We start from the raw sequence: 67,945 nt of genomic DNA, 5'->3' as shown, positions 1-67,945 counted from the left end.
ACCGGGGAGCAGCCTCACTCTTGAGTCGCATCCTCCGGACAGGGCCGGCCCGGCGCCGTTGGAGGTCGGACAGTGCCACCTGGTGCTCCGAGGAGCCGCCGCTCCGCCAAGGGCTGAGGGATGCGGCGGAGCTCCCCGCTCAGCTCCCGAGCAGCACCGCACCGGGGGCAGGACGCGAGGAGCGGGGGTATCACCGGTGGCTCTGTGCTTCACCACGCGTCCCGGGGCATGAGGCTGCAGCAGGGAAAGAGAACAAGGTTGTGTCAGTGCTGGCAAAATGTCTCTGTACAGCAGCTTCGCGCAGATGCGATGCTAACTCCAGCAGCCGATCTTGACAAACCCTCTCCCTCTTCTTCCCCCCTGCCCCTGCCATGTCAATTCATCATCCAGGGATCTCGGAGCACTTCAAGCAATTGGGCAGGTGCCTCTTGACGCAGACGGGGAACTGAGGAAAACAAGGAAAAAAGGTTGTTCCAGGGGGATACAAACCCCAGCAGAGCTCCCACACCCAAAGCATTAATATGCCTCCTGTATTTTCCAGACAGCAGCAGCAGTGGTAGCATGGCTTTTCTGTACAGCAAGGAAATCTATTAAAGAAACATCTTTATAACAGCTTCAGGCACCTCCCCAAGCCTATGGGCAAGCACTGCCCTGGAGTCTGCTTTGCTGCCTGGAACAAGAGATTGACCATATCTCAAAGAGGTGCTTTAATGCTCCGCACCCCCACGGAGAGGGGTCTGCTCTGTCCTGGATGGATGTGCTGCACCTTGCACAACCTGCATTCCAGCACAGCAGCTTTATTAAACCACAGCCCTTCTGCCACCCCAGCTGTTTCCTGCAGCTCCACTCAGTCTACCTTCTTCAGGGATTCTCAGAGCCCTGACCAAGCAGCTGGAGTCTGCGCTCTGCTGCGGGTGTGTTTCTGTGCTGCAAACCTGCCCTGTCCACATTGTCTGGATTGGTGATGCCCATCCTGCTCCATCCATGGCCTCCTCTGGCTCACTCATGCTGTCTTGAAGATACCTGGATAAATGACCAGGATCCCTGACCTGATTCTCAGAGACCTTAGAGCAGCTCCCAGGCTACAAGAGACCTGGAGAGGGGCTTTGGAGAAGGGCCTGTAGGGACAGGCCAAGGGGAATGGCTTTAACCTGCCAGAGGGGAGACTGAGATGAGCTCTTGGGCAGAAGCTCTTCCCTGTGAGGGTGCTGAGGCGCTGGCACAGGGTGCCCAGAGAAGCTGTGGCTGCCCCATCCCTGGCAGTGTTCAAGGCCAGGTTGGACACAGGGGCTTGGAGCAAGCTGCTCTAGTGGAAGGGGCCCCTACCCATGGCAGCGGTTGGAGCTGGAGGAGCTTTAAGATCCCATCAACCCGAACCATTCCATGGACCACGGCAAACCAGGTGCCTGGGTGCGGTTGGATGGGGAAGGATGGGAAGGGATCATGTCCGTGCCCGCAGCGCGCTCCAGCCGGGGAAGGCGCCTGTAGAGGGAGCCTGAGCCCGCCTGACTCCTCCGGCGTCAATGGTCCGGGGCTGGGTTTCGGGGCTGGTTTCTTTCTCTCTCCTCCTACCCGGCCCTGTTCGCTTCCTTCCCCCGCGACCGCGCTCGGAGCAGGCAGGAAGGGAGGCGGCGGGATGGGGCCGCTGCCCGCAGGGATGCGTTAGTGCCCGGACACCCCAGCCTGGGCCCCGCCGGGACGCGGTGAGTACCGGGACACCCCCCTCCGGAGATGGGTTATCCCTTCCCACCGGGCCCGGCCGCCTCTGCGCTGACCTGGGGGAGGGATGCGGGAGCCCCGGCAAGGCGAGAGGGGGGGAACAGAGCCGCGGGGCCTCATCCCGCACCGCGCCGGGAAGGGGGATAAAACATCCCAGGGAGCAGCAGCCCGCGGGTGCCAGGGCTGGAAGCGCTCCCCGGAGCTGATCGCTGCCCCAAAAGAGAGAATATCGCTTCTTTTAGTGCTATTTCCCCAGCGCGGGGCGGGGGGGGCTGCCCTTGCGAGGCCGCTGCTGTGCTGGCCACGGCAGCATCCCCATGCTCGGGCTGAGGGGCTCGGTGTGGCCGTGGCTGTCCCGATGCGTCCCACAGCGCTCGGTGGGAAGCGGTGTGCCAGAGCGAGGACCAGGGTGACGGTGACCAAGGTCCGACTCGCCCCAATCTGTGCTGCGGCGCCGGGCACGGCACGTGTGGGTTTGTGGGCTTGGTTTAACGCTAAAGTGGGCAAACAGTGGGAAAACCGGGCACACTAACCTAGGCCAGGCGGGGAGGGCTCTCCCTGGTCCATGCAGGGATGGCATCAGGGCACAGGAATCCTACAGGATCCCTGCTCTGGGGAGGGCGATCCCAGGCACGCCACGTGATGGAATCCCTCCCATGCAGGGGCCCAAGGCCAGACCTGCAAAATGCTCGTCCCAAAGGATGCTCCACGCATTTCCTGGAGCCGGATCCTCATAATTTGTCAGGGGGTGACTTCAGAGCCCCATAGCCAGGCTTATTCATAGGGTTCTGGCTGCTCCCTCAGCATGAAGGTCTGCCTCCTGCTCTAGGCCAGTCCCACCATTCTTCCTGCACCCAGGGCTCAGGCTCTTTCACTTGCAGAAGCATTAGATTACTGAGTGCGTCCTAAGGACACCCATGAAACGTGTCAGAGACCTTTAAGGAAAGGAGATGAGAATGAAACGAGAACCAGCTGAGGCAAAGGTCTTCTTTTTTATTAGGGAAGCCTGGCCCGTTCCAGGAAGGCTGGCTCTTTGCATGGCCTGTACTCATTAATAAAGATAAGACTCCTGTGCCCATCTTGGAGGTGTTGCCGATTCCACCTCCTAGGTGCTTTCTGCTGCTTTTAACCCTTTGCAGCCTCCCGCGAGAGCAGAAGGTCAGAGGGGAGCTGGATCTTCCAGGAGCTGCTGAGAGTTAGGCCCTGCTCCCCCTAAGCTGCAGCTCCCCAAACCCTCTGTGAGCCTTGTCCCAAGTCCTGGAGAGCCTTCACTTTCTGCAGCCTTGGGCTGTCTTTAAGTGTGGCTGCCACATCCTGCTCCACACCCTCCCCTGCTCTCTTCCAGCATCATCTCCTCATAACAAAGGGGGAATAGGACAAACTTTAGAATCATGGAATCCTTTAGGTTGGAAAAGACCTTCCTTTAATAAAGATCGAGTCCAACCATTAACTGAACATTGCCGAGTCCACCACTAAACCCTGTGCCGTGGCTATGCATGTTTTAAATCCCTCCACCACTGCTCTGGGCATCCTGTTCCAGTGCTTGACAGCTCTTTGGGTGAAGATGTTTTTCCAAAGGGGCGTTGGGCTGGAAAGCAGGAGGAATGTGGGCAGCAGCACTCTTGGTACTAGAGAGGGTGGTCCTAAGTGCTTGGCCCCCCCAGCAGAGCCTGGCAGTGGGCATTCACTTCGCTTGCAGGAGTGGGAGTTTAGGGGCTCTCAGGGAGCAGCAGCACAGCACTGGGACATAGCTGCTGGTCCCAGCTGTGCGGGTGTGCAAAGGGGCTGTGGGATCATAGCACCATAGAATAGTTCAGGTTGGAAAGGACCTTAAGATTATCCAGTTCCAACCCCCCTGCCATGGGCAGGGACACCTCACACTAAACCATCTCACCCAAGGCTTCGTCCAACTTGGCCTTGAACACTGTCAGGGATGGAGCATTCACAACCTCCCTGGGCAACCCATTCCAGTGCCTCAGCACCCTAACAGGAAAGAATTCCCTCCTTATGTCCAATCTAAACTTCTGTTTGTTTGAACCCATCACCCCTTGTCCTGTCAGTGCAGTCCCTAATGAAGAGTCCCTCCCCAGCATCCCTATAGGCCCCCTTCAGATGCTGGAAAGCTGCTCTGAGGTCTCCACGCAGCTTCTCTTCTCCAGGCTGAACAGCCCCAACTTTCTCAGCCTGTCTTCCTGTATTGCAAGAGCAGAAAGCGCTGCAGGGCGCGTGAAGGAAACCGAAAATGAAAGTTCCTTGCACATGACAGCCGCAGTTGAACCTGCTGTTTCCGAAGGGCTCTCAAGCAGCGGTGTGCAGGAGCCGTGAGGCAGTCACTGCTGCTGCACCGGGCTCTGCTCACCACGCTCCCTTTGTACATCAGGAATTCCCTGTTAGAGCCGGGCTCATGCGAAGCGTGGCTGGTACGGACCCTACTGCAACAGCTCCAGAGGCAGCCGAGCTCCTTGGCTGGCCCTGTCCGCATCCTCGCCAGCACTGAGCACAGCCTCCGGGGAGGACGGGGCTTTGGTTACCCACAAACACGACCCCGAGCGCGGCCGTGCCTCCCCTCGCGAGGCACCACGGCGGGCTGCGGATGGAGCCTTGCCGAGTGCCCGAGGAGGGCTGGGGATAGCAGGAGGCAGCGCGGGAGGGTTTCCTCTGTGGAGGAGGGGATGGAGGCACGTGCATCCGCTCAGAGCACTCGCTGAGCTGCCTCCACCGCGTCCCAGTGCCGAGCGGAGCAAGGAGAGGAGCAGCTCTGAGCGCGGGGCTGGGTGAGTGGGAGCCAGCCTCGTCCTGGCTTTACTCTCAACTGACGACCCTCGTCGGGGATGGGGATGGTTGAGGTTGGGGAGGAAAAGGGGATTCCTGTCCTCGGAGGGATGTAGGAAAAAAGCAGCGTCTCCATCTGTGCGTGGCTGCGGCTGGGGCTCCCTGGATGCAGCTACTCAAATACACGGTGGCCTTCCACAAAGCGATGAGCTTTACGCTTCCAGGCCCCCTTCCCATCTTGGCTGCCGGCCGTACTTCCCCAGTGCTGCTTCTGGGCTCAATCTCTGTTTCCTGATGATGATCTTCAGTGTGAGGTTGTAAGTACAGACCGTGTGCTGCACCCCTAACTCTGGCGCAGGTGGTTATTTATCCATAACCAGCACTGCTTTTGGTTTTGCCTGGGATACAGTTGAGATTCCAGGGTCTCAACGTGTCTTCGTGACTTTAGATCTGGTGCAAATCAGAACCCCCCACCGGTTCAGCCTGGGAGCAGCCTGAACAAGTACTGGCATGCTGCGAGCTGCAGTGATCTCTTCCGCCCTGACCGCAGCTGCGGGGCCCCACTTCCTCCTCTCTCAAAAGCAGGGGTGAGGACAGTGTGATGAACTGCATCGGCAGGTCTGGGCTTAGGGTACCTGGGAAGTTCGGGGGCAACGTGAGCTGTGCATGTGGTTCTTGTTATTCTGAGAGGAGCTCAGAGTCAGAACATAGAGAACAGGTGGGACTGGAGCCTCTGGATGTAGGAAAACCGGAGCTCATCCCTTGTGGAGGTTTGTTATGGCAGGTCGCTGTGGCCATGCATTGGTTTGCTCCTGCTGCGCTCGAGCTGTCGTAGCTGCATTCAGGCAGCAGCAAAGCACCCAGGGTCAGCTCTAGCACCTTCTCCTGGTGGAGACAGGGAGCCGAGGAGCCCTTTGTGCTGGGATCTTTGCTTTCATCCCATCCTGAAGCTGCTGCTGTGGTCCAGGCTGAGCAAGGGCCCATGGCACTTGCTGAGCGGGCCAGCAGGTTTCCAGAGAGGATGAGGAGGTGAAGTGGGGCAGGGAGCCGGGTGACTTTCCTCATCTGGCGTGTGACTGTCTGCAAACACGTTAGTAAGGAGAGTCAGGAAGAGAGGAGAAATCCAGCCAAGGGGCCTGGTGTGGGAGGAGCCAGGTTGCTGGCAGATAAAAGCGGGGACCATTGCTCCTCCAAGCACTTGCCTATGCCAAGGGGCAAGTATGTTATGTGTGAGCCCAGTGGCAGGCATGAGGGAGCCAGGGGCCGTGCTGGCTGCTCATCACCCGGGTCACTTACTGTCTGTCATCATTGTTCCAGGTAAAGCCAAGACACCCGAGCATCTCTGCAATGGCCTCAGGGAATGATGGTGACCCGCTGAGGGACTGGGGGCGGAGGGGAAGCAACAGGCAGAGGCCGTCACAGGAGCTCAACTCAGGTAAAAAGGTTGCTGTGATTCCCTTCCCCTGCAGTGTTTCTTTGGAAAGATGGGGGTTTTCATACTGCCAGGGCCCTTTGCAAGACCGAGGTACCACATCAGCTCCGTAAAGCTATGCTGGACTGAACTGGGAGAGCACATTCTCAGTGCTTGCAGAAGATGCTTGGCATTGGATCAGCGTGGTGGGCAGCAAGAGGGGCTTGAAAGGCACCGAGCAAATAGGGCTCAGGGAGCTGTGGGGCTGGTGCCTGGAGTCGTTCACTTCCCTTCCCTAAGGGAAAGGTGCTGGGTGTTGAAAACACAGCAGGAAACGCTCCTGCTCGTGTAGCTGGGTTCAGTGGTGCCGCAGGGTGGAATCGGGTCGCTGGGTGCCCTGGCAGAGCAGTGATGAACAGTTACAGCCCACCACCAGCAGCAGCTCAGGCCATCACGTGTGTGCAGAGCCCAGCAGACTGTGTAATTGCGTCTCCCAGCAATGGGTGAAACCGGGATCGGGGCCGAAAGGATGCCAGGAAAAACCTCAGCTCCCATTTCAGCTCCAAGTGCTAAAATGCCGCTGCACAGAGCTGCTGGACGCGGGTGACTTCTTAACCTGTTCTGCAGGTGGACTTGTAAATAAGGCTGAGTCACTGCAGTCTGTCAATAGTGGAGATTAGACGCTATCCCTGGCTGTTATGTATCTGAGCTCAGATCCAGCTCAGAGCTGGTTTATGGCCCTGATAATGTTATTTAGACTCTGGCACTGCCTGGACTCCTCTCCATCTCACAGTTTCGTTCGTGCTAGATCCTGCACGAGCACACTGGACACAAAAATACCCCTTTCCTTCCACGCCAGGGGCTGCGAGGAATGGAAATAAATAGAGCCGCTGTTTACGTATGGTGATTTCCTGTTGAGGCCAATGAGATGCTGATGTGAAAACCAGTGAGAGGATCAGGCCTGAGCTCTAACCACACTGGTTTACAGTCACACTTCCTGTGCGCTTGCAACACTTACTGGAAGTACGGGCATCCCGCTGCTTCCCGAAAGTCAGGTGCTCCGTCTGGAATCTGGAGGTGGGATCTCTGCACACCTCTTAGGCCAGAGCCTTATGGACTCCATTGAGAGCAGAAACGTGCAGCTTCCACCAACACGTGCCATGGGGTTATGGGGTGGAAGAAGGCTTTTGTCAACAGGCATTAACCTGGCTTGCACTTAGGGCTCGCTTGCTCCCTTTGTTTATCCTCGGGTGCAGGAGTGCAGAGCTCAAGGATCTGCTTGAACATCATTCTGAGCCCTTGTCCCACCAGCCAGTGCTTAGGGCATGGGCAAGGTGCTGCTGTTTCTGTCTAGGCTTTGGTGGTTTTAGGGCATTGTGGACAAAGGCAGGAGTCACCCTGATGCGCAGTGTGCAGGGCCAGGTTACTGGGCCTCTGTCGTCTATGTGTGCTAGTACTCATGTAAGGTTCCTAGAGAGGCGTGAGGTTTGGTCCTTGGTTTTTTGTCATAGCTCTGGACCTGGTATTGCATGTGAAGCAAGTCCTCACTGATGAAGAGTCACTGAGGGACATTAGTTCTGCATCTGTGAGCATCAACATGTCTTCATCACCAGAACGACCTGCAGAATGAGTAGGAAAAACGTGAGCTGCCTGTTTAAGCCTGGATTCTCGTACATTCTCGTACATTCTGTAGAGCAACCACAGTCAGTCAAACATACTTCTGTCTGGTGCCCAGCAGATCCTATCTCCAGCACAGGCACAGAGCATTGGACTTCCCACTGAACTGCATCACCATATACCTGGTTTCCCAGGGCTGTGCTGGATAACAACGCTATAGAATCACCTCATGGCTCCTTTGTTCTGGCCTCCAAAGGCCCCCCCAAAAGCTCTTTCATAAAACACCTGATGGGGCAGAGGGAGCTCGATCTCCAGGTTTGAGGTGCCCATCCCTCCGAGCATCCGCTGGATGCAGGTCAGTGGATGCGCACGCGTGGGACGTGGCTCAGCTTGGGCAGCAAAGTGCCGGAGCAACAGCACGCACCTCTGCTCTCAGGTGTGAGCTGTGCAGGACTGTGCCTGTGTGCAGCGTGAGGCTGATCAGCCTCTGGTGCTGATGGCATCGCTGTTGACAGGCAAGCGGTTTCACAGGGGTGGAAGGGAACCCAAATCCACTAACACAGACAGAGCTCATCCCGCACTTGAATTGCAACTGCAGGAGGTGGAGTCGAGCTTCCCCTCAAGGCGGAAATCTCCAGAGCCTGTTCTTGGTTCCCTGGAGCTGTTTTCTCCCTTTGGAGCCTGTTGCTGCTTCCAGGCTTGATGTCTCCCTCTGTGCAAACAGATGCACCTCTCGGCGTAGTTACTGCCTGTCTCCTGAGCTCGAAAGGGATGCTGCCAGGTTGCATCTGTCATTATTACAGTCTCTAGCAGGGCTATTCAGTTGTAACGAGGTCTGATGGATAACTTTGGTGAGAGCTGCCAGGTTTTACTGCAACGCAGCTGCTCCCCGGGACATGGGAATGGTGAGAAGCAAAGGATCTTGCACAGGAGTGCAGATGCTGCATGTTGGAGACTGGCTGGGGTCCAGTCAGTGCTATGGGTCCAGGCAGGAGCTCTTGGGGTGGGTCAGGTCTACATGCTGACAGTGGGGACAGCGGCATCACTGCTCCATGGGGCAGGAACAGGGCAGGTTGTCCCTTACACAGCAGCTTGTGAGCCCCTAACACAGCCCTGAGGGTCCCCCAGGGAGAGCCAAGATCCCAGAGGAGCTCCAGACTGCTCCCCCTCCTTCCACTGCTGGTACTGGGAGTCCCCAGGGCAAGTTTTGGTCCAGATCCTCTTCCTTTGAGTGGGAGAGACAGAGCCCCAGTGGGTGCTGAGGCGGGGGGGGGGGGGGAGTGTCAAAGATGCGTTCTCTTGTCCCTGTGATACTAAAAGCAGTGCCTGAGGTAATCAAAGCAGGGGGTTTTTGGTACCCTCATTTCCTCTTTGTTCTCACAGTGTTTGCACGGCCTCTCACTGAAACTGTGACTCAGTCGGTTTCGTTTCTGGCTCTCGGTGCCGTCACCGGCTCCAGTCTGAGGTGGGATTTATTTACCACCAAATAAACCCATGCCTGCAAAACAAAAACCATCTCCTGAAAACACCGGGGCTCCTCGATCCCCCTCACCTTTATTTACCCAACCTGAACTCCCTGTAACCTGAGTCTCGGCACCACAGCTCCGGTCCTCTCCCTTCCCCGCACCCCATCCGGGGCTGGGCCCATCCCTCCCTGGAGCCACGTGGATGTGAGCAGCCAGGAAAACCCTGCCTTGAGCAGTGTGGCACATTCTGGGATACAGGGGTTTATTGGGCAGCATCACCAGGACAGCTGTGTCCTCACATCCCAGCCATAGGACGTGGCTCGGGCAGGAGCATCTCTGCGTTGGAAATGCAATTCCCAGTGGCCAGAGAATGGCCTGGCCAGTCTGGTGGGTGGATGCAGTGGGATGGTGGTCACATACCTGGGCTTTGCACCTCATATAGTGCCTGTGGATCTCTGTCCTGCATGGTGATACAGCCAAAGGAGCGGGGATCTGATCCCTCCACACCATTTCTGTCCGCTGCAAGTTTTGCCTCCTGAAAGAGAACCAGGGGAGAGCCGTGCGACGCCGGCTGTTTGGGAACCAGTGCTCTAACCCAGATTGCTTCCAGCCAGCTGAAATTGAGCTCTAATCAAAGACATCCCGTGACAGAGCGGATGCTTTCCCCAGGAGCAATGCAACGCCTGTGATAAGGTATCGGCCACTGCTGGGATGCAGCTTGAGGCGTTATCACCTGGCTGTTCATCTGCTCTCAAGCACAGGATGGGGAGTCACGTCCCTGGGCAAGAGTTTATGGGTTATTCAGAAGCTCTTCTCCTTTCTGTTCCTGCCAGCAGCCCAAGCAGAAGTTCAAACCCTGCCCTGGCATCGCTGCTGCTGGGAATGTGAGACTGAATCAGCAAGGAGTTACAGTAAAACAACCCGTTTAGCTTTGCTCCCCGCATCACTGCTGGCGCCGTGCAAGGGCTCGGTCATTGGTGACACTGAAAAACAAGTTTGTGTGCTGAGATGGGCAGCACTAAGCTGAGCTTGGCCTCCAGTTTGGGTTTGGATCTGAGATTCCTGAACTGGTTTGTGCTGAGCAGTGCCCTTATCGAGAGGTAAAAGCACCCTGGCAAGCACAAGCACTTGAACATCTGGTTTGTGTGACAGTTCTGTAGCTGTCTCCTGCCAGAAATGCATTCCAAAGGTGGGCTTGTGCCCCCAAGAACAACAGCTGGCTGCAGAACTGGTTTTCTGAGAACTAAGTTTTGTTGGATTCTCTTTGTGTCACTCCAAAAGGCCAATGTTAATGCAAAGAGCACAAGTTTAGGCTGAAAATAAGGGAATGGTCTCTTTCCAGCTTGGGAAAAGGAGGGAGACGAGCTTCTCCCTTGACTTCTTTGGAGGTTGGAACAAGATGATCTTGAGGTGCTTTCCAACCCTAACCCGATTCTCCTCTTGTCTCCCAGAGGACCAGGTGGCTGAGGAGACGGAGGAGGTGTTCCGGAGCTATGCCTACTACCGCTACGAGCAGGAGAGAGAGGAGCGAGGGGAAGAGGTGCCCGTGGACCAGGAGATCATGGACATCGAGGAGGAGCTGGGCAGGTAAAACTGATCCCAACCATGTGCCCATCCTTTAACCCCCCCCCAGCCCCGGCCTCGCTGACCTGTGTTCCCCTGGGCAGCATCGGGAGCCAGGTGGGACAGCGCTTGGCCATCATAGGCGACGACATCAACAAGCGGTACGACGCGGAGTTCCGCTGTCTGCTGAAGTCCCTGCAGCCCACCAAGGAGAACGCCTACGAGTGCTTCACCCGAATAGCCTCCAGGTAAGGCCCCCGGCTCCCTCAGCCCCGGGCTGGGCACCTCCTCCCGGAGACAAGCAGGAAGGGAAGGTCAGACGGATGCAGTGCAGGCAGTGAGAGCCTTGTGCTGTGCTCTGCACCCTGTCCATTCGAGCCTTGCCCGCTGTGCCCGGGCTGAGCTCCCAACCCATGAGGGTTCCTGTGGTTCCTGCCTCTCTGCTCCTCCTCCTGTGCACCGTTTGGACAGTCCTCACCTGGCCATCGTCTGACACAGTCTGGGGGATGTGCCTGGGATGCACAGCCCATGCATCAGTAGCCAAGTGAATGGCCCGGCTCCCCTGCAGGGAGGGACCTGCCCTGGACCAAGGCAGACCCACCGGTGCTCCCATTGCCTCTTGCAGCCCTGAGCCAGGCCCGATGAGGCACAGAGCAAAGGCAGCTGCAGGCTGCGGGCACAGGCAGGTACTCGCTGCCCTTGGTATGGTCCACACGGAGCACGATTGGACTCACTCGGGATGAGGGATGCTCCACAGGCTCCGCAGCCGCCCTGCACAGGTGATGCTCACCCACCTCACTCAAACACAGCACAGGCAAAGACCTGCACAATTATTGCCTTGGTTGCCTGAGGTACAGCCTTGGACCGAGGTGGCCATCAAGGGGTTCCCTACACCCCTGTCTCTGTAGGGAAGACAAGACACAGCACATTAAACCATGTGCCCAGGGTCACACAGACCAAACCGCCTCTGCCAGAGCTAGGGTTGGCGCTGGGCTCTCTGGGTTCCCAGGTCCTCTGGCACAGCCCCATCCCTGCGCACCCTTGTGTTTGTGTCTAACTGCCTCTCTCTGTCCTCTTCCTGCTCCCTGTCCTTGGGAAGCCGCTGCTGCTCTCACCGCTTTGCCAGCCTGAGGCGGTTAAGGCACCGCAAACAGGTAAATTACCCCTGGGAATTAACCTCTGTCCCTCTCTGTGCTTCTCTTGTCCCCTCCGGGCTCCGGCTCCCCTCTCTGCCACCTGCACGTGGCATCTCCACACCAAGGCTCTGCAGAGATGGTTCCCTTTGGCTGTGCAGACGAGGACAGGGCACCACGTTAACACACAGGGCCTGAGCCTACTCCTTCTGTTCCGTTTGTTTTCCTTCTTGCTTGACTTGCTGGAAACCAGGAAACACGCCTGCAAAAACTGGTCCAGATAACTCAGTGCCCAACCTGCCCGCAGCAATGCATCTGTGCCCGCCACAACCAAACCTGCATCAGGAGCAGGCACATTTCGGAGCCCCCCCCCCCCCCCCCCCAGCCCTTGAGATAATCAGTCTAAGGAAAGGTCAGGCTTTGGTCTTGGAGGAGTTTGAGGAGGAAAAGGGAAAGTCTTGCTCTAACATGCTTTGTCCTCAGGTATAATTAAACCTCCTTACCTCCAGGTATGACCGCACAAGCCAAGGATGCTTTGGGACCCATGAGTAGTATCCTGCTCCTGGCCACACGTGTATCAGCTACTGAGCTCGCTGCAGCTACAGCCCGACAGCTTAAACCACCACCAGTTTCATCTTCCCTTGTTAATAGCCTTGCCCATGAGACCAGGGGACATCCGGGCAGCTGCAGTGCTCTGTGTTTAGATGCCGACCCAAGGGAAAGGCAGGAAGGCGGCAGGATTTGGAAACTCCTTTTGCCCAGGACATCCCCAACCTGCCCAGCTGAGGCAAACAGTGGTTGTGAACGAGGCTGTGCTTGTTCTGCTCTGAAAGTAAAACCTGGTTGCGGGTGGCCGCACGTCCCTTAGCCACAAAATCACTGTGAGCGGCTGCGATGCAGCTCGACGGGTGGAGCAGCATCCCCAGCCCTGCTCTGGGAGCATCACCACCTGAGAGCCCTCATCCTGGGGGATGCTGAGAGCAGGGAGCCCCGAGCCACGGCAGGGGTTGACTCAGACCATCGGCTTCCTTGCAGCTTGTTCGAGAGCGGCATTAACTGGGGCCGGGTGATCGCGCTGCTGGGCTTTGGCTACCGCATGGCCATCCACGTCTACCAGCAAGGCAGGACCGGCTTCCTGCGCTGGATCGCCCGCTGCGTCGTGGAGTTCATGCTCCGGAACCGCATCGCCCGGTGGATCGCCCAGCAGGGAGGATGGGTGAGGATGGGGCCGGTGGGATTCATGGGGAAGGTGGGGGACCACGGGGTGACCCCGGTGGGTCTAACGTGCTCTGGTTATGCTCTGTTTCCCCTTAGGCGGCTGCACTCGATCTGGACAATGTTTACATGAAGTACATGCTGGTGGTGGTGGCCCTGGTCATGGTGGGACATTTAGTGGTACGACGCTTCTTCAAGCCCTAACCGAGGTGGTGGCAGAGGCTGGGGGGGGGTCTGGCCAAGCTCTCTCAAATCTCTGCTCATTGATCTTCCTCAAGAGAGGGGGGATTTGAGGAACCTCCAAGAGAGAGCAGCTTGGACCTGAGACCCACCACAGGGCCCAGGGTCTCTGCCATCCATGCAGACACCACCAGGAACTATGGAGAGAAGCAGAGGGAGGGAGGGAGGGAAGGTTCAACTCTGTTGCCTGTTGCGTGCCTCACTCAGCTGCTGTGGACAGAGCATCGCTGCGGCGCTCCCTGCGTGGGGCAGGGAGGCAGAGCCGGCTCCTCTGGAGACAGGAGTGTGGAGGAGCAAAGGTGTTGTGGGGATGCCCACACGTGGGCCCCGTCTGCTCCTTGGGGCAGGCGTGGAGCTCCCCGTTTGCTGATGGCTCTCCTCAAGCCCATGCCTTTGAAGAGGGGTTGCAGCCTTGGGTGCTGCAGTTGCTGTCTGTAGAGGCACCGGAGGGGCAAGCCAGCATGAGCACATGTGGGGCTTGCTTTCGTCTTCCCTCTGTTCCTGAGCCCAACTACTTGAGCCTTCCCTTTCAACAAGCATCCCTACCCCTTTTAAAGGACTGCACTGCCTGCTCTGACAATCCACGGCAGCGCTGGCGGGCAGGATTCCCCTTCCAACGCCTGACCCTGGAGACCTGCTGCTCTCCCATGGCTGATGTGGGTGCTGGGTGCTCAGAGCTGGGGAGCACCAGCAGGTTTCCAAACACTAAAGGCCTTGGGGCGGCTGATGGTTGGTGCAGGCAGGCTACCTGCCCTCCCTGCCCTTCTGCTTCCACTCAGTAGCTTCAGATGCTGGCAGATGAGCAGCCCAACTGTGACCATTTGGTCTCCCTTGTTCCCAATGGGAGCCCTGGAGTTGCATCTCCCCCTACAGCAGCTCTTTGCCTCCTGAGCTCAGCTGGGCAGGATGGTGCAGACGTGCTGCGGTTGAGCCCAGGGCTGTGGTGCTTTAGAGCTGCTTCTTCTGGGCACAGCATCTTTGGGAAGTGCCTTGACCTTGTTCTGTTCATGACTAATGGTTAAACATGACTTTGGGGGAGTGGGGCAGGAGCAGGACCCACTCTCGCACCTCAAACCTTTCTGACTTTTACAAACTATGGAGAGTACCTCAGCATGGTTTAGCTCTGTTCTTTTTACCAGGTGACTCTAAGGCTTGAAACTGTGATGGCCCCTTCTGAGCCAAACTCACCCCTCCATCTCCTAGAGCGGGTCAGCAGCTGGGGAGGGAGACGGAGGGACTGGAGCTAGGAGGTGAGCAGTGGTCCCGTACCCAGGCTCCTCTCCCAGTGCAGTCAGAGCCCCAGAGACTGGGCACACCGAGAGAGCCCAAGGGGGTCAGATCTTGAGAGCGGCCCATCTGCCACATAGGAAAGGCACTCCTGGCAGACAGCTGCCTAACCTGCTCCTAACCCCCCCTGCATTGCCTCCCCACCACTTCCTACCTTAACCTTTAGGCGAGGTTTCCCCTCCACGCCTTGCTGCAGTTGAAGCTTGTTACTACACATCCTGTCCAAGCACAGAGACAGGGCCCCTCGCATCCCTTCTTGCTGCTGCAGAGCCTTAGCAGAACCAGCCATAACATTATAACACTTACATCCCTCGTGTTCCTGCCTCCCTTCACAGAACAGGGAACTTCTGAGCCTGTTTCCATATCAGGGTCTTTCTGTGCTTGTCATTTTGACCCTGTTTCTGCATTATCCCTTTCCCTGGGCTGTGCTTCATAGAAAGGCATTAAAATACTTGCTATAATATTCCTTTTCTATAGAGCTCTCTTTTGGTTGATTCTTCACCCGTGCTGAGCAGCACAGATCTCCACTGGTCTGTCCATGCTGGTTTGTGGCCGTGCTGACTCCCTTGGAGCATCACTGTCCCCTTCGCCTTCATCCACACACGACTTCATTTACCCCCTGTTCACCCACCTCGAGAGTCCTCAACCCTCTTCTCTGGTAGGAGCCAAAGTAACCAAGTGCTCTCAGCTGCAGCTCCCCATCCCCGCTCCTTCCCTTCTCTTCTGGGGGGAAAACACCACCAGATGGAGCCTTTTTGCCACGATGAAAGCCAACTTCTTGCTGTTGGTTTCCCTTTCTCTTCATCAGCCCCATTACTGACAGTCCTGGCCTCTAGGCTGGTTCTCTGGTCCGTTGTGCCTCCAGCAGGACTCCTTCAGAGGACAGCAACCAGCACATCAGCTTCCATTCACTACTTCACCCTCCCAGAACTCTAACGGGCTGGAGAGAACTTGTGCTTGCACACAGAGCCGTGCTGCTTCGAATTGATTCTCATCTTCCACATTAAAGTGTTTCACTGCAAGCCCCATTCAGCTGCGAGGCCAGCAGACTTTACAGAACGTTTGTCGGCTTTATAGTAGGTGCTGGAGCCTTAGTCGAGTCTGTGGCACCAGGACAGAGAATCGAACCTTTAAAACAGGTGCTGTAGCAAAGGGAAGTTCCCATTTGATCCGTTTTCTCAGGGAGGATTGTCTCAGGATCTCAGTCTATTGCCTCCCTCTGCTCTCGCCTCTCCCAGCCCTCCTGGCACTGCTTACAGCAGGGTGGGCTAAAGCAGACCCAGATGAGAGGCCTTGGCCCTCCCCAGGAGCCGATGCTCCAGAGCCACAGCAGGCATCTACCTCGAAGCCCCACTCAGCAGGTAGCACCGTGTCTGCGTGCAGAAGGCTTCTGCTGTGGGCCAGGAGCAGTGCTTCGTTATCTAGCAGCAAGAGCTCTAGATAGAACTACATCCTTAGGGTAACCCCAGCCTCCCCTTACAGGGCTGAATCAGCCACTTTATTCTGCAGGGATAAAGCCCTGATTGACTGCGATATTCTTCACAAGTGTGAACTTTTTAACCACCAACCCAGCCCCGTGTCATGTGGGATGCAGGGACAGCATCCTCCAGCCTAGTGACTGCCCCAGGGCTTTGGCTTTTGCCCTGGTGAGCAAGGGAAATGGGACTGGGAAGCCCTCAAGGGGAAAAACCAAGGTGAAGGCGAGGAAGAGGCTCTGCCCTGGCTGTTTAGCAGGAGGGGATTGCTCAGTGCATCACTTGGTTTCACACAGCCCCTTCCCCAGCTCCTTTCTCCATCCCTCCAGGAAGCCCCAGCACTGGAGGAAGGGGATGGGGTGTGTGATGGAGCAATAGAGCTTTGCACTGACTGTGGAGGGGAGGGACTGGAAAACACCTTTTCTTTCCAGGAGGAGGACAGGAGGAGTTGTCCCAGTAGCAGCAGAGAGATGGGGAACACTCGGTCTGCAGGCCAGCCTTTCCCCAGTGCAGGGCATCTCTAAATGGCAGGCAAAGAGGCTGTGAGGAACATGTGGGTTGCTTTAAAATAAAACCATTTCTCTCACAACCGTTCTGTTTTAAATGATGTAATATATATACATGTGAAAATAAAAATGGTACCTGCAGTACAAACCTGGCTGCGCCGAGGGCTTTCTTCCAGAGGCTGTGCTCCTTTGCAGGGTGCTCTGGGTGCATTACAGATCCCCCTGTGCAAGCTTGCACAAGCTATTTGGCCTCAGTTGCCCATTAGCTGAGGGATACCAGCCCTTCCTACACTTCCTCTAGCACGAAGAGCTAGACAGGGAGAGAAATGAGCTGCTGCAGCTTGTTTTGCCATCCCTGACAAACAGGGGATGCGTTACAGCAGCTGCTGCAGAGATGAAGAAGAGACTCTGCAGTGATCTGTGGCCGGATCAACCTGCCAGGAGTTAAGGATCTTATCCGTGATGTGTCCACACCTCCCTAACGGGAAACAATGAGGACAGGAAACTGCAAAGGGGAAATCCATTACAGGAGTACAAGAGGGCTCTCAGGTGCCATAAAACACTCCAGCAAATGAAAGGGAAACTCATGTCCTCCATCAGAAAAGCCCAACACGTCCAAGGCTGTGCTGGGGTGACAGCAACAGCTCCCGCTGGCTGACAGCATCGCCAACACAGGGAGGTGGGAGCCTGGGGCTCCTGCAGCAGCCGCTGCCCTGAGCTGCCTGTCCCAAACCCAGCCCAGATGCTCCTCAGGCCCTGCTGCTTCCAGCAGCTCCCTTGTCACACACCAAGGCAGGGCCTGAGCTGGCCCCACACTGCCCTTCTCTCTTGCACTGCTCTGCTTTGCTCAGGGCCAAACCTCGCTGCTCCCCTGATGGCTCACCCCTTGCAGGACCAGTCCGGACCCCAGCTCTGCTCCTAGCGGCACCAGTGAAGCTCCAGCAGTGGCTGCAATGGGTGGAAAGGCAGTGATGGGAGGGGCAGGATGCTTTAACACCGCGGGTAGGCTGTGCCCTCTTAATGAGCACACTCCCTATAATGAGCACTGGCACAGCCTATGAGCTAATGATGCCCCAGTCATCACCTGCAGCTGCCTCTGCTGGTACCTTCCCCTTTCCAGCCTGGCTGCTGGGATGGCTGGGACCAGAAGGGCTTGAATACTGCAGAATTAGCCCTGGGGAATGTGTTTGGGAGTGTTTGCTGGAGAAGGGGAGGAGCTGGAGGCTCTGGTTATAAATTGCTGTAGAAAGAGGGGCTCAGGCTTTCCACACCATCAGCCAGTAGCAGATTAAGCATTGGAATCTACATCAATATTTACCCTCCAGCTCTGGTCTCTATAAACAGCCGTGTGTCACAGCTGCCACTTGGTGCTTGGGATCACTGCAGTGGGATTCCAGCAAGGCAGGAGTGCTTCCTGCACACAGGCATGAGCTGCTGAGGCTCTGTCCCTGCCTCTCTGTGCAAGGAGAGGTTAAACCTTAACACAAGGCAAACGTCCCTAACGACAGCACCGGCTGCTCCTGTAATCCAGTTTGTGTCCTGCCCCAAAACCACACCAAGCTCCTAATTAAAGTACCAAGAGAATTATTAAGGCCACAACAGTATTGAAGGATTTGCCTTTGGCCATTCAAATAGAACCAACCCTAAAGCAGAACCCAAGATGCGGCAGCGATCTAGGTCTAGATCTGGTATTGGAGACAAGGACCTGGGTCAGGCTTGGCAGCACCCTGAGTTTTGTGGAAGTAAAGGTTTTCCAGCTGATTTCCAGGGTGTGAAATGAGAGTGGGCAGGAAGCAGCTGGGAAATCCCACTTGTGTTCATCATCCTCATCCTTAAAACAAAAGCCCTCTGCTCTGGGCTCGTTCCCTTCCCTCAGCATGTGCTGGAGCATCCTCAGCCTCTGGCTGGGATTCAGGGGCACGCTCCTCCCAAGGGATCCATTCATCTCACACAGCATTTCTACCACTGATAGCGGGGACTGCACGCAGGACCCGGCTGCACTGACACAATGAATTGAAGGAAACGGACTTTGCTCTTGCAGTGAAAGGGGAACACGTGCAGCAGTAACAACCCAACGTTGCCGTGACCTGGCACCAGCAGAAGGGCCTTGGGCAGTGCTGTGAGAGCAGCTCGCAGCAAACACTTCACTGCACCAGCATTCCTTTCCACCCTGTGCATCCGCAGCCAGGGATGCTGAATCTTCTCCAATTCATTCCTTATTCCCAGCTCTCCCTGACTTTCCATGAGTTGTGGTGGACAAAGTCAAGAGAAGACAACCCCAAAAGCATGCCTATCCATTCACCCATGGGGTGAGATGAGCTGGTTCCAGCACACAGGACTCTTCTGGCTCTGCTTCCCTGCTCATACAGCTTTCTGGACCAAAGCTGGAGCCTGTCCAGATATCAAGAGCTCTGGCAAAGCGATTTCATGTCTGCACTCAATATAGCATTTAGACATACCCTTATCCTCAGGTGGCTGTGGGGAATACTGCAGTAATTCAATGCCCTTGGCTGGAGCTCTGTTGTAAAGGAGGAACCTCTTGTATTAAAGTCAGAAGACCTGATTCAGCACAATGCAAGCGATAAATCCTGTTTTCTACTTACACGGGTCCACGAAGGAGACCAAACCATAACTCTGTCTTTATACAAGTTGTATTCCTAACTCAGAGCTCCCTCTCTGAAGAAGAGCCCTCACACTTGCTTGAACCATGTCTCTGCCCATCAGCTTGGTCACCAACACAGCCAAGGGAAGTGCCTTGGCATTTACCATGTGCTGATTGTGCTCACCTACGGGATTTACACACTCATTTGGGTGGTTTGGTTCTACTTTGAAGACTGAAACTGGACAAGCTCTATATGGCTCAGATGAGAGCTCTCTGAGAGCAGCACAAGGTGCTTCACAGCCCTCTTTTCCTTGTGATCCTGCAAAAAGCTGGACAATGACAATGCAGGAGGTGACCACGGCTCACCTGCACTGCCTTAAGACCAGAGCAATCCAACCACCCAGGCACCAAGCAGCAGGGCTTTGCCAAGGCAGGAGGGTAGCTTGCTAAGCAATGAGTCAGTTTTAGCAGCTGGCACATGTGAGGGAAAGGCAGACCCACAAACACTGGCACTTTATGGCTTCTTCAGACTTCAGAGCAATTCATAGATGCTCATTTTATTCTCCAGCAGTGTTGTTCCTGCTGCATCCCCATCTTTGCAGATGTTGCCAGGGGAAAATGCAGCCGAGCATCATCCCCAGCAGAAGCGTGGCGCTCCATCCCTTCTGGACCATGGAGCTGGCAGCTCCTCCGTGGCTGGATGGAGAGCACAGTCCTGCAGGAGCCTCCGCTGTGGCAAGGCTGTGTGACCACCACTGCCAAGGGCGCTGCAAGAAGCACATTCACTTTCCTCACACATACTCTACACCTGGGGAAGAACACAGCAAAAGGACAGGCGTGTGATGACTCACAAACACCAGACTGGGGTTCTAAATCAGAACAACACCAAGGTTAGAGCCGTTAACTCAAGGAAATGTGCGCGCTTCAGAGCACAGAAATGAAAATGCCCACATCGGTCACATCTTCCAACTGTTGTGGTTTCTCTTCCTTTATTAAACCTTGGCTCTCCGCAGCATCTTTACCTTGGCTTGGAACTCCCTGCGCTCCCTGGGTTCTTTCACCTTTTCACTTCCTATTTCTGTTAAGGCTGAAGAAAAACATGGTTTTTCTCTTCACAAAACCGACTCAAAGCACTGCTTTGATGCATTTTGACAGACTCACGATTCTCAGCAGAGGTATTTAGACTAAAAAGAATCAGTCACTGAAGCTTTCCCTCCTGGAAAAGAAAAAGGACATCTCCATTAAAAGAACAACAAACATCCTTTCATATAAGTTTCTTGGCCAATCTGATCTTGGGCTGAACTGTACAGGCAGGTTCAGATGCAATGGTGCTTCCTGGGTCTCATGGAAGCCTTGAGTTACTAAATCAGGGTGGAAATCTCCTTCCATGGAAAAGCCAAGATGCTCGTCCCTTTCTTCTTCATCATCACCATCAACAAAACCCTACAGGCTGCCTAATGCCTTCCGTAACTCCTGGGCAAAGCTTGCTTCCAGGTTTTATGCTTCCTGAACCCCGGGCAAGCCGAGGGCTTGCCAGACCCTCAAGGCTGGAAGTGCCCTTGGGAAGGACCCTGATGTCTTCTGGCTGCCAGCATTAGCAGGAGGGAAGGGACAGAGGAAAACCCCTCAGGCGGCCCGGAAGAATTACACTACCCCGCTCCAGGAACAAGAGGCATCCGGTCTAACGGAGCTCACCATTCACTGCCTGTTGCCGGTGCTTGTCTTCACTTCCCCAGTTCACTCTGAACCACCCTACTACAAAGGCTGGAAGTCTGCACCAGGGCAATTTAGGGCACATCAGCACATGAAAGTGAACTTGATTTAAGTGAGAGCATCACTTGAAACCGCAATAGCTTTTCTCAATTAACTCCGCGTGTAGGAAAGACCTTGGAACGCATTTTAAGCTGCTATATTAAGGCATTTTAAAGTCCTTTGTGAACACTATTATTCTGGCTCACTTTAAACCTTATGCCCCAGTCTGACATTAATACAAGGGTTGCGATCATGCAAGCGCATAACCGAGCAGCTGAGTTGTGATACCACTTAACCCACTGCAATACAACACTCTGCCAGTGGCTTTGTGGCATTTCTGCAGCTTTCTTTTCCTGAGGCAAGAGCTGAGTCCTCTGGGACAAAGCTGCATCCCTCTGCACATCCCCAGGTACCATCCTCGCAGTGCCAAGAGCCCAGCACCGTGCCGTGCACACGGGCAGCAGTTACGTGCTCTGACTGCTATGTGCAGGTCAACAGAAGCACTCGCAAGTCCTCCAGCCAAGCAGGAATTACTGGTCACAGGAGCTGAAGGCCAAGTATGTAACATCACATTAGAGCTGGGCTGGGGCTGTGTGCGGCTCATTAAAGCGGCTCAGCTAAAGCGGTAATTCGTTAAGCCGCATGACTTAATTGCTTGCAATCATCTGCCTATCCCCACACTAAGATCCTCCTCGGAGGAAAGGAGGTGTTGGGCTGCGTCCGTTACAATTCCTTCTCTTGGCTACTGAGGTGCAGCTGATAAGGCCAAGCCATTCCCTCTCAGTTATCACAGGCAGGCAGCTCCGCACACCAGCCCTGCTGACAAACATGCTGGGAGAAGCCCCAGTGTCCAAAACAGACCTCAAAACTCAGCCCTGACCCTTCAGCTCCCGGCCGGCCACAAACACATCCCTTGGGATGCAGAGACCCGGTGGGAGCAGCGTGCGCACGGCTCCTCCCTGTGGTACAGGGGAATCAAAGGCTGAGCCCTCACAAGTTAAGGAGGCTTTTCGTCTCACAGCAGAGCTTGTTCCTGCGATTCACCATCATCAGGCAGGACCGCGAAAGGATGCTGTGCCGCGCAGAAGCACCAGCGCCCGCACCGCTCCGGAACACACCGAAAACCGGGCTTTAATCCCCCTAAAGAGGTGGTTTTAAATTCCCTCTAGTGGAAAGAGGTGGAAATTGAAGCTGCAAAGTTCCTGCTCAACGAGCGATCCACATCCAAGCTGTGAGGGGCTCCGGGCTCTTGTGCTAGCCAGTGAACCAGACACATAGGGGGGAACCACCTGGAGACTCAAGCATCATGTCCTGTTACCTGGAATTTTATTCCAACGTAATTGGAAACTTAAAAAAACAGGCTTTTATTCATTAGGGAAAAAAATGAACGCTGATAACATTCATTTAGTATGAAAAGCCTGAATAAACCAGGCTTTTCACAGTCCAAAACTTAGATGTTTGACTCTGCAGGTCTGAGCTGCCCACAAGACAGAAACTGTCATGAGGGTTCCTCCCCAGCCAGCACCGGTCCATTGGGCCGCCCGGCCCTGCTCCTGTTCCTCCTCCCGTTCCCATTCCCACCACTGGCAGCCAAACCCGGACACCGTTACTGGTGTAAACCAGAGCAGCTCTGCTGCATGAGGAGCTCTGCAGATTTATGCCAGGAGCTGACCCCGCACCTCGATTTCCAAAACCAGGGCAGACTGAAATATGCGGGTTTTCAATCGCGTATTCAGGTTAACAGAGCCTTTATATTTGGGCAATTAATCTTGCACAGGCTGAGACCTCTTGGGAAACGTGCAAAGGTTGCTAAGGCAAGGAAAACAAACACAGTTGTGTAACTCAGTCCTCCCATGTCTTTTCCTCATGAAAACACAGTGCAGGGATGCACTGGATCTGAAACCCAGCAGTGATGTACTTTAATAACCAGAAGCACACCAAGATGTAGTTTAGAAATGATTTTACTACGAGGTAGCATTACCTCATCCTGTGTTACTGTAGAATGATTCAAACCAGAAGTATTGAGACATGACCCTGGTAACAGGAAAACCAGTGCTGTGTTGGAGTGTGCGGTCACAAACAGAACATACCTCGCCATGGGCACTGGTGTGTCTCTGTGACCATGCAAACTCTGGGTCCCAGCACTGATCCCTGCTTGATGCCACCAAAGACTCTTCCCAAACCTGATCCTCATCTTTCCACGCTCCCTCTCTGCCTACAGCCCCATTGCTGCATCTCAGCTTTACCTAAGACGCCCTGTGGCAGATGCCATTTGGAACTGCGGACAGGGAGCTGTGCTGCATCTTCTCACCTAGGAAGCAGATGTCCGCGCAGGCAATGGCACCCAGCCTGCTGCGATCCACTTAGGGCAAATCGCTCATGTATCATCCCATTTTAACATGCACCTTCATGCTTTCACTTATCCCTTTCTTTCCTTGAGTAGAACTGACACATGACTTTTAGGCTTGTAACTGTTCCTCTATTTTCTTCCTCTTTACATTTGCCATTCCCCAGCCTCACAAATTTACGGAGATCCTTGTGATTGGACCCTTAGTTTTTAATTCTTCCAGCATATTAGACTCTAAAATAGGCTGGGAATACAGGTGCTATATGCCAAGAAGACTGGTTTGTGCTCAAGAGAAAGAAATACCACCAGCTAAAAGCTGTCAGCCTGCACTCTTCCTAACCGAGCTGCCCAAGCCTGGTAAAGGCAACGCTGCAGGTAGCTGCATGATGACCACTGCAGCAGGCAAGAGACTGACTGCGATGGAAAGATTCAGTCACACCAAGCAGCTGCATCGTTGCATGGCAGAAGTTTCCATCACAAACAGCAGCAGGCTCCGAGAGCATGCAGGTGGCTGCTATGTGATCCATGTGCTGCTATTCCAAAGGGGCAGTTACACGGCACGGGCTCACCTCTGCAGATTGGTGCCACCTGAAAACCTGTCCCTTCACACCGGTTTTGGTTTTGTTTCTCCTCCCACAAAAGAATAATTTCCTTCGGAGCCCAATAAACCAGAAGGTCTCATTGGTTCTATGCTGTAACAGCAATACTGCATTCTGCTAGGAACCAGCAATTCTGCCTCTGGCTGTGAAATTCAGGTAATGACCCATAACTGAAGTAAATGAGTGTTTCATTTCCCATCCCTTGCAGACAGCTTACTAATGGAAATTGATTTCTAGCTTTTTCTCTCTTTCATTTAACACGCTTATATAACATCTTTATTTTGGATTCAAGCGGTTCCCAGTGACTTAGAGCCGAAAGGCTGGTGTATGGACAAAAACCTGACCACATCTGGTTAATCCATGCTGTGCACCAGCGTGGCAGGGACAGCGTCCATGGATGGATCCTGAGGTGGGGATCAGCAGAGCTCGCATCCATGGGACACGCACAGAGGTCCTGATCCGTAGGCACAGTTACACCAGCACCACGTTCACTTGTAGGTGACACGCTGCATGCCCAGCCACCTACAAGGGTGCTCCTCTGTCCCTGCAGCCAAGCCACAAGCCCCACATGCCCCATCCCAGCAGTGTCTGGGTGCAAAAGGTCCTGCTCCCCCCCTGTGGCTGCTCAACCACCCCTAGGTCCATGTTAATTCTTGCCAAATTGGGCTCTCTGGTGTAATCTGATCGAGCCGCGCGCGCACACACACACAAACACACCCTTTTCCTGCTGTTTGGGTAAAACTCAGCCAGTTTCTTCACTGGGCATCAGCAGCAGACACCAGCCTTGGATGAGCAACCCTCTGTCTGTGCAAAGGGAAGAAAGGCAGGAAGGCACGGTAAGGGTTTTCCAGCTCCCACCCCGTTAGGTTACAGGGAGGCAAAATGTGGGTTTATAAGAATGTTATTTCCAACCCTTTTGCAGCCCCTCGGGTCAGGCTGGCAACTGCAAGGGAGCTGGGAGGAGGGAAACACCTACTTTCACATTTTACTTTCCTGAAGTGCTATAGATGAAGCAGAACTCAGCTGGAGCCGTTTTACAGTTTAAAAGCAGGACTAACAGCTATTATTTTTCTCAGTGTTGGGTTGATTTTCTAGTCCCATCGACACCTTAATAGCATCATAAATTGTCTGGTAAAGGAGTTTTTAGTTAGAGATGGTGTCTGGGGTATTTGTTCCTTACTGATGTATAAATCGGCTTGTACTGCTGTTGGGTGTTTCTAAAGATGGATGATTTGTAGCATGATGATAATAATAATTAGCATAGGATATAGCAGAGTGTTAATTGTGAATTAAAATAGCAGAGATGCTTGTGCAGATCAGCCCTCTCCTGGTGCTCCCCATCTCTCTGACCACCAGCGCCAGGGACACTTCCCTGCACAAAGGGGTTTTCTGTGCCTGCTCCTCTCTTCTTGCACTGCTAAACCCAGCCCTTCCCTTTGCTCAGGTGCATTTTGCACTTCTGCTGACAGCACAGAACTGCCGGGCTCCTGGAGAATCCCGTGTGTTATCCCCCATGAATGCTAATTTGGGTTGCATTCTCTAACAGATCAAAAGGGAAGGTGACTATGGAGACCAGACAGAGGAGGACAGGAGCCTGCCAGGTTCGGAGCCCTGCAGAGAATAATGGCAGGGGAAGAGATGGGACAGAGAATGAAACGCTTATCACAGCTGTCTTGTGTGGGAGCATAATGTCATTATTGCAGTAAATGTTCCTTCCTTTGATGCAAGAGGAAAACCACGAGCAAATGATGAAACTACTTTTGTGCCTCAGCTCACCTGCTTCAGAGGCAAAACCCCCTCTCTGCCTGCCAGGGTTACAGGGAGAAGTAAGCAAGGTCCATTGAGCTGTAAGGATGTTGGCTTGTTATAGACTTTAAAGTATAAATCCATGGTGAAAACAAGATGAAGTCAGAAGGGATGGGGTTTTCTGTGTGTGATCTGTCTGGGTTTTCCCATTGAGAATGCACACAGCTCTGCTGAGATGAGCACACGTTAAAGTTCATGTGCTGTCTGACTTAAGGAGGGATGATGGCAGGATCTGCACTCTTGTCTTCTAAATATATAACCATCATAGCTGAACCCTGTCACACGGATATTGCCCTGAAATAGCAGGGGGAAACCACTCTGCTGGGCAGATCAAGGGGAAAAATGTAACCATGGCAGAAATAATTACCCTGTTTCAGAGATGAGGAGATGGGCAGAGGGCAGCCAGCAGCAGAGCTGAATGCAGTACTAAGTACCTTCTGCCTCAGAGACTGAAGTGGGATATGGACAGTTAGAGAAAACACTGGAAAAATCAAAGTAGGGGAAAACATCCTTTTAAAGTGATAATCAATGATTGTTTTTAACTTACAGCAGGCAAAAGGCTACTTCAAGCCACCAAGGAAGGATGTGGGCTTATACTGTTGGTTTTACTGTCCTGCCTCATGTGGGAGGTTTGCTTGGCTGGTTCATGAGCCGAAAAGGAATACCAGTTTGGTATGAGAAACTGAAAAAGCCTTCCTGGTGTCCTCCCCTGAAAGTATTGCCTGTTGCCTGGACCGTCCTGTACACCGGCATGGGGTAAGTTCTGCGATCTGCTCCCTCTCCCATCCTGCTCTTGGTGACACACAGAAGCCAAATTCTGGGCTAGGTACCACAGGCAATGCTTATGTGCAAGGACAAAGCCCTTACTTGGCTTTGTAAACAGCTACTAAAGACAGTGCTGCCCTGGGGAACATGTAAGAGCCAGGCGGGTACAAGCGAGGGCCACGTGTGAACACCCCTGTCCTGCACATCCCTGCTGCCAAACAACCTCATGTGAAAAGACTTGGTCTGTATTAGAGATTTCCTCACTGCAAACCTCTAATGTGTTCCTCTGTTCACAGCTATGCCTCCTACCTCATATGGAATGACCTGGGTGGCTGCAACAGCAAAGCGGTCCTCCCGCTTGGCCTCTACGGGGCTCAGCTGGCCTTGAACTGGGCTTGGCCTCACTTATTCTTTAGGGCACATAACCTGAAGATGGTAACGTATGGGTCACCCATTGGAGGCCTGGCTGCTGGGGTCCCTGCCACAGGGCTGTGGGAGGGTTTTCTAACCACTTGTAAAGAAAGCCACAAGAAGAGCTTTTGCTCAGATGCGGTTCACGCTGCACCTGGCTCTAGACAATGGTATCAGCCCCTTCCACCCCTCGCCCTGCTCATGCAGATAGCCCACCCAGCCAGGCACAGGGAGCAGTCAGCAGCCCCTAGTTAAGGATTCGGGGTGAGTGATAAGTCCTGCAGGGAGCCCCACCCTGTGCCAGCATCCCTGGGGTGTATTAGCAGTGAGCAGCTTATCGAGCAAACACAATGCGCTGTGCACTGCAGTCTATAGCAGGATGTGCACAAAGGTGAGGCACAGCTATACCAAAAAAAGCACTCACCTCAGGAGCCAAGGCCCAGGGGTGACAGAGGCACAGCATGGGATTTATGTTTCCATCTGAATTTTGTCACCCTGTGGATGTAAAGTACATTTGGAAAGTCTGTTCAGTGATAACAGCCATTGGTATTAACATAAATAAGGATGTGTCTGATGTGGCTGTGTGAGCAATACCAGCAGGAGGACAGTGATCATCATTAACAGTCTATTAATCCACGGAACTTGATAATGAACATAAATTAGCATCATTTTGGCTCCTGGTGTGACACATTCCAATCGCACAGGTTAGAGTTCAGAGCTAAAGCCCTAGGGTTTAGGATCGCTCTGGCTGACTTCTCACTGCCAAACCTCCCCCATTCCCATTCCATGTCCCCACCTCTGGTAGGATGGTGTGTAGTGGTGCTGGGGAAGGCTGCCCAGGGTGAGCACCAGCATCACGCTCATCTCTTTGATACAGGCACTGATTGACATCCTCTGCTTGGACGTGCTGACCATAGGCACCATGTGCTCCTGGTACCGCATCAACAAGGTGGCGGCGCTGCTGCTGGTGCCGTATCTGGGCTGGCTGGCCATGGCCACCTGCCTCAGCATCCGCATCTGGAAGGACAACCCCGAGCAGAAATCAGGGAAGAGCGAATAAGAGCAGGACAGAAATGAAGGCATTTGGGGGAACTACACTATGCTGATGTGAACCAAGATCTAATCATCCGGGGGGTTCATTCTGGGACAGGCATCGGAACGTGCCTCCTCCTCCTCCCAGCTTCACTGCAGCTGTGTCGAAGGGTTTGCACTATGCACCCATGTGCTCATTTGAAGTAATTGTGCATTCTTAACCTGGGAACAGCACTGCTGAGGTCTGAGTGACCTCAATGTTATCAGGTCAGATGCCAGTAGCCAAATTAGGATCTCACGATTCCGGCATAACCCAGGGCAGCACCTGAACACCCCTCGTAACCCCCCAGAGCAGAACTTGTTCACACACGTGGTAAATCCCATCTCCTCTACTGGGACCAAACAAAACTGCCCTTCCCTGCTGCACACCGACCTTTAAGGAACTTAATTGGTTTTTTTGCTGTTTGTGCTGTTGCTTCATTTCCACATATCTCCACGTTTGTGCCTTATACCATTAACTTTTTACCTGTCAGCAAGCAGTAATCTGCCTTGTTCTGCTGGTGAAAGGAGACTGGGCACTTTGGCTTCTATTTGTGGAGTATCGCACTCCTTAAGTTTCATGCTTCAAGATAGAGCAGCAATGATTAGAATGCAAATGCTTCTCCCGAGAGGAATCTTCTCTCTTCCACCTCCTTGTGCTACCCCTCACCAGCAAAGAAAAGCCACCATCAGTGCCTTTGAAAAAGGCACTTAAAACGTTGGTTTGGGTTTTTTTTTAAGTACAGAAACACAAAAGCCTTCGTAAAATTTAAGATCTTGCTCACACTGCCTTGAAGGTTGTAATTCCATGACTGGCGAACAGCCCCACACCAAGTCTGTCAGGAGCAGAATAGGCTCCTCATCCCAGAATCTGCCCATTCCTGAATATTATTAATCAAGAAAGGTTTAAATACATTTAAAGGTTTAAATCATTCCAGAGCAATGGGACCAAGCCACGACAGAACCAAACACAAGAGGTGCGTGGACTGGCTCTTGTCTGTCCTTTATTCTAACCATTGCCTTTGATAGATCTGAGCCTTAGATGTTGCTGTCTACAGAGAATATTTACTATTAGTTTCTAATTGATAGAAGCAATCAGAATAGAAGTGAATAGCAATTAGATAGAAGTGAAGAAAGGTGGTGAGTGGGTTTTCTTTCTGGCAGCTGACTGTAGATTAGGGTGCTTGGGTAAACTTGCAAGGGGGGGAGGAGGGCTTAGCTGGGAATGTAAAATAACTCTATTTGCTTTTAATAAAACCAAGCCACTTCTGTTTGGAGAATAAATAAATCCAAGTTCTTATTTTCCTGCTTGGGATCCTGTGGGATCCTGTCTGGAGCCCACAGCCTGTGCTCTGGCTCCAAAGGGATGGGGACGGGCAGCCAGGCTCAGTGCCAGTGCCTGTTAGGAGTGAATGGGCTGTGTGGGTTCTGAGCCCAAAGGTCCCTTCAGCCCCTGTACAGTACACACACACTCACTTGGGGATGCATCCCCACAACAGGCTCCTCCAATACACTTCACACACAACTCCAAGGTAAGGAAGGTCAGTTGTTGGGGTTTGGGCCCTTCCTGCATCACATCAAGCCTGATTTTTGAGCTCCTGAATGTTTTCCGGTCCAGCTCATGCCAGCAGCAGAGCCGGGTGCTTAATGATGGGACCTAGGAGCACTTTGAATTGGTGGTACCTGTTTGAAACGTGGTCATACATCTTGTTCTGTCATTCTGAGCCCATCCATTATTCCTCCCTTGTGGCTGCAGGACACCTTTTCACAGGGCTGCTGCTGCAAGCACATTGCTGTAACCTCCCAAGTAAAAGCTGCGCAAGAACAGGCCATTGAATGGATGCAGCTGTGAGCAGGGCTATAAAGCAGGAGCAGGACTATAAAGCAGGAGCATACAAAGAGCACTGGAAAGATCATAAGCTACTTAAAGAGAGAGAAGAGTCCTGTGTATTTCAGGGCTTTATATAACTGAACTCATTTACAGTGGTGCCTCGTCTGTGTCTTCCAGAAAGCAACATGCCAAAGGACAGGAAGACATAAATTACTTCTTCCTAAAAAGAATATGATAGCTGATAGCTGGGCTGGAGACTCAATCCTGTCCTTTCCCAATCAGTGTGGCAAAGCCCCAGAAACAGGGATGAGCTGAGCCACCCAGTGAAGCCAGGAGGGCTAAAGCAAGTCTTTACAGTGCCCTCTGCTTTTGGAAAGGGGGAGAGTATTAATGAAATCACATTTAAGTTTTTAAGTGACACTAGATCTAGTTGAAACCTGCAAACTTTTAATCACATTTCCAAATTAAGTAGGTGAATGAATATTTGAGCAGCTTTCCTAAGTGAGTCCTCTTTCCCCTTCCTCCTACTTTCATCTGCAGCTAAAAGAAAACCTGGAGTTAAGAGTAATAGGCTTTTTTGATCTTTTGCCTTCTCCATTTCCCAACTGCAGTGACTTGGTCTTGTCTTCATTTCAGTTTCTCTTCCTTCCAGCCCACCTATAAGTGCACCAAGAGCTTCTCTTTGCTCCTTGCATTCTCTTGCAGGCAGCAAAACCAGCAAACACTCCTCCACGTAATACACATAATAGCTTAAAATCAATTGGCAAAGTTAAATTCAGCAAAACACCCTCTTGTATTAATATTTAAAGCATCATTTGGTATATTTGCTATTTAAACAGATATAGTAAAACTCCTTGCATGAAAATAACTTTAATGACATTTCAAAGGCAGTCATCTAGAAAATACTTAATTATACCAATCCAGCCTCTGCTTTCGTAGCCCTGGCTTCCCATCAGTGCTGTGGTCACACCAAGGCTGGGAGGAGCTCGTGGCCACACAGCCCTTGTCCGGATCCATCCCTGTGCTATGGGCAGACCTAAGAGAACGAAAAACCCAAAGCAAAGAGGTGAGAGGCTTTCCTCCCTGTCACACATGATCCTCCCCAGGGGCCCTTCTAGCAGGGCATCCAAAGAAGCTTTTGCCTGTGCCGGCACTGACCAGGCGGGAGGCACGAAGGTGCCTGGAACAGACACTACGGCGTCAGGAACATTCATAACCCACGTCGGGACACATCGCACCCCACACAATTCAAGCAGTGACTCAAAGGCCGCGCATTCACGGCAGCTTTCACAGGGTCGTGGCATTTCAAGAGAAGAACCACCCCTCAGATCACCATGTCTGTGATGATCCCCCTCTTCAGGCTCAGCCAGTGCTTCCAGAAAGATGGACTGGGTACTAAACTGCTCATTACACTTGATCATAGCCCAAAGGGCACAGCCCCGGCTGCTGGATCCACAGTATTTGTGCATAAGCAAACCCCTCCTGCTTTTCTGCCCAGCCTCACCTAAGCCTTGTCGCATTCAATAATTCACCAGCTGCTCCAGAGAACACTCTGGCTCCAGCAGTAAGGAACTTTAATTGATTTGCTGACGTCTGGAGCTCTGCTAAAATACAGCCAAATGCTGCTGTGTGCACTGATTCAGGGCCAGGCTCTCCCCATCACTCCTCCATCAGCACTGATGATGCACAACATAAATCCCTGTGGCTTCCATCACCTGCAGCGGCCCTGGGACCGATCTCCCCCTAACCTGCTCCCAGGAGAACTACAGCAGAAGCCCAGTAGGAAGGGAGTTGTGCTGCTTGGAGCTGCCATTAACTCCCATTGGAATGGGATTTAATTCCATGGGAATCAATTGGGAAGCCGGTGGTGCCTGCCAACAACGCAGACACTGCCCTGGCTCTGTGGCAGGGGGTGCGCAAGGGTTGGAGGGCACAGGGTGGGGGAACCAGGCGAGAGCATCACTCTGTTCTGCCTGCACCATGGCTTACTTCAGCCCCAGTGTCTCCTCCAGAGGGACGCAGGCACCACCCAAATTAAACCCATGGGACACTGTGGTGTTTCCTGCCCCATCTTTTAAACCCTGGCATTGTGTTCTTGCAGTGGGAGGAGAGGGACAGGATTCTATGAGAGCCTGCAGGGGCCAGGGGAGGAAAGCTGCCTCCGCACATCACTGTCAGTGTGTTTATTTACCACGTAACGGTAGATACAGCTGGAAAAAGCAGGAGGGGGATTGCTGCCAGGCAGTGTATCCGGGGAGATGTTTTGTTAGTGCCACCAGCTGTCCCTTTGGAATAGAGAGCACGTCTGCGCCGTGACTCACACAGCCCGGGTCTTGTTTCACTCCCGCATCCATCCAAAAATGTTCCTCCAGCCTGAGAATGCAGTAAAACTCTCCAGTTGCTGGCAAGGGCTTCTGCAGCCAGCTCTGTTCTGCTGCCCCTCTGTGATCAGCAAAGGAAAAGAGCCACTTTAACTTGTAAAGGAACTCCTGCTGCAATTAGAGGGACAGGAGCTGACCTGCCAGGTCAAGGGAATGCAGAACTCTGTGAGATGCCTAGTTAAGATGGGGAAAAAATAGTCATCAGATTGGTCTAAAGTCAGTGGAGAAACTATTCTGGGCTTGGATGGATGCAGGATCAGATATAAATGTCCAATACTCCAGCAAAGCCAGAAAGATTCTCCCAGAACAGGCTGCTGTCCTAGCCTAGTTACCTTTCCTGACAGCATTCCCATGCAGACAGCTCCTCAAATCTTACTGCAAGTTGTTGTCTCCAAGGTCCACTCCTGCCCATTCCTTCATGCAGCTCTGCTCAGGCATTCTGGCCTCCATGCTCCAACACAGTGAAGCCAGACCTTTCGAAAGAGAGGGAAGGAGATGCCAGATGTTGTGGACACATCTGCCATGGATGGAGAACCACAGCCTGGGTTTGTGCCACTGTGATGGAGTCAGCTCAGTGGCTGATCCTGTGGTCACCGCTGGGAGGTTTCCTCACACACTGCAGAAGAGGGAACCTCCAAGGGAAGAGCCCATGCCCGCCAGCTGCAGTGTGTGGGGCATGGGGAAAGGCCATGGGGCTCTGCTGGGATGAGACTTTGGCATGGGGCAGTGGATGGGAAGAGGCAATGGGCTGACCCTTACCCTCCCTGCACAAGACCCAATGTGAGTTGGATCTCCAGGGCTTCTCCTGTGGCTGAGCTGCGACTCCATTGTGTCGAACAAAGCTCATCATCAACTAAATAAGCCATTAAGTCAATGGGGAGACGGGCAGGATGGAGGGAAAACTCAATAAACCATTGGCAAGTGCAATGACTGCAGTGAACCCAAGTGCCATCGGGAGGTCCCTTCACGTCCCAGCACCACCCTGGCACCTCCCAGCTCCTTTTCCCAACCCCATCCTGAACAAGCCAATAGAAAAAGGTTTCCATCAGTGGTGTCAGTGACCAGGCCCATGCATGGATGCTCCCATCACTTTGGGGGAACCAGGGTTACTTTGCACCAACCATAACTGATCAAAGCCGCCATCATTCCTATGGCTCCGACACCAAACACCAGATTGACAGCAACTCGACGATGTCCTTTTATATCTCTGGCACAGGCAGAGGGGAGGATCATGACTATTTAGTGCTGAGCCCTAGATGGAGCCATGGAACAGCTGGGAAAGGGCTGGGCAGAGGGGGAACCTCAGTGCCACATTCCCGAGATTAGATTAGAGCTCAGCTCTGAGCCCTGCAGAGAGGCCAGGCCACAGAACACTAAAGGCTGCAAGAAGGATGGGAGCTTAGCCCTCGAGAGCTTCCAAAAATAAAGAGAAGTGGGTCAGAGGGACTGAAGAGGGGCTGGAATGCTTCTTTGAAGCAGAAGGGTAAGAAGGAAACAAGCTGTCACTCAATAAGAGAGGATTCCCATCCCCAGAAACAGTGCCTGAAATGTCAGAGGTGAGAGTGACTGGACATGGGAGCTGGAATTCGAGCACAGTTACCATGCAAGAGGAAAATACCACACCTGCCCTCCAGGAAAGTATTTTAAGCTTAAAAATAAATAAAATCCTGTACCATGAAAGATCCATGTTCCACGGATAGGATGTCTTGGGACTTGTCAGATCCATCATTGCACTGTTGTCACAATACACTCCATACCGGCTGTGTCAGTCATCAAACAAACAACTTCTCATCACTAGCAAACAGTGTGGGAGCGAGGAGGATGCTCTATCCCAGAGCTGTTACCAATGCAGAGCCACAAAGGATGCTGTAGCACAGAGGCTGTTGTTAGCAGCAGGGGGGCTCAAAAGAGCAGCCAGAATGAGCTCTTTATGGTAATACATTATTTGTTATCTATGATAATAAGTTATCCGCCCCATGGCATAAATTTAATTCACTTTGTGATAGTGTAGATCCCTCTAAAGCCTCTTTAGAGCTGACTACATGTATTACAAAGACCAAATTTGGCCTGAACACAGGTATTCACACCTATTTGATTCCCATAGAATACAATTTATCCTCCTCAAACTCAGAGCAGGTTTTCCACTAAGTACAGACCGAGCACTCAATCAAATAGAGCTTAATATTTCATATTTACCAAATCTCGAGGATGGTGGGTTCTGAACCCAAGACACTGAGGTTTGATTTCCAATATGCTCTGGCTGAAAAAGGAGATCTGCACAGCCACACATCTTCCATCGACGTTCACCCCCATGGCACAGCAGGATTAGTTTCCAGGAAAAGCCTGACTCAGGCTTTCGTTAGGCTTGGCTCACATGGGACTTCTACAGACTTCAAATGATTTACGTTTAGAGCGAGAAATTGGAAGAATTTCACATAATCCTGAAGGGAAGGACACACACACAGCCCCCTCTCCAAACACATAAACCTCTTTTTAGAGCTCATATGAAAGCTACATTACTCCTGAGCATCCTTCTAGGTTACCACAGCCTCTTCAAGAAGTCTGCTTGATCCAGTGCCCAGCAACCCAAACATCCCAACCTCATGTCAATAAAATCTTTACAGTCCTCCTCGCCTCCCTGTATGAAAGGCAGGCTCCACACCCATCCCAGTAAGTACCTTACTGCAGTGTGCCCAGCGCTTCATCCTCAGCACGCTGCTGACACCAGTGCCAGTCCCCTGCTGCACAACCACACTCCACTCATGGCACCACCATGCAGGCTCCTGCTCAGTCACTGCTTCAACACCTGCAGAGGGGAAAAGAAACAAAGACCTGGGCAAGAATGGCTGAGCTCAGCAGTTTTCACCTGCTCACGGCCATGCTACTGTTCCCCATGTACTGAGCACTTACCAGAGTGAAAACATACACAGCAAGGGGCAGAAGCTCAGCACGTGCGCTTGGAATTGCCCCACACCACAAATACTGCCCCACTCTAAGGCTGACTTCAAAATCCAATCTGACACCACAACAAGGGAGATTTCACCTGCTCAGATCCTGCTTTCGGTGTCCCTGCGTGGATGAGGAGGGTGGGGGCAAAGGCAGGTCCCACTCCCCCAAGCACTCCTGTCGTGATGCTCCCGGGGGCCCAAGAGGCCGAATCCAGCAAGAACAGTGATTTTTCAGGAAACCAAGCGAGGATTGCCCCTCTCCCCTCTTGCCTGAGCCAAAACAGCAGTCCTTCAAGGTCAGCAATGTAATAAACTGGCAAAAGAAGGTAGATGGGAAAGCTGCCAGCTTTGCATCTTGCCAGGTATCTGTCACACTAATGGATAAACAGACCCTTCTGCTTCCAGGATTTTCCATCCATCACTTAACCCGCCCACTGCGAAGTTGTCACTTAATTTGAAATTAAAAGGGGAGCAAGAGGAATTGTTAAAAAGACCTCGAGAAAGCAGGGGAAGGAGGAGACACCCGAGAGCCTTGGGTCACCCTACCCCATCCAGCCTCTGTCGTTGCTGCTTTGTTCCATATTTAGCTCCTGACAACTGTGCCTAGCACAGGAACTCCCAGCTCTGTTTTTCCCTCCTCCCTCTCCCTTAGAGCTCTCAGAAATCGTTCCTTCTTTTTCCCAGTGGCCATAACTTAATACCCCTCGGCTCAAGAAGATGGCAGAGAAGCAGGAGGAGCCCAGCAACACCCAGAATGGGGAACCTGACAACGCGGAAGAGGGGGAGGAAAAGAAGAAGAAGAAGCTGAGGCGGGAAGACCTGCCACCATTTGAGATTGTGACAGGGTAAGAGGTTGAGATACAAGTATGGGGGCGCGAGAGAGGGACGTGGGGATGTCCAAAGGTCTCTGCCTCAGCTCTTATGCTGGGTCAAAGACAGCATCTTCAGCCAGTGCATTGCTGAATATTCCTAAAGGGATTAAGCGTGGCTTTTGTTGTGGTGGGATTTGGTTCAAAGTTTCACTGAGTTTTAAAAAGGATGGATTCACACCAGGCAGGCAGATCTGTTTTACACACGCAGGTCTGTTCCTGCAGTGCTGGCTGCTCCCCTTACACTGCAAGTAGTCCCACATGATTTGCCTGGTGGTACCGGGATGGAAGGCACTGGCCCTTGATGAGTGCTGAGTATTGATTTCTTGGCGTGAGCAGTGGCTCTCTTGTCTGAGAGTTTCACTAATGTGGATTGGGAAAAGCACCCCTGCTATGGCCGATTTGCTTTATGAACCTAAGGGACAGAGTTTTCAAGAGATAAAAGCCCACATTCCCAAGGGCTCCTCCAACTCCACAGCTGGATCCTGACTTTCAGAGAAGTCTGACTCACAAAACAGCCCCAAAACCACAGGCAGCTTTCAGGACTGCAAAGCAGCAAGGGGCTGCCTTTGCTCCAGGGAGCCTGGCCTTTGAAAGAGGCAGATCTGAGAGATGTGCCAGGAAGCTGAACTGTCAGATATAATGGACAGCTGCAACCAGAACCAACTCGGTAATCTGCTATCTCTAAGCATTGCAAAATGTTCATTGTAGTAGTAGCAAGATGCCCTGTGTCATTCCTCCTTCTGGTCTCCCTCAGCAGTCACCAAAGGGAGCATTCCCACCATGTAAAACCAACTCCTGGTTTCTTCCAGCTGCTTGAATGTAAAAGCTAAGGCCAGATACTAAAATCCCACTTGGAATCTTCCTGCCTGTGACATGGTCACTGGGAAGAAAGATTCCACAGATAAAATTTGGGTGGCACTTGTGAAAGCGACACAGGAGGCAGCACCCAGGTCTGATCCCACACAACCAGGTTACAGCCCTGCACAGGGGTGGAAAAAACCACCATTTTCTTCTTAAAATGTGCCTGCTCTGGCAAAAATCACTTCCCAAGGTGAGGCTTCTCTTGGCCTTTGGTCTGTCACACAGAGTCATAGAGATAATAAAAGGCACTGCTCCAGCAGAAATGTAAGAAAAGCACATCCCTCTGCTAGGAACAGAGCTAAGACACCACAAATTGTTTATATGGCCATTGGAGCAATGACACATGGAGGTGACAACTTCTAGACAAGACATGCACTAAAATGAATCTAATTGAGGAACTCTGATTTTTCAGCATTAGAGCACTCACCCTGCAATTAGAAATGCTGAGGAATCGGGTAGTGGCTTCACAGCAGCTGGATGGGAACCGGTGTGCTTGTTACGGATGAAAAGTCCTTTCTTAGTGTCAGCCTGCAGTAACATTCTTTGTTGAAATGACAGGAGTGGTGCAGAATTTGACTGGACTTTCCACTCTGGAAAGGTGGCAGCAGGAACGGGAGGGATGATGAGTGCCTGCAAAAAGGAGAGCAAGGGGGAAATTCAACCTGTGAGACTTATGCTGGATGTGGTGCCTTTAGTGGAGAGGAAAATGGCAAGAAAAGAAATTCCACAGTCACATTAGTGCTTATAAATACCTTGTGGATTCCCGTAGGAATCGTGACCATGTCTCTTCTGATCATTAGCTCATTACTAACATGCTGACTGTTAAAGGTGAGAGAGAGGAAGTACAGCGGGAATCCTGAAGGACCTGGGAAGAGGCACAGAAAATTCCAGCAGTTCCTACCCCCTATCATCATGGGTTGGATTTCTCCAATTCCGTACATATTTGCAGCCACTGAACCCAGTCAAATAGGAGAAATCACAGAACTGCAAACGTGGAAGCACTGCAGCTCAGTTACACTGCATTTCAGTTCTAGCCCTTGGATTAGGGGCACCTTATGACACGCAGCCAAGTTTCCAAGCTGTTGCTTACAGCTGAGGCTGGCTTACAAGAAAAATACTGGGCACCCAACTACTCTGTTTAAGAATATTAACCCCTGTTTTGTCAACATTTGGCTCAACAGAGTCCCAGATAAATATAAGCCCCATCTGTGCACATTGCCTGACATTTAAGTACTCTCATTTATTTACGCTTCGGGGTGTAAATGAGGCTCCTTCTAGCAGGGATAAACCTTAGTTCCTGTCTCAGCTGATCACTGCAGGCTTCCTATAACCAATGAGCCCAGCATGAATGTGTTTACTTGAGAATAGCTGTCAAGGAGCAAGCAAGAGGACACTGGTTTATCAGATCAAGTAACTTAAGACCTGGAGAAGGGAATGGCAAGAAAACTTCACTGATTGCAAGAAAAAAAACAAACACAAAAGCAGAAAAGCAAATAGCCCAGGCACTGAAATATCTGGTATTTGTGTATTTTAAACAGGTTGTGAGGTCAAATTCAAGGCAATACAATATTTATGTTCATCACTTACAGCAGTACAGCTTCTGGTGCAAGAAAATATGAAAATGGAACTCATCTCCTGGGTATACTTCATTAGCATTACCTTTCCTTAATGCTGGAACAAAACCCATAATGGGTAAAATAGAGATAACATTAACATTTGTGCACCACCTATCATTCAAAGATGGGAAAACAGGCTGGCCAAGCATCCAGTATTACTAGGAAACCATCCTTTCAAAGCTAGAGTTGAGTTTCCAAAGCAGTTGGCTTAGTTGTAGTGGCTGACACAGCTATTTCAGGGATGCATATTGATGCTCAACTGTTCTGAGTTTTAATCTACCCAAACAACATAATCACGATACTTCACTTTGTAAAAGTCATGCCAAGCTGTACCTCAGGGTGAGGTTACGCAGCACTGCAGTATGTGCACAGCCCTGTGGTACACGGGGTTTGTTCTTGCCTGTTCTTTCACTGCTGAAACACTCCCTGCAGGGCTGTCCAGTTACTCCTAGGAGTAACACCACCTTGTCTGAACCCTGGCTGCCAGGAAGGGTCACACAGCAGGGAGGACCCAGCTGAGCCTGGCCAGGATGGATGCTTGCAATTCACTGTCCTGAGGTGTCCTCCCTGCTCTGGTTTAGATGGGATTAAGCAGGTTCTCACTGACCAGCACGCCCAGCTCTCTGCTTGCCTGGGTGTCCTGATCAGCAAATTTTCCAAGCTCTCAGCCAGCTACTTGGAAAATGCCCTTAGCTTTGTTTATATTCTTTATTGGAAAGTTATTAATGAAGCTGATACGTATCCCATGTTGCTAGGAGGATGGATTTAGGTGGATATCCCAGATAATCTTAGGCAGACACTGAGATGGTGAGTGATAAAATCCATCTAGAAGGAATGACTAAATGCACTGCTGAGTGAACACATCCTGGAACAGATCTGGAACAGGTCACTGCTCTTCAAACAGCACATCAAAACATCCACACTCAGCCTCACCACTGACGTAATGGCTTTGCAGTCAAGAGTTAAATCTGGAATGAGCTTCCATGTGACTGCTGGGCTGCATTTAAATACATGATCTTATTCTAAAACAACTCATTGTAGCCTGACAAACTTAGTTCTGAAACAAGGCAGTGGGTGGCTTATATCAGACCCAACATAGCTGGACTTTAAAGAAAACATTGATTAAATAACCATTAACCAAAGAACCACTCATTAGCTAGAATACAAAGCAGGAAAAGTGCTTTGCTTGGAAGCATGTGAATTGTTTTGGCCCAAAGAACAAGAGAAAGTTGTTCAGGACATAAGAGGCACTCAGCTAAATTAGAGTTTGGTAATGCTCTTTGGTTTATGTCTTGCAATTCATCTTAAAGAAAATGAGACTCACTGTAACATGCAACTTTAAGCCATACAATGTAAGGGAACAGGTCAAAATGCAAAGAAAAGGAAGTTAAAGTTCCTCTGGGTAGTTTAGAAATTGTGCAAGCCAGCACAGGCTTCCCTTATCTAGGCTTGCGCAGACTCTGAATGCAAATCAGAGAACCATAGGCCTAATCATATTCAAAGAGCATGATTTATTTGCTCATTAATCAAAATAATAGTCTGTACCCACACTAGTGCTTTGCATCCCTCATTAATACACTGCCAGCTAAACCAGAAATAGTGTGGAAGGCTCCCAAACAGGCTGCTCCTATTGTTTAAATCCCGTCTCGTGCAGATCTCATCTAAGTAGAATTGAACAGTGTGAGGTTTAATTACAGGGTTTAATCAGCAGCTGAAAGCCTGCTCCTAGTAAAACTTCTCAAGGCAAACCTGTGCTCTGAACTTCCAGTCACGAATCAGCGATATGTGAAAAGAATTCCAGCGGCCCCATGGTATTCCCAGAGTAGATGCGATTCTGTGACCAAATCGTTTTGACTCGTACATCGTGTTGCATTTGGAAGACCAACGATCCTCCTTCCAGTCACTTCCACTGTCTCTGGAGACACCTTGGGAGATGCTGCATCACAAATTGCTCCTTCCTCTCAGCAGGACAATGCTTTGGCACCGAATCCTGCAGCCTCACTGCTCTCCCAATTACAAACTCCGGGAGTCTGAGGATCTGTGCTGACCTTTGCTCAGTGCACCCCCCGGAGAGGGCTGACATTATAATCCCACTCTAGATGAGACAGGAATGAATAAAACACTGTTTTACAAAGCCCCGTTATTGCCTCACTGGGAATATCAAGGTTACAGGTCCACCTAAAGCTCAGATGAGAGGAATACAACATGCCAGAAGATTACTGGTGTATAATAAATGGAGTGTTGTGTTACTCCTTTTCATTATTTCACTTTGGCTACCCTGTGCAGTCTTCACTCCCACCCTCTGTGTCATTTAGCAGGTCACAAGGCATGTTGTGAGCACAGTCTTTTTCATCTTTCCACCTAATGCTCTCAGGTACTAGTCCTTGTACCAATTACATGCTACAGGGGGTGATCAGAAAGCCTGGTACTCCCCAAACAAAGAACAGGGACTATGAGACAATGCAGCTTTCCTTTTTTGTCTCTTCAGCCACCAATGCACCAAGGCTACATGCAGTATTTAAGGGACTAACTGTAACTTCCTTAAATAACAACTACCTTGTGTGAGCAAAAGGGCTCTGCAAACACATTACTCACTGCCATGAATCACTTTGGATTCTGCTTCTTTAGAAACCCAGAATGGAAGAGGAGGTGCATAAAAAGTATCTGAAGTTTATCAGCAGCATCCATGAGAGACCTCTCAAACTGCAGTGGGAAAAACACTTTCACAGAGAAGTTAGATTTGATCTCAGGTATTTTATTAAACCAAAGTCACAACATAATCCTACTGAACATCAGTATTCAGCTGGTACTGAAGGAGCAGAACCAGAACACATAAAAGGTGTAACTAGTCAGTCATACTTGCCTCTACTCAGAGGAAATCCAGCCTGCAAAAGCATGGGGGGCAGAACATTAACCAGCAATGCCAGAGCTATCATCCTAAAAGTGTAGGTCAACAGATCCCACAGGTTAACACTGCACCACCACCCTGACAGAACTATGTTAATGGCCTAGAAAACAAGCTCAGTCTACAGGTACATTAAGACTGGGAAAATGCTAAATCCTGTCCCTCCTTGCCAACAGTAAATACCTGAGTCTCAAGAAATACATTTTAGAAGCAGGTTCTTCTTCAAGTATGTCAATGCAGATACCAGATATTCCCAATACAAGTCTGCTAAAATTAAGTGAAAAAATACTAGGTAGAGAGCACGGGCCTGGAAGCCTCATCACACCACAAATTAGCTGAGTATCACAGGATTTTAGATGTACTTTGATTCTCCTACTAAAAGGCCTCTCCTTTTAATGCACAGAGAAACACAGCCACCATAGATGCGACAACTAGTCCAAGATCACCCACAGGAACTAAGCCAATGCTATAACCCTTTCCTGTCTGCCTCTGAGATGCCTCTCTCCTCTCCACTCTCTAGGGAGCGCCTCCCAGCCATATTCTTCAAGTTCCAGTTCAGGAACGTGGAATACAGCTCCGGCAGGAACAAAACCTTCCTGTGTTACGTTCTGGAGACCCAAGGCAAAGAGTCGCTGACTTCCCGGGGTTACCTGGAGGACGAGCACGCGGCTGCCCACGCGGAAATGGCTTTCTTCAACACCATCCTCCCCAAGTGCGACTCCAGCCTCCGCTACAACATCACCTGGTACGTGTCCTCCAGCCCCTGCGTCACCTGCGCCGAGCGCATCATCGAGACCCTGAAGAAGAACAAGAACCTGCGCCTGACCATCATGGTAGGGCGCCTCTTCATGTGGGAAGAGCCAGAAATGCAGGCGGCCCTGAAAAACATGAAGTCAGCCGGCTGCAAGCTGAGGATTATGAAGCCGCAAGACTTTGAGTATGTGTGGCAGAACTTTGTGGAACAGGAGGAAGGAGAGGAAGCGAAGGATTTCGTGCCATGGGAGGACATTCAAGAGAACTTCAATTATTACGAGGAAAAGCTAGCTGAGATTTTGCACTGAAGCTCACGTGAGTGACGGGTTCTCCTTGGTCACCTCTCTCCTTGTATCAGCATTACAGGCTCCTTTATTTCCCAGGTTCAAGGTGTCATCCAGAGCCCCACTTCAATTACTGTTACTTTCACATGTGCTGGGCTGGATTTGCCTGTACCTGAGCACTGAAAATGATCTTAGGCAGTAACTTACCCCTTCCAGTGTAGTCAGACCACAGTGGGCTCCTCCACAGCAGACACGAGGGATTTAGAGCTTTCTCTTTTTAAACACTTCCAGGAATAAAGAATCCACATGCGCTGGGTGCAACAAGAACATCTCGTTATTCCCCACATGAGTATATCCAAAAGACTTGTGGCAACAGGGAGGGGAGTGTGGAGAGAAGGGGATTTTACCCACCCCTAAAGCCTAGCTGTCCAGGGGAAAAAACGACGGCTAAAGGAAATCACAAGTCACCACTGCAGAATTCCCTTTTGGAACTAAAAAGTCACCTGTTTAAGGCATAAAACACGAAAGCATTTAAAGCTTCTAACATGTCTTTCTGTCCCTCCCCAGGACCAGTCCAGAAAAGCTCTATAGAGAGAGATGCAACAGACTTGGAAACCTGGGACACTCCTGCTTCCCAAAGCTTTGATTCCAGCAGGATGGAACACCAACTTGTGGAAGACCAGGCCCTGAGGGACTACAAATACACATACACCACAAACCTTTGGTGTCTGGCATTTTTCTGGGTTTATTTTGGCCCCATTTCCCCCTCCCACCCCAAACCAACTCATGCTGCCTCTGCTGATAGGAAATGAGGCAGCACCATAGCGTGTGGTTTAAGCCTTGGATGCAATGGAGAGCAGTGGGTCTACAGGAGAGACTGTAGGCCTCATACTGGGACTACTTTATGAGAAAAGGTCTTAGAGCAAAGCTGCCAATTAGGTCAATGCATTTAGAAAGTACAACCTTCATAAATGTTAAAGAGATTCAAGAGGGGAAAAAAAGGGTTTTCTTCCTCTGTCCTCCTCCACAGTCAGAGCTGTGATTTAAATTAGGTCTAACGGGTCTATTTTAATGTGATGATAAAGCCCTAAGTACTCAATTGCAAATACATCAAATACCTTCTCCCCTCGTTCAATGACGTGTGCGATATGAAACTCGGAAAAGCAAAGTGAAATAAAACTAGAAGTCACTGCAAAAGCTATAGCACTGTTTGTTCCTTCTTCTCTGGCTGTGAGAGGTCCTAAATCTGACCTGACAAGCGAGCTCATCCTGGGCCAGCCACAGATGAAACATTTCACAGCTGAAGTGCATCATTATGAAAAGGGAAAATCACTGCATGCCAAAACACATCCAAGAGTGCATACAAGTGCAGAATACTGAGAATATGGGCAAATCACTTCCCATATCAGCCAAAGCACAGACCACACAGGGGTCACAGAGATGCTCATCAGCTCAGATACCCAGGCAGGGTTTGTCCTCATCCGGACTTGCACTTCCTGCACTGTCACACGCTGGAGCAGTGCTCCTCACACACCCTCCCTGCTGCAGATCACCCCCCTCTCTCTTACCTCAAGTCAACTGCACTAAACTCAGGCATAAATTTTCCAGGTGGGAAACCCAAGCAGCATTGGGAACACCTTTGTGGAGCCCCTGGGGACTTCATCTCTTTGCCGTTAGAAACCAAACGTAAATGAGCAGAAGGACTGAATCAATGAGCAGTGGTGATGTCCACTCTTCATCAGCTCAATACCCCCGAGTTCCTATTTGTCTTACTGAGTTTTCCAATTGTGTATTTAGCTACAGCAATTATCCACTAAAACCAAGCTTAGAAAGGATGGCCAACACACACAGATGGGATCCATAGATCTGCACCGGCAAAGAAACACACAATACTGATGAATCACAATGTCACGGACAGAGAACACCCCATACATTCAATTCATACTGAAACCCAAATAGGAACCCTTGGTTATGCTACAAGCTGCTTATCTCCCATCTTTCAAGTTTATTCAACACATCTGGCATGTTTTTGGGCATTCAGTAGGAAGGAAGTGAAAAAGATTTGTTATTATGGGAGGGTGGGAAAATACAGACACAAAGGAGATGCAGAGTGACAGCTCTTCAGTACAGGAACCAAGCTCCCTAACATCAAGCAGTTACCAGTGAGCTGCTTTGCTTTTGCTACTGGCAACACCAAACACCAACCTGCGCATAACAGCTGAACTACAAATGCAGTAAAACAGGAATATGGAAAGAAAACCTTAAAACTCCACACTATGGCTTTTCAGAGCGTATCAGGCATTCACGTGTGTGGGCTCTCAGACAACAGCAACCATAGGATACAAAACACACCCAATAAAGCACCTTCACCCATCTCTAGTGTTCCCCTTCAAACCCAGCCTTCCTCCAGAACACAGCCACAACACATACACACACAGAGGAATGGCCAATCTGACACCAGAGTACTGCACAGCTCTTTATTTCATATTGACAGCATGATTCTCAACCAGTACTATCTCCTAACAAAAACAACTGTATTTGTGGCCAGAAGGTAAAAATTAGATTGCTAATCCTGTAATGAACAGAGTAAATCAACTGTATGCCACGTGTGGACACTGCAGAACGGGGAAAAACAACAAGTGACAGGGCTCCACAGCTCTCGATACCAACAAACACCCAAGTGACAGCCAGCTCCAGTTTCACCCTGCACAGGAGCTCACAGCTCTAGGAACAGCGAGGCTCTATGGAGGCCCAGTGACACCTGGTGGCTTCCAGAGACAGAGCCAGAGGGTTACAGCCCCACCACTGCTTTCTTCACAGGCTGCTCAGCCCCACATCCAAACTTGCTCGTGGCACCAACACCACCTGAGTGAGCTACGCTCCAAGGATGTGCTCAGCGTGCAGTTTTCCCCCTTGCCAGCTACCAGGTTCCCAGTCCTCAAAGCTCAAACGCACTGCTGCTCACAGAGTGTAAACTGTGATCTTGATATCAGTGCCTTCAAACACCTCCTCAAGTATTGCTGAAACTTTACTCCAATCCAGGCCATCAAGTCCACATCCAATCCTGGAAAACGAGACATGAAATCAGCTGTTAACAGCCCCTTTTGGAGCATGCTGTGAACAACCAGCCCTCCGAGCAGCTTCAGTTTTGTGTGGCACTAACCCAGCTCATAAAAAAAATCACAGAATCCCAGTCTGGTTTTGTTTGGAAGGGACCTTAAAGCTCACTCAGCTCCAAACCCTGCCACAGGCAGCGACACCCGCTAGAGCAGGTTGCTCCAAGCCCCACCCAACCAGGCCTTGAACAGTGCCAGGGATGGGGCAGCCACAGCTTCCCTAGGCACTCTGTGCCAGGGTCCCCTTGACCTCATAACGAAGAATTTCTTCCTAATACCTAAACTAAATCAACATAATGCACTTAAAGTAAGGAAGCAACCAAGCCTGGATGTTTTGCTATCATTTAAATACAGTGTGAAGTGCAAGTTTCATTTGTACAAGTGACCAGAAGAGAAGTGGATTCCTGAACTCGTATTTCACAGCAGAGGATCATCTCGCAGACATCCTCATACACAAAAAGCACTGAAGTATTTAGATTAGAGTAACCCCACTTCCTACCTAGGCATGGAGATGTCAGTAACTCCGTTGTTCAGAGAGTGAGCTTTCATGGCCTCTAAACTCTTCCGCATACTATCGTATGTTGGTTTGTGAGAAGCTTTCTTCTTTGTAATCTAAGCACAAAAGTAAAAAAGTCAGTTGTGCCTTTGCCATGATCACTGCAAACTGCTTTTTTATAATATCATATCCCACTACATTCCAAAGGTCCATGCCCAGAAAGAGACATGGAACACCCCTTGTTTCACAGCTTAAAACAGTGTAATTTAGCAGCTAGTTCTGTCCATTTAAAGCTTAACTACACATACAAACGGTTCCTCTCTATTAGCACAGCTCACTCCTCTCATTTAGGGGAGCAAAGTCAAAACCTCCCCTTGACTACTAAAGCCCTCATCATCTTATCAAATATAGTTAGGCAAGTACCCAAGTTAACGTCACACTCTCACCAGGTAGTAAATGTATCGGTCGTCTCTCTGGAGCACTGCCACCTCCCCAGTCTTCTTTTCTGAAGTGAAACAATTAAGAACTTGTTTTAAATCACTCCTATACCATTGTGGAATTCCCCTGCACCCCACGCAGCTTGGAATGTCCTTAGAGAGCTCAAAGTCCCCCCCCGCCGAGCCTTCTCTTCTCCAGACTGAATCCCTCAGGTCCCTCAGCTGCTCCCCATCAAACTTGTGCTCCAGGCCCTGCCCCAGCTCCGCTGCCCTTCTCTGGCCCCACTCCAGCGCCTCAATGTCTCTCTTGCAATGAGGGGCCCAGAACTGGATTCAAGGTGCTGCCTCACCAGTGCCCAGTGCAGGGGCACAATCCCTGCTCTGGCCCTGCGGCCGCACTGCTGCGCATCCAGGCCAGGATGCTGGGGGCTTCTTGGCTGCCTGGGAACAAGCTGCTCACGTTCAGCTCCATCAGTCGGCAGCCCCAGCTCCTTTCCCATGAGCAGCTTTCCAGCCACTCTGCCCCAAGCCCTCAGTGATATGCTTTAGTGGTGGTCTTGGCAGTAATGGGGTAATGGTTGCAACTGATGATTTCAAGTCTTTTCTAGCCTGGCTGATCCTATGATTCCAAATCAAGGGTTTCCCCTTCAGCTCCTGCATGTCCACACTCACGTTGATCCAACAGCTCCTGCACACCTCCAAACTTCTCCTTGAAGAGCCGGGCTATGCCGGCACCCATGCGGCAATCCTCGCTGATGCAGTGTGCCAGAGCATCTTGTGGGGGGCACGTGAAGAGGTCCCCCTTCACGCATTTCAGCTGTAAAATACCACAAACACAAGGGCAAATAAAAGCAAGCCCAGAGTGCATATTCCACTAACGGGATTCTCAGAAACAGGGAATCTGGCCAGCATGGCCAGTGAAGAGTGTAAGGACTTGAGCTTTAAGATGCAGCCCACAAGTAAAGGACTCAGCATCAATGAGAAGCCCAGCGTACAGGGAACTACCTTTTCTACAGGACCAACATGCCAGCTTACATGTTAATGTTACTAAACCAATGCTTAAAAAGGAAAACTACATACTATGGAGCACAGTTGCATTAGTGCACATCTTCAGCACACCACCAGTGAGCCAGCGCTGCGTACCCCCATACACTTCAGCACCCCTACGCTCTTGCACAGCATGTGCACCACTGACACCAGCATGAGGAACTGAGCACCATCAGCCACAAGCCAGTTTGCTCCGGCACACTGCAAGCAGCTCCCGCACTATCAGCCTCTTCACACAGACACCTATCACAGCAGTAGCCCACATAACCCATTTCCTACGCACTCTCTCCTCCTGATCCTTGGAGAAGTGGGTGGCCATGGTAACGTGGGCTATGCTGAAGGCTCCTGCAGCTGGAAAGATGACAGAGAGAAAAAGAGAGTTATTAGGAAGCCCACACACACACGGGTGCAAGGCCAGGCCTACTGCATCAATGGGGACCACCACGACACCCCGTAGGCACAGCACCCCCGCAGGGGCACCACACAGGAGCCACCCTCAGCCCTCCATCAGAGCACCCCTACCCTTGAGGCCACCCCTCAGCAGCCCGCACCCGCGGGAGCGCCGTGCAGAGCGCTCGGCGTGGCCGCAGGGCCGCTGGGACGGGAGCCGGCAGCGCCCCGCCCTCCACCGGCCGTGCGGGGGGAGCGGAGCGGAGAACGGCCCCGCCGGCTGCGACAGATGGGCCGCGGGCAGCGCGGGCTGCGCCTCCTCCTCTTCCCCGCTGTGCCGGGTGTGAGCCGAGGGCAGGACGCGGCTCCCCCCTCTCCAACCCCGCCTTCCCGCCCCGCACCTGGCCGTCAAATGTCGCCGGCAGCGCTGCTCTCCGTAGGGAGGATCCGGCTGTGGTGCGGGGTGAGGAGCCCGGGGCCGCCGAGCTGCCGCCTCCGGGAGCGGCCGTGCCCGCCGGGCAGGCCCCGGGCTGAGGCCGAGCCGCCCTGGGTTGCTCCCGCAGCCGTGTGGCGGGTGAGGAGCTCCGACAAAACCTGGTCCCCCGTGGTTTATTACTGCTGCCCTCAACTAGCGCAGGTCCTGGCGTGGGTTATCGCGCTGGTTCGGTCTCAGTGTGGCTCTGCTGAGGGAGCTGTTAGTACATGTTCTGTAGCCCCATGGCAGTGTGTGTGTGTGCAGGTATGAAGCACGCTGACGGAACATGAGGGCACTGTCAGGCAGCCCAGGGCCAGGGAGGAAGCAGTGGCTGAGGAGGCAGCTCCAGGAGCAGTGTGTGCCCCTGCAGTGCATCACCTGGTCCTAAAACTGGAGCAGTAACGCTGGTGCTGTGGGTTTGAATGAAGGGAAGTTGGGCTGGTTCAGCCTGAAGAAGAGAAGGCTCCTGAAGGGGAGACCTTGGAGCAGCTCCAGTGCCTAAAGGGGCTGCAGGAAAGCTGGAGAGGGGCTTGGGACAAGGATGTAGGGACAGGCCAAGGGGAATGGCTTGAACCTGTCAGAGGGGAGACTGAGATGAGCTCTTAGGCAGAAGCTCTTCCCTGTGAGGGTGCTGAGGCACTGGCACAGGGTGCCCAGAGAAGCTGTGGCTGCCCCATCCCTGGCAGTGTTCAAGGCCAGGTTGGACACAGGGGCTTGGAGCAAGCTGCTCTAGTGGAAGGGGTCCCTGCCTGTGGCAGGGGTTGGAGCTGGATGAGCTTTAAGCTCCCTTCCAACCCCAACCAGTCTGGGATTCTAAATAATCCCTTGGGAGGACCGTGATCAAATGCCTGTAAAATCTGTTTGTGACTTTGGGTGGTGGCAGGCAGTGCAGAGAGCTGGGATTTCAACCCTTCCGGTATGTGAAGTACACAAGACAGCGACTCAGCACAGGGTGTGTGAAGAGCCATCCCCAAGCCCCGGTGGGCCTGTGCTCAAGAGCTGGTTGTGGTGTTAAGGAAGCCAGAAAGCTTTTGGCAAACAGCTTTTACTGGGCCTGCTATTGGAATACATCCCTGATGAGTGGAATGTGGGAGCCGTCTCCTGCCAGGCCTGTGTTTGGTGTTAATGTGCAAGAAACCAAGAGAAAGTAAAATCCTTTTGTTTTCTTAGGCTACTGTGAGGAGTAAGGTGATGGAAAAATGATGCATTCTTAAGACACATGCAGGGCACTGAAGTACAAAGGATGGTTTAAAGAGCAGGAAGCACTGCAGCAAGTAACCACAGCAACTGTCACAGCTAAAGTTGTGACTGGGTTTTGTGTGCTTCTTTGGGAGCCTGGGGGTTTTGGTGCTTTAGAATTCCAAGATTAAAGTTACAGGCTGCTTTTCACTAATGTAGCAGGTACTTGTACAGTCATAGCATAAATCAAATACCTCATTAAGAGTAAGAGTAAGAATTCTTCCCTTGTGGATCTACTGAGAAGAAACCTGAGGGAGAAGGAGGTAATGGAACTGAGTGTTTTATTTCAACAGCGTGTTCCTCATATGTGCAGGCAAGAGTCCAGGAGCTCTGAGGCAGTAAAAGGCTGGGGGCAGTGAGAAGTCTGCTGGTTATCCTCAAATATAGGAAAGGAGGAAGAGGAAAAGGATGAGGAGGGAGTGCTGTGTAGTTGGGGAAGGAAAGTTCTGCTTTGCTTTGTTGAACTCCTGAAATGCAGCTTGGTTTTACATCTGAACTTTGTGTTTGGTGAGGGGATTTAACCATCACATCCCTCTCCTCCACCAATATGCAGTGCAGGCATCAGTCTACAGCCCAGAATATTCAGACTTGAAGGGTAAAATGGGAAGAGAAAGAGGCTCATAGCTACTATTTCATGCACTGAAGATATTGAGAGCATTGAGATTGTGGTACTTTCTGCTTCGTGGTCAAATGAGCTGCTCTTGAAATGCCAATTGTAGTTCTGTTAGTGGGTGCTTTGAAAGAGGTGGTTCTGACATCAGTGCCAGCAGATGGTTTGCTTTTCAGGCACTGTCAGGTAACAGTAACCTTCGCACAATAATCACAGGCTTTGTTCACTTCTCTTGCCAGATACACAGGCTGAGGTGCGCCTTCCACCGTGCTGGAGCTGACCCGCTATGGAGCAGTACACAGCAAACAGTAACAGCTCCACAGAGCAGATCGTTGTGCAGGCTGGACAGATTCAGCAGCAGGTATGGAGGGTGGAACGGGTGAGCTGGTGTGCTCAGAGCTGTTACACATCATCTTGTACTCTCAGAGTTTCACAGGACCAGCCTGATGCTTCATGATACTGTCTGGATATGCGTTTGCCTGGCTTTAGCCACCTAATCTGCGGTCACTGATCCGACTTGAAGTCAGAGTAGATGTAAAAATGACTTATTAATAAAGTTACAGGTATACAAGCTACAAAATTCCACGTTGATGGGAGTTTGCAAACTGGTGGTGACCTGAGGAAAGTAACAGATCCCCTCTGAAAATAGAAGAAATGTAGTATTAATAGAAACAGTCTGGTGTCCACAAGGAACAGTGTAGTTTCCCCCCACATTTAAAATAGGCTTTGTTGAAGCCCATAGAGGCTTTCTCAAAAGGAGTATTTGAGATCAGTCATTTCAGAACTACAGGTGGAGCAGAAAGAACACACAGCACAGGAGTTGCAGCAAGACATGTAGCTTTGGATTAATTCATCCTCCAGAAAGACATTTCTAGCTCATGTTCTATTGTGCAGGTGAGAAAGGCCAGGGTTTTTTAAGGGCTTATAGATTTTTCCTGTTAAATTTCACCCATTCAGCTACAATAACACATTTTCAGGTGAGCTGTGCTGCTACTGCTGGGTTTTGTTGTAGCTTGTGTTTACTGTAGTTCAAGGCAAGGGGAATTTCTTACTTTGTTGTGCGAATGAGTGGGTGATGTTTTCAGTGAGATGGGCTTTTGTCACCAGTCTGATAGCAGGGACCAGCTTCTCCCATTGCTTTTAATTGACATTTTTAGTCAGAACAAGAACGTACTTGAGGTTAAACATAAAGAATTATCAAAAACACCTGCTACAGCAGATACATTTGGTTTTCTTGACGCTTCATAGGTGCCAATGAGGTAAATACATACTGTGGCTTGCTTCACTTTTAGTACATGCTCTTAAAGCCTGGGTTGTGTATGACATGAAATGTTTCTCTAAAATAAAACGTTTAACAGGCCTGTTGTAGTACAGCTTTTAGTAGAGAGATGTCCTTCATCTCCCCAGTGCTAACACAGTTAACACAGATATTTTGGGACTCTTACTAAAGAGGCTAAAGATAGAAAAGGCTTTTAGATTCAACTGCTCTTGCAGCCTCTCAAGATTGTCCTTCAAGGTCAGCGTGGGAAGACGTTGATGTGGTCATGACATAGCTGAAGCTATGACTGGAGTCATCTGTGCTGCTGCTCTGTGCAGGAAGGAATTTATGGCCTTTATTGTAACTGACTGCCAAAAATCTGGAACCCCTCCACAGTGAGGAACATGGGCAGTGAAAGGAAGAGTTAAGCAGAAAGGCAGCAGTCTGAAACACTGAGGCTGAGATGTTAGATTCTGCACAATAATCTCATGTCTTTGGAAGGTATTGCTGTTTGGGATAGTGAAGCCTGTATGCAGTTCTGTTGGTATTCCTTTCTCAGGTTTGTAAACATGTTCACATTCCTTATGTTCCAAGAGCAGTGTGTATGAATTTTCAATTCACCCTCTTCCAGCAAAGTGTCGTTGTCTCTTGTTGGAGCTGTGCGTTTCCATGTTTCAAGCTATTCCTGTTCCTATTCCCAGCAGCAGGGTGGTGTCACTGCTGTCCAGCTGCAGACTGAGGCCCAAGTGGCATCCGCCTCAGGCCAGCAAGTCCAGACCCTCCAGGTAGTGGTGATCTCTCTAATTGTGTTTGTGAGCACTGCATGACTCTCGCCATCGCCACATATCTAATGCTGTGTTTTCTCCAGGGTTTGAAAGAGGAACAGGAAAATTTGCTAGCAGTAGTATTTGTGCTTTATGCAAGGTGTAGGGTTTTCCACGGAGAGCTTTTCCTTGGATCTCAAGTGCATGCCAGAAACCCTGATGCATCTAGGAATTCTGGCTGTATATTCTGAAAGTGAATAGTGGTTGAAATGGGACTTAAAAGACAAAAAAGCCACCAAGATGAGGAAGAACCAATTCAGATACATAACTCAAAAGATTTCCTGTAGTTTCAGGGAGATGGGATTTCTGATACCCACTGTGAGTAGCTGTGTTTTCACTACAGACAGGGAGGTGGTAGAGCTTGGAGAGTGAAACTTTCTCACCTGTGATTAAAAAGGGCACCTGAGGACAATATTGGCCTCTGTGAGATGGAGACATCTGATTTCTTATTTATGTGTGACCAGCCCAGGGAAACCCTGAAGTGTGTATCCTAAACTGGAAAGAACAGTAAGGTCATTTCAAACCCTGGTTTGTGTCAGTGTGGAGTATTTTCTGTCTTGCAAACTCCATTTCATTAGCTCACGTCAGAGGCTTTAAAGGAGCTGAGAAACCCTGCATAGCTGCAGCACTTTAGAAGTGGGGCATTTCTTACTCAGGATTTGGATTCTGTTTGGGTTTGAATTCTTCAGAGGGGAGTTCCAGGAGGCTGGAATGGTCTTGCCAGGTGTAAAGTTGAACACAGCATTTTTTATGTTCAGAGTTCATCTGTAAAGCTGGCTGACATGAATTGCTTGGGTCATTGTGGCCTCCTGGTTGACCTTGTGGGCCCCCCTTTCTTTTTTTGTTCTCTTTTCCCCCTGCTTGCTCTAATACATTAACAAGAATCCCGGAATGAATCATTTTTGTTTCTGCTTATTGGATATTGTACTGCTGACTGTGCTTCTCTGGCTGCCATGAGCATGCTTGTCTCCTTCTCTTTATGTTGTGATTCAAAGCAAGCACTGCTGATGTTTGGTAGGGACTTGTATGCCACAGGCTGAGGAACAGAACAGTGGTGCAAGGGTGACTGGAAAGTCACACTATTCTGTGTGGGGTGTTGATCACTGAGGTACAACCGCAGTTGCTGCTGTGGATGTGTTAGTATGTAATTCACTTGGGTGTTTGAACTATGCAAAGTAAAGTGTTTTAGGGGTAGTTCAGTGTGTGCTGGAGCTCTGTGCTGATGTTCAGCCTGGGGTTCTGCAGTGCTGAGTACTGCAGAGGAGTAGCACTCGCTATTGCCTGGTCTTGAAATTTGCAGGTAGAAAACCCAAGAAGTCAGTGAGGTTTAATCAGGTTTTTTAATCATTTCTAAACAACTGAGAGTGTGGCCAAGAGTCATCACCTGGTTCATAAAACTCATTTCACGTTTAAGCCATGGAGGTATGGTATTGGCAAAGATATATTCTGAGGACTTAGCAGGTGAGGGTGTTTAAACAGAGAGGTTTCCTTTGCTTTTCATTGGCCTGTTTCCTAGTGACCAGAGACATACCTGATCTCAGTCTCCAGAGACTCTTATGCTGAGTTTACAAATACACTTGTAAGCGTTGTTGGGCCAAGTGGCAGCTGCTCATTGTCTTTCTCTGTTCCTTCCTGAGCTACACTTTGTGTTGTTACATTCATAATTTGACTTAATACCCATGAAAAGGTTCCCTGAGAACATCCCACGCAACATATCAGTTAGGAAATGGAAATGTTGTAAGCATGTAATTGGGGAGAGCTGAAGCTACTTCAGAATCTGTCAGAATGGCTTATTTAGAGCTTTCTCATTAGGAACTCCAATTAAAGATTAGCAGGAGTGATGTGAATAGTGAAGTTTCTTTTATTACACTTTGCTCTTGGGCTGTGCATGAAAGTAGTTATTGTGTCGGGAAAATTTAGCTGTGCTTTTCATGCTTCATTGCAATTAGACTTGGAAGTTTTGGTTAGACTGCAACAGAAAAGGATAATGTACTAAATCCAGTAGCACATCACGGAAAAGAATCTAGAAATTAAAGATACTTGATGGTGATTGTGAACCTGGTTACTGACTGTTGCACAGTTTCTCTGGTCACCGCATTAAAATAGGTAAGCGTTCAGCCTCCTGTGGGAGCCACCTCAGTTTCTGGCTTCAGGTCACCAGACTTTTCATTGTTGTGTTTGCTTTTTGTCCCTTTTCCCAGGTCCAGGGTCAACCCCTGATGGTACAAGTAAGCGGAGGCCAGCTGATCACATCAACGGGCCAGCCTATCATGGTGCAGGCCGTGCCAGGGGGTCAGGGCCAGACGATCATGCAAGTCCCTGTTTCTGGAACACAGGGGCTGCAGCAGGTGAGATGAGCCTCATTTTATTTGAGGTAAACTGCAGAGAATGAACTGGGATGTTCTCACCTCATCAGATATTGTATTTGCCTCTTGAACTAAACTGGGCAAAGCCGGTTGTCCTCCAGCTGTGGATTTGGCAGTGAGCTGCGTGTTAAGAATGCAATGGCAATTCTTTGTGTATTTGATTTTTGTATTTTATGGGATGGTGCAAACCTTTTAAATGAGATCCATTAAAACACAGCTGGAGTTGGTTTGGGGTTTTTGGTTTGGGGCTTGTGTTTGTTCTATTTTAGCTGGCCCTGAACAGCGTAGTTGTGATCTGGTGCCTACTCAGTTTTGGCTCAGAAAGATGATTAATTGATTGCTTGAAGAAAGCTTCTTGAAAATAACTCTTGTGCTTGAGTTCATTTAATACACGATGGCTGAAGGCAAATTGAAACTTTCCTATTGCACAGAAGGTAATCCTGTAGAAGGTATAGAAGATGGATTTTATTAGATTACAAGTATTTGTAATACTTGTCTAAAAGACGGTTTTTGAATTCGAACAGGAGCTCACAGTGTGTTCCTCATAAGCCAAGGGAAGAGCTGTAACAGTGGCTTAATGAAAGTGTTCTAGTGATTTGAAAATGGGATTTAGGAATCAAGTTGAGCACAGTCCAGGAAGGCATCTGATGTCTCGGTGTTTTGGAAGGTTTATTTAGTGTTTATTTAAAATCCCTTTTGTTGAAAACCAATATATTTTGTGTAAGGTTCTTTACAGTCTGCTTGGTGGAGGAAAATCCGTACCTGAAGCATCAGGTTCAACCCACATTCCAGTTTCTCTTTTTTAAAGTAAGAAATGTTCCACATTGCTGGAAAGACTTCTCTGCAAAGCTGAAGGCAACTTTTATCTATGTCCAGGAGGATTTCTGTGTGCTGGATAATTAACACTTTGCAGATTTCTTAAATCTTAGTCCTCTTTCACCTGACTATTATTATTCTGGTTTCATGTAAATAACTTACTTCTTTTGACCGTTTTATTGTGTGAGCAGTGGAGAACTGCTGCGGTATAATGACACCAGCATATTATGTTTCCTCTATTCTGCATGACTGTGACTGCTGTGTCACGGGGAGGAGTAAAGTAAAACTCTTCATTTGAAAATGGAAAAAAGAGAAGAATCAGTGGTTTCATTTTCTTTGCAACAGTAAATCATCCTCAGAGATGATTTGGTAATGCTGAGGCCAAGGAGGGAGAAATAAGAGGCATAGTTAATGTTCCTTTCTGACTCTTTCTTCCACAGATTCAGTTGGTCCAGCCAGGTCAGATTCAGATTCAAGGTGGGCAGGCTGTGCAGGTACAGGGGCAGCAGGGCCAGACCCAGCAGATCATTATACAGCAGCCACAGACTGCAGTTACTGCTGGCCAGACACAGGTAACTGCACCAGCATGAAAGGGTTTTCTTGAGAGGAACAGGAAGAGAAACTTGGCAAATGACTTAAGATGTGGTTAAGAAAAAAGGGGGAAAGGCATTATTAATATTGAGGAGAACTTGAGAATAAATTTCATGTTTTTGTAGTGTTTTCATACATAACTCTGGGGCAGAATAAATAGATTGCATGTTTTTATCCATTGTGTTTCTGTACTTTATTGGTTCATGGTCGGTTTTGTCTATTTGTTGCAATTTGAAAACATGAAGTATCACTAATGTCATACTTGCGCCATTTGTGATGTAGTCCAGTCATGCCTGGGGTTTCTGCTGGTTCTTTTGTTTAGGACCGAAATTAATAGTTCTTCTTTTAACATAGTCATAGCAAGACAGGAAACGTAGAACTTGTTTCTTTCAATATTAAATATGATACTGTTAGAAAAAGTATGATATATGTGCTTGAGGTGTTTTATCTGCAGTTCAGTGGGTTTGTGCTCCATCCTATTTCTTCATGCTGGTAATAAAGCAAAAGAAATAGATGCCTGAAACACCTTAAGCACCATGTATTAATTCAGGAATTGTAAAAGTTGAAAAGCGAGCAATTTGTAAAGTTATTGTGTTATTTGTTTTGTTTAGACCCAGCAACAAATAGCAGTGCAAGGACAACAGGTAGCACAAGCAGCTGAAGGCCAGACCATAGTCTATCAGCCAGTTAATGCTGATGGAACCATTCTCCAACAAGGTATGAGTTTTGGTGTGAAGAGAGTCAGGACTTCTCAATATCTCTGCCACAGGTGTTCATTGCCTCGTAATCACTGTCAAAGAAAACACTGAGTTGCAGTGCTGGGGGTGCTCTGAGTGCAAACAAACTCTTTGGCAAGGGCTGTTTTCTAACAGAATAGAAAGGTGTTTGCTTTTACACCTTGGAGTACACACATCTTTCACCTGACATTGGGATTACTGAGCAAATACAAACTAGATGATCTTAAGGTCCTTTCCAACCCTAACTATTCTATGATTCTATAATGCTTTTCTGGATCTTTTTGCATGCTGTGGAAGGATGAATGAGTAAAAAGCAGAAGTGGGACTAATGGTGTTCCCTTCTTTTTGTGTGCGTGTTTTTTGGTTTGTTTTGGTTTTGTGTTTTTGTCTTTTCTTTTCTTAAAAGTGACAGTCCCTGTTACAGGCATGATCACCATTCCAGCAGCCAGTTTGGCTGGAGCACAGATTGTCCAAACGGGAGCCAACACCAACACAACCAGTAGTGGACAAGGGACTGTCACAGTAACGCTGCCGGTTGCTGGAAATGTTGTCAATTCAGGTGGAATGGTTATGGTATGTATTGACCTTTCCACTGATATTCTTAAAGGTTTGAAGTTTCAAGTTGCCTGTACACAAACTGTTGTCTGAGATTAACGTCGCCTTAATATCATCAGTCTTCTCAGTAGCATTCATTTAGGATTTAACCAAGGGAAGTTTTGAGCTTCAGTGGCCTGTGTCCTATTGCGACCTGGGTATTCTGTGCTTTCTTTCTCCCACAGCAGATTGAGTTCAGAAATCTAGAAACAGAAATTCAAAATAAGTTGTTAACTGATAAATAAGGCTTAAAAAAACTGAATCAGCTCTTGCTTTTTTTGAGGATTCCTTAGTATTTGTTTTTCTGATTCCTAAGAGGGCTTTTTCTGCCAACTCCTTTGTAGTGTGAGGCCTTTTAGCTTGCATTCTGTTCTTCGTCCCCACTAGATGTCAGCAGCTCTATGAGTAATCCTTAAGAAATTACCATATAAATTAAAGAAGTGATAACCAAAGAGAAAGGGAAGCAGTGAGCATGTCCTGTATGCTTAATTGTACAAGAAACAGTAGCACGGTCATAAATTGTACATGGTATTGAAATTTCACCATTATTAAAAGAAAATAAAATCCCTGAGCATGACTTATGAATAATTGATTTCTTTAAATTTGTTCTTGTTTGTTCTACAGTTTAAGAACAACTTTTATTACTCCTTTTAATTCAAGTAGGTGCATTATCTAAACCAAACCCAAACGCTTTCCATTTTCACGTTCATGGGTTTTCTTTTTTAGTTACTTTTTTTTGCATTCACTTTATGTTCTCAGCTACAGGCACTAAACCCACATTCTCTGTACAGATGGTACCTGGAGCTGGCTCAGTACCAGCTATCCAGAGAATACCTTTGCCTGGGGCAGAAATGCTGGAAGAAGAGCCCCTCTATGTAAACGCCAAGCAGTATCACCGGATCCTGAAGAGGAGGCAGGCACGTGCTAAGCTTGAAGCAGAGGGAAAAATTCCCAAAGAAAGAAGGGTGAGAATATAATTCCCATCTAATCCAGGGTTGCTCAATGGGAAAGGCATAGAAAATCATTTGTGCTGGAAAATGAGGACTAGAATCTTAGTGATCTTCAGTTACTACTTTTGTGTCTTCATTAGCTACATCAGAGTAATTTTAAGTCACTTGGTGGCAGTAGTGCTTCCTGTGCCTGCTTCTGATTGCTGAATGTGACCGTAGCTGCATTGCAAATGGGCATTTACTGTTAACACTTCATCTTTGGGAAGGATGGGGACTGGGTAGGCTTTTCTAGCAGTCAGGAATTTCCCCTACTCTGAGTGCTGAAGTAGAGATGGTGGGCTGGTCTCATTGCCTGCTTCATCCTGTCACAGAAATACTTGCACGAATCTCGGCATCGTCATGCCATGGCCAGGAAGCGGGGAGAAGGTGGACGTTTCTTCTCACCAAAGGAAAAAGACAGCCCTCATATGCAGGTTGGTGGTGGTTTGTCTGCTCTTTGGACAAGTGCCACTTTCGCTTCTTTACTATACGCTTTGGAAGTGAATTGTACTGTTCTGTTTGTTCTTTTTTGGGCTAGGCTGCTGACCTTGTTCCCTTTCAGGCAGTGTAAAGAAATAAGTGTCTCTGGTAGAGAGCAGGTGTCTGTTTGCCTCGAGTAATTAACTTAACAGTAATACTGATAGAAATGTATTCACTGTGTTGTACAATCAGAGAAGGCTGTATTTGTCCTAACAAATACAGTCTTTGCAGTCTGGTTGCATACCAGAAGTATGTTTTTAGGACATGAATTAAAAGTAGAGGCACCTTATCTGCATCTGCTGGAAAATTAGAGGAGGTGAATATCTGATTCCTAGCTGTATGGTGATTGGCATAAAAAGTGCATGACAGGTTTTCAAAGGAAGGGACACATTAGAGTAGAATTAGCCAATTCTGTTGTTGATTAGTGCTTCAAAGCAGTGCTGTGGCTTCAGCAGAAGATTTCTTTTTCTGAAGTAGAATCCTTCCCAGGTACTCAACCAGTAATAGGTCTTCTCTATCACGAGAAACAAAACATTAGCAGGAACTACTGAGATTTATATATCCCATTCTCATACACTGGCCTGTAAACACCAGGAAAAATATGACATGTTCAGAGATCAAGGAGCGTCAGGAGTATCTCCTCTTGATAGTTGTGCATGCTTCTCTCTGCTGTTACAGGAAAATATTGATGTTACAACCTGGTATGTATTTTGTATCTGTAGGATCCAACTCAGACCAATGAAGAAGCAATGACACAGATGATCAGAGTGTCCTAACTGCTGCTTAAAGAAAAAATATAACTGAGTAGGATTCCTGTCCCCTCTGCAAGTCTCTCCTCTCTTTCCAGTGTATCAAGCAAGTCTTTCAATGGGACATTCACCATATCACAGCCCATCGTTTTCTACAGAACAAGCACCACGTTGTCAGTATGTGGGTTGGGATTTTAACTGCAGTTCACTCAACAGAAAAAAAACACTCAAACTTACTGACTTTCTTGGTATACTCTTCTGATCCAGCACAGGGATTTCAGAGGCTGAGCAGTGCTCATGCCTTTGTTTCCTTCTTTTAAACATCTCTTGCATTAAGATTGGCCATAGGTGAGAGTGTGCTGCTGACTCGGTGATCAGCAATAACTCTGGCATGCTGAAGCAGGGGCAACAAAGACTTCTTGGAGTTATGGCCCTTCTGTACAGAGACTTCATCCAGCTTCTAGCAACCAGCACCAATGTGGCTACACCACACAAAACTACTTTGTTTTCCTGCAGAAACTTGTTATTTACATCCACTCCTTACACCTTTGGACTTCACTGTCAACTGGACTGTTCCCTGTTGTTGCGTCTGCACTTCTGAACTGGCAGAAACTGAAGGGGCATTCTTTTAAGTTCACCTTGTAAAATATGTAAAAAGCAAACTCTTCTCTGGGAAGAGTTCAGCAATCTAATCACCATGATAGAAATATTTCATGATCCCTGCAGGACTTGATATATTGTGTATCTGTTCCAAGAAGTAAGATGGGAGAGGGTGATGCGGGGATAAGGATTTAATTGGTAACAGCAGTCTCTGGGTGGTTTTTGGTATGTTTATTGCCAGTAGTTGTTGCTTGGAAGAGAAGTGGGTGCTAGTATAGAAAGGTTTAAAACTTTTAAGTGAGTCTCTTCCAAAGGATTCCTTCTAACCTGCCCATCCAGTGCGTGGTTCCTCCAAAAGACATAAAATGTGTGATAGCACTTGACCATCTTTGTGATGGTGTTTCTTGATGTCTGTTCTAAATCAGTTCTACAGTTCTCTCATTCTACAAGGAGTGAGGGATTTTATGGCAGCAGAAGCGTCGGGCGACCTAACTCGGCTCATCCTGGTGTAACTGAGGAGCTGTTAAACACAGGAAGGCAGATATTGATGAGCCTTTAGGCTTTTGATAGACTGCCCTCTTTAAATAAAAAACAAAGTGGCACTTAATCCATTTTTTTTAAATGTAAGTACTCCTCTTTATTTTTCATGACCAGTCGCTGGCTTCTGCCTGAGTGTCCTGAGAAAACATATCTTGAATTCCACAGCTCATTCTGGATTATAAGCTTGCTCCATTCTTACTGATTTGAAATTTGGCGATGGAAACTGTGGTTCATAAGCATTTTAACAGGTGATACTTGCATCTTTCTTTCTCCTCCCATCATGTGTGAGTTCTAAGATGCTCTGTGTATCACCTGCATTCTGCCGTCCCATCTCTTCCGGTTCTTGTGGTCTGTAGTTCAAACACAAAACTGCCAGGAGTTGAGCATGGGATTGGCAGTATTGCCAGGCATTGTCACTGAGGAGGTAGTGATGAACCCAATAGGTAAAGCTGCAGTGGCCAGTATGGGTTCGAGGAAGGCAGCCAAGGATGGGTGAGACTGGTTTAAAGTCAGTGAACTCTGTTTTCAAGTAAATGCAGCTTGAAAAAAAAACCAGCCCTTATTATTTCTTGTCCCCTCTGCTTTTCACATTCACTTAAAGCTTATGACTAAGTACAAAATGGAGGACAAATCAGCAAACTGTAGAAGACTGAGAGGATACAAAAGGACAGAGCCTTGGAAATTCTATTTACTTTAGATAAGAAAGAGAAATTCTGGACCTAAGAGTGTGAGAAGGTGGGAAGGAATGCAAGAAGAGGGAGCAGAAATGTGGAGAAATGCTACATTCTACATTGCCAACAGGCAATCTTGGAGGAAGAGCATGTCAAGATACTAAGGATGACAGCATTTAGGTCAGCCACCCATGGAGGTACATAGCCAGTGAAAGAACACAGCAATGCAGATCTGGCATTTGTTGCAGGCAGCTGGATTTTCTCAGTGCAGTTCAGTTCATTTTCCTGAAGCTTTAGTGCCATGTTCCTGTCGTTACCACTGCTGACGTGGTGAACTGAGGCTGAGGAGGAAGCTTGGGCACACGGTTGACGCCTGCGGCTATGGGAGGTGGTGGCCAGTTCTTGACATGCAAATAAATCTGTTAATTTTGTCTTAAATGCTATGAGTTACCTAAGGCTCTGCTCACAAATCTTAACGTTAGGGGTTTTCCCTAGTGGTTGAAAAGGCATTTGTTTACCTCCATTGCATTAATGGCATCTTTGGTGCTGTTGGTTGCTTCTGCCTTAAAATACTTGCCCAGTTTGAGCACGGTGCTTCTGTTCTTCAGTTGGCGACTATGAAATGCTCACCCATTTCAGGAAATACGTAGCTCTCTTAGTGAAGGACTAACAAAGAAAAAATCTGCTTTATTTGAATTTGCAGCGTTATTGTAAATATTTTTTAAGCGCATCTGTACAGTTGGTCAGTGAAATATTCATGTGCTGGAGGCTTATTTCTGTGCTGGAGTAAGACAGCCTCTCCATAACGTTTCTGCTCTTCAGGTCACAGCTGATCTCCGTCCTGGAGAGCTCCTTCTGAAAATTGGAAGTCAGGAAAGCAAGATTATTGCTCTGACAGGTATTTTTTTTAATGAATAATTTCTTCTTTTCTTAAAGAACTTGTAAACTTCAAAGCAGCTAGGATGTTTTTCCCACTAAGCTCTTCTATATAGGTTTTCTGACCCGTTGTTGTAGAATGTGTGTTAAGACCTCTGGATTTGTGTTACATAGGAAGTCTTATTGTTAATACTTTCAGTAGTGATGTGAAAGCCTGAGTGCTACTGTCCTGTTTTTCCTTTGCTTTGGGTTATATGTATCACTTCTAAAAGTAGTGTTTGCTTGGCGAGACTGGAGTTATCGGTCAACACCATGTTTACCAAAACTGCTTTCTTTTCCTGGGTAAATGGGTTTAATTGGAGACGTCATCAAGTTCAAACCTCTCTAGTAATTAAACGGGAATTCTTTGTAGATTTGCTACACTTGATCAGATCCTCCCATTTTGGAGAGCGTAAAAGAGAGGATAAAGGAAGAGGCTCGGGCATAATTGTGGTCGATTGACCCAGAGAGCACTGGAGTGGCGAACCGATCAAAAACCAGTTTAATGGGAGTGTGAAGAACGGGGTTTGGAAAGCGGTCCCCAGGCGATGCCACGCGGCTGTAAGGCCCTGCATGTTAAAAGGGGGCGAGAGGAGTCTTCTCTTTGTGAATGGGTGTGGGGAGGGTACCGAAAGGAATGAAACGTGAGGCAAAGTTTGTATATAGTTAAAAGTTTATAATTTTTTTTATATAATGCATTTTTTCAGGTGTATTTCGGTCTTTAATAGATGCAATTGTAAGTACTGTGTACACTCTGCAGCTAATAAAAGTTTATAAACCAAGAACAAGCTTTGCTGCTTTTTCAGACCTCTTGAGCCAAGCGGCAGCGGTGACACGGGGCAGGGCAGGCAGTGCTGAGGAGCACCCAGCAGCCGCTGAGCTCTCTCGCCCTCCATGAGGGAAGGTTGTGGGCAGCGGACATCTTGGTGTTCCTCTGCTCCATGCCCATCCGCCATCTTGCTGCCTGAGGCACTGCTGTGCCCGCCCTTGGGGCCAGGCTGAGGGTGCTCATTGGCTGGGGGCTGCTCTGGGACACCTCTGATTGGCTGGTGAAGAGCACTCTTCCTCACAGCCTGAGGAAAGCAGTGTCTCAAGATGGCGGCTGTGGGGTGGGTTGTGTCTGAGGAGGGGCTGCCAAGGGGTAGGAGAAGGCTTTGCCTCCCCACTCAGAGCCCAGGGAGTATGATTTATTATACGATTGTTAGGTTCTTATAGTGCACTTAGGGCAGTGCTCTTAGCAGTTAGCAGCAGGTACCAGAGGAAGGTGCCCAACCATCAGTTCTGTATTTGTGTACTCCCTATCGGAGATTAAAACAGTCCTCTTAGCGTTTACTGCTTTTGAAGTGAGACAAGAAACAAATAACTGTTTCAGCAGCTATCTTACATTTGGAGTGAGTTTTAACTAGAAGGACAGAAGAGACCTTTTGAGGCACCAAATGGAAGGTATTGATTAATAGAATCATAGAATAGTTTGGGTTGGAAAGGACCTTAAGATTATCCAGTTCCAACCCCCCTGCCATGGGCAGGGACACCTCACACTAAACCATGGCACCCAAGGCCTCGTCCAGCCTGGCCTTGAACACTGCCAGGGATGGAGCATTCACAACCTCCCTGGGCAACCCATTCCAGTGCCTCACCACCCTCACAGGAAAGAATTTCCTCCTTAGATCCAATCTAAACTTCCCCTGTTTAAGTTTTAACCCGTTACCCCTTGTCCTGTCACTGCAGTCCCTAATGAAGAGTCCCTCCCCAGCTTCCCTATAGGCCCCCTTTAGATACTGGAAGGCTGCTATGAGGCCTTAGTCCTAGAAGAAACTCCTGTCCTCTTAACATCCTGTGCTCTGTCCATCTGATGCAGCCAGTTCCTTGGGCGCTGCAACTTGTCTTCCTGTTGCCATCAAAGGAGGGAGAAGCCGGGAGGACGTGTGAGACATTAGCCAGGTATGTGTTTATACCATTATTCAACAGCCAAACCAGAACTAGGTCTCTAACCAGCTGTCTCTGACAGGCTTATCTGAAGACACAGCAAGGTTTGTCATGTCTCAAATGGTCAGAGGCTGCTCGTACCCATTAAACCATTCCTGAATGTGGTTCCACAGCTCAACAGAAGTGGATTGGGTGGGCTGCTGGTGCTTTCCAAACTTAGCTACCAAAGATGCCCATTTAAATTGGGTCTGAAGATAATTCTTCCTTCATTATAGGCAGTTCAGGTTACGAGCAAGTCTCCATCATTTGCACAGAAGGAAAATACCTGTAAGATGTTACAGATTTAGGAAGATTTGACAATGTTTCTTGTGTCTTTATTTTAAATCAGGCAGTTACATTTTGATAGTTTGTGACAGGGGACTGACAACATCCATAGAGATAAACTGTCCCTAGAAACACCCTCGAATTTCTCATATGATAGCAGATCATCTTCAGCTTTTTAGGCAGAAAGACGTGTGCACCAGTGAGCTTCTCTATTAAGTTGGTTATTCATCTTCTATTACTTTAGGATCGAAGGCCCCCAGTCTTGTCACTGTGTATGCCATTGCATCCTGATGAGGGTCTATGCAGGCAAAGGTTCAGGTGCTTTCAAACAGACAAGTAGGATAAATAAGGAGTCAGATTTGTGTGCTGCAGCCTCTTACATTAACTGTTGGTCGCTGCTGTTGTGCATCATGTCAGACCTTAATGGTATGGTCCCCACACCAACACTTCAGACAGCTCAAAAGTGACCCAAAGCACAAGGGTGTCAGCCATTCATTTTAACAGAGCTGGTTAATGCAGCTGGTGTGGGGTAAGCTCGGAAAAATTAAAAATAGCAGCATGCAAGAACAGAAAATGGGAAGCTGGCACAGGAAGGGAGGGATGCACTCGTGCAAGCCTGTTTAGGAAGCCAGAAATACGTTTCTTTAGCTATTATTAATGGCAAAAAGCTTCCTGTCATGTAGCCACACCAGACCAGTCAACACAATTTCCTTCTTCCCTACCCCTCTTCCCCCTTCAGGATTGTACAAGCACTCGCAGGCAGGCAGAGTGGAGTTTCTGTGCTTCATGGATGTGTTCTCTGCCTTTTCATGTTCCTTTTCCTCCCATGCCACCCAGTACCGAGGTTGGAGTCTTCTTGGGATCTTAATACCAAAACATTAAACCTATTTTTGTACCATATTTGGCACCCTCAGGCTCCAGCTCTTAGAATGCAGATGAAAATCTCAGTCAGATGGCTTTTGGGATTTATCCATAATCCCTAATGAACGTTTGCAGATAGCGTCATGATAACAGGATTGAGGAGGTCAGTCAGTGTGTGTGTAATTTATTATGGGTTTATATTGCAGCATGGGTGTGGTATGATTAACAAGCACCAAAGGCAAGGAAATACGGAGTTATTTCTTTGTCAAAATAACTAATTTTGGGTGTAAATTCTACACCCATGTGTTCAAACTGAAGGGAGTTTATACTATAAAGTAGACAAATGTTTTTCCACAGGACCCTTCTTTACTAAAACACGTCAAGTGCATTACTTGTGTGTTTCAAGCCCTCCAGTGACTGGCACTTTATCAGTTGCTACCAGAGAGAAGTAGTTTCCTGTATTTGGGTTTATAGTTGCCTATTGTTTAAAAATAGAGTGATTTGGAAAAAAAATACACCCTAGGCTCCCACTAGATTTGCTTACCAAAACTGGGATGCTGGACTATTAGAAAGTGCAGGTATTTTTGTCAGGGAAAGTTTGTGGATCCATGTGCCTCAACATTTCAGCTGTGTTCTCCCTCACACCCCAGACACATCCGACCTCAGCAGTTGGTTACAAATTGGTAAGTTCAGCAAAATCCTGTGACTAAGCCCAAGGCTTTGGGCTGCTTTGCTGAGGTGGACCTGTTTTCAGTTCCAGAATGGGGAGCTGTATCCTCATGGCGTGTCCATCTCATGCAATGAAGAAGCAGAGCTAACACCAGCACAAAGAGAACTCGCAGAGGACAAGGAAATAAGCATCCCCAGGGTGATGATCACTGGAGATGAAGTTGGGGTGGCAAATGGGAAATCTGGATCCCTGCTGCCCTTTGTGGGCAGGGGCTGTCAGGCTCCAGGGCTGCTCTCAGGTTCCCTGGGACCCCTCAGCTGATTTCTTATGCCTTATACAGGTTTTCTACATGAGTTATCAAAGCTTTTCTGTGTGAAAGGTTTCTGTGACTGGAAAACACTTTTAACTGAATGGAAACATTTGTGCAAAAGCTGTTTTTTAGTTCTCATCGACTTGAAAAATTGCTGTCCCAAACCCATTTGGTTTTGATTAATACAATCCTACAAAATGGTATTCAGTGGTTTTGATGGGAATCCATAAAATATTATTTTCTTTTTATTTCCTTTGAGACTTTTTTATTTCATATGGCAAAAAATAATTTCCTGGCCACTTCTGCCTCTAGATACATACAGGTACATATTGTGGTTCTGTGTTGAACTATATAATGGAGTTTTACCCTGTCCTTGATAACCTCTAGTGGGATCTTTATGTCTTGGTACACCACCTTTTGCTGTAAAGCAAAAATGGAAGTGACACATCATTCTTGATTTAGCTGTCTCCCACCCTGTGCGCTGTTCACCTTGTAGCTCACCCTCAAGTGAAACCACTACCTGTATTCTTTCCAGCAGAATATTTTTCACATCACCCATAGAGAAACGTGCCAGAATTCTCTCTTGGGAGTCCTGCCATGATTCCAGGGCACCACAGTTACCATGTGGGAATACTGAAGCCAGGTTTTGTCACTACATCTGCAGTGGTGTGTGGCTGTGGATGGGCTAATTTAGCCTCTGGAAATGAGTTTAGCCAGAGCACAACCATGGAGTGCCTTATCTGGTTTGGGATCTGAACTGCTGTTTCTGCATGGTGCTAAGTGGGGTGCATATACCAACCTGCCCAGCTGGGTCAGAGCACTTCTGCAGAGCATAAACACACCAGCACATTTTAAGTGTCACCTCTTCTTTGGGTGATGTGCTGTGACCTCGTGTACTGCAGCTCTTCATCATGGCTCCACACAAAGTCAGATAATCAGTTTGATTTTATTTAGCTTTGCAAGCAGTGCAGGGAAAAGAATGTGAATGCCCTTGGGTTTGGGGTCTTTCTGGGAGAGCAAAATGCAACCTCACTTTGGGGAACGATGAGCAATGATCACGTGTTAGTAAACATCCCCTTAAGAGGGTAGAAAAAATACAGGGAGAAATACAGAGAGCCAGTTCATTCTGTCCTTGCAAAGAGAACTTTGTGTTTTGAGAAAGAAGGAAGCAGGCTCAGGGCTGCAGGGAGACTTCCCATTCCATTCTGTTATGTTCCACAGTCCCTTGCACCTTTCCACAGTGACTTCACCAAGGATCCACACAGTGTTCAAGGCAGTTTCTGGGAGTTAGTCTTCATCACCTTGGAAAGACAGGATCTGTCACCTGGCACTGCTCTGAAATGGCCCGAAGTTGGTGGGTCTCAATGCAGACCCTGGTGAAATGATAGGGGGATGAGTATCTGGAATAACTGCCTGATGGTGCTGCTGCTGGAGAGCACAGCAGAGCACTGCATTCCCAAAGGCTTTAAAGAGTGGAATCTCGGTTAAAATACTGATTTTTAGACAAATCTTAGCTTTCAGTAGAAGCCGTCTAGTTCTGGTTGTGCTTTCGGGGAAAGCCTTTGAGCGTTTTGTGGAAACATGTAGGACACCTTGAAAAAAACTGAAGACAAGGAAATAACCAGCCCTAGTCTGAGAAGGGTGATCACTAGAGATCAAATGGGAAACCTGGATCAGTTCTTTATCACTGATTTCCATGAATCAGG

General features: G+C 49.4%; 5 protein-coding genes and 2 long non-coding RNA genes across 26 annotated transcripts; 5 read left to right on the top strand and 2 right to left on the bottom strand.

The window, feature by feature from the left end:
• Nucleotides 1-1,485: 1,485 nt before the first annotated feature.
• Nucleotides 1,486-14,886, top strand: BAK1 (BCL2 antagonist/killer 1). The gene is made up of 6 exons (XM_057423564.1): nt 1,486-1,703; nt 5,809-5,926; nt 10,437-10,572; nt 10,653-10,796; nt 12,717-12,897; nt 12,996-14,886. Exons 1-6 carry the CDS (start codon nt 1,524-1,526, stop codon nt 13,098-13,100), a joined length of 864 nt encoding a protein of 287 aa, XP_057279547.1. The 5' UTR covers nt 1,486-1,523; the 3' UTR covers nt 13,101-14,886.
• Nucleotides 14,887-24,383: 9,497 nt separating this feature from the next.
• On the top strand, nt 24,384-29,065 carry TSPO2 (translocator protein 2). Its single transcript, XM_057423562.1, has 4 exons — nt 24,384-24,540; nt 26,060-26,266; nt 26,572-26,710; nt 27,564-29,065. Exons 2-4 carry the CDS (start codon nt 26,094-26,096, stop codon nt 27,744-27,746), a joined length of 495 nt encoding a protein of 164 aa, XP_057279545.1. The 5' UTR covers nt 24,384-24,540; nt 26,060-26,093; the 3' UTR covers nt 27,747-29,065.
• Nucleotides 29,066-30,503: 1,438 nt separating this feature from the next.
• Nucleotides 30,504-34,001, bottom strand: LOC130606925 (uncharacterized). Of its 2 annotated transcripts, none has more exons than XR_008974109.1 (3): nt 33,643-34,001; nt 32,346-32,442; nt 30,504-30,624 (listed from the first exon to the last, which is right to left on the bottom strand). It is a non-coding gene; the product is annotated as an uncharacterized LOC130606925 (long non-coding RNA). The 2 variants fall into 2 exon arrangements; XR_008974108.1 differs by lacking the exon at nt 30,504-30,624 and adding an exon at nt 31,666-32,030.
• A 1,363-nt stretch (nt 34,002-35,364) lies between these two features.
• APOBEC2 (apolipoprotein B mRNA editing enzyme catalytic subunit 2) lies at nt 35,365-43,409 on the top strand. The gene is made up of 3 exons (XM_057423567.1): nt 35,365-35,762; nt 41,692-42,239; nt 42,776-43,409. Exons 1-2 carry the CDS (start codon nt 35,635-35,637, stop codon nt 42,230-42,232), a joined length of 669 nt encoding a protein of 222 aa, XP_057279550.1. The 5' UTR covers nt 35,365-35,634; the 3' UTR covers nt 42,233-42,239; nt 42,776-43,409.
• Nucleotides 43,410-44,671: 1,262 nt separating this feature from the next.
• On the bottom strand, nt 44,672-47,845 carry OARD1 (O-acyl-ADP-ribose deacylase 1). Its single transcript, XM_057423551.1, has 5 exons — nt 47,827-47,845; nt 46,930-47,074; nt 46,267-46,325; nt 45,824-45,936; nt 44,672-45,272 (listed from the first exon to the last, which is right to left on the bottom strand). Exons 2-5 carry the CDS (start codon nt 46,994-46,996, stop codon nt 45,170-45,172), a joined length of 342 nt encoding a protein of 113 aa, XP_057279534.1. The 5' UTR covers nt 46,997-47,074; nt 47,827-47,845; the 3' UTR covers nt 44,672-45,169.
• A 265-nt stretch (nt 47,846-48,110) lies between these two features.
• On the top strand, nt 48,111-63,560 carry NFYA (nuclear transcription factor Y subunit alpha). Of its 19 annotated transcripts, none has more exons than XM_057423529.1 (11): nt 48,111-48,331; nt 50,266-50,379; nt 51,978-52,064; nt 54,302-54,448; nt 55,723-55,854; nt 56,485-56,590; nt 57,017-57,183; nt 57,996-58,169; nt 58,526-58,627; nt 62,056-62,131; nt 62,955-63,560. In XM_057423529.1, the coding sequence occupies exons 2-11, from the start codon at nt 50,305-50,307 to the stop codon at nt 63,044-63,046; spliced, it is 1,158 nt and encodes a 385-aa protein (XP_057279512.1). In that variant the 5' UTR covers nt 48,111-48,331; nt 50,266-50,304; the 3' UTR covers nt 63,047-63,560. The 19 variants fall into 19 exon arrangements, with proteins under 19 accessions (XP_057279512.1, XP_057279516.1, XP_057279513.1 ...); XM_057423533.1 differs by having other exon boundaries at nt 48,113-48,268; nt 50,258-50,379; nt 57,035-57,183; XM_057423530.1 differs by having other exon boundaries at nt 48,114-48,268; nt 50,258-50,379; nt 51,978-52,061.
• A 696-nt stretch (nt 63,561-64,256) lies between these two features.
• On the top strand, nt 64,257-66,485 carry LOC130606919 (uncharacterized). Its single transcript, XR_008974107.1, has 2 exons — nt 64,257-64,734; nt 66,014-66,485. It is a non-coding gene; the product is annotated as an uncharacterized LOC130606919 (long non-coding RNA).
• The last annotated feature ends 1,460 nt before the right edge of the window (nt 66,486-67,945 follow it).

This window comes from Pezoporus wallicus, unplaced genomic scaffold (genome assembly GCF_028554395.1).
Source record: "Pezoporus wallicus isolate ANWC-B61680 ecotype Strahan unplaced genomic scaffold, APGP_CSIRO_Pwel_v1 contig_13071, whole genome shotgun sequence".
Taxonomy (NCBI): Eukaryota; Metazoa; Chordata; class Aves; order Psittaciformes; family Psittacidae; genus Pezoporus; species Pezoporus wallicus.
Note: the sequence above shows the minus strand (reverse complement) of the source record. Positions and strands in the feature narration are given on the sequence as shown.

Coding starts and splice junctions, on each gene's coding strand:
- BAK1 (XM_057423564.1), top strand. CDS start 1,524: ATGGTCCGGGGCTGGGTTTCGGGGCTGGTTTCTTTCTCTCTCCTCCTA. Junction 1,704..5,808: donor CTGGGCCCCGCCGGGACGCG/GTGAGTACCGGG, acceptor TCATTGTTCCAG/GTAAAGCCAAGACACCCGAG. Junction 10,573..10,652: donor ATCGAGGAGGAGCTGGGCAG/GTAAAACTGATC, acceptor TCCCCTGGGCAG/CATCGGGAGCCAGGTGGGAC.
- APOBEC2 (XM_057423567.1), top strand. CDS start 35,635: ATGGCAGAGAAGCAGGAGGAGCCCAGCAACACCCAGAATGGGGAACCT. Junction 35,763..41,691: donor CCATTTGAGATTGTGACAGG/GTAAGAGGTTGA, acceptor TCCACTCTCTAG/GGAGCGCCTCCCAGCCATAT.
- NFYA (XM_057423529.1), top strand. CDS start 50,305: ATGGAGCAGTACACAGCAAACAGTAACAGCTCCACAGAGCAGATCGTT. Junction 52,065..54,301: donor AAGTCCAGACCCTCCAGGTA/GTGGTGATCTCT, acceptor CCCTTTTCCCAG/GTCCAGGGTCAACCCCTGAT. Junction 62,132..62,954: donor CAAGATTATTGCTCTGACAG/GTATTTTTTTTA, acceptor CTGCTTTTTCAG/ACCTCTTGAGCCAAGCGGCA.
- TSPO2 (XM_057423562.1), top strand. CDS start 26,094: ATGTGGGCTTATACTGTTGGTTTTACTGTCCTGCCTCATGTGGGAGGT. Junction 26,267..26,571: donor GTCCTGTACACCGGCATGGG/GTAAGTTCTGCG, acceptor CTCTGTTCACAG/CTATGCCTCCTACCTCATAT. Junction 26,711..27,563: donor GGGCACATAACCTGAAGATG/GTAACGTATGGG, acceptor TCTTTGATACAG/GCACTGATTGACATCCTCTG.
- OARD1 (XM_057423551.1), bottom strand. CDS start 46,996: ATGGGTGCCGGCATAGCCCGGCTCTTCAAGGAGAAGTTTGGAGGTGTG. Junction 46,326..46,929: donor GCAGGAGCTGTTGGATCAAC/GTGAGTGTGGAC, acceptor GTTTCACTTCAG/AAAAGAAGACTGGGGAGGTG. Junction 45,937..46,266: donor ACCGATACATTTACTACCTG/GTGAGAGTGTGA, acceptor TTTTGTGCTTAG/ATTACAAAGAAGAAAGCTTC.